Source organism: Rhinatrema bivittatum, chromosome 9 (assembly GCF_901001135.1).
Source record: "Rhinatrema bivittatum chromosome 9, aRhiBiv1.1, whole genome shotgun sequence".
NCBI lineage: Eukaryota > Metazoa > Chordata > Amphibia > Gymnophiona > Rhinatrematidae > Rhinatrema > Rhinatrema bivittatum.
Window position 1 is genome coordinate 229,687,270 of NC_042623.1, and position 71,256 is coordinate 229,758,525.

General features: G+C 46.3%; 4 protein-coding genes across 7 annotated transcripts in view; all 4 read right to left on the minus strand.

The window, feature by feature from the left end:
- Positions 1–9,701: 9,701 nt before the first annotated feature.
- LOC115099439 (platelet glycoprotein Ib alpha chain-like) lies at positions 9,702–11,928 on the minus strand. Its single transcript, XM_029617089.1, has one exon. It carries the CDS (start codon positions 11,897–11,899, stop codon positions 10,241–10,243), a length of 1,659 nt encoding a protein of 552 aa, XP_029472949.1. The 5' UTR covers positions 11,900–11,928; the 3' UTR covers positions 9,702–10,240.
- LOC115099441 (carboxypeptidase N subunit 2-like) lies at positions 11,838–30,359 on the minus strand. Of its 4 annotated transcripts, XM_029617091.1 has the most exons (5): positions 30,305–30,359; positions 29,830–29,913; positions 29,497–29,629; positions 21,527–21,588; positions 11,838–12,765 (listed from the first exon to the last, which is right to left on the minus strand). In XM_029617091.1, exon 5 carries the CDS (start codon positions 12,759–12,761, stop codon positions 11,868–11,870), a length of 894 nt encoding a protein of 297 aa, XP_029472951.1. In that variant the 5' UTR covers positions 12,762–12,765; positions 21,527–21,588; positions 29,497–29,629; positions 29,830–29,913; positions 30,305–30,359; the 3' UTR covers positions 11,838–11,867. The 4 variants fall into 4 exon arrangements, with proteins under 4 accessions (XP_029472951.1, XP_029472952.1, XP_029472953.1 ...); XM_029617092.1 differs by lacking the exon at positions 30,305–30,359 and having other exon boundaries at positions 29,830–29,978; XM_029617093.1 differs by lacking the exon at positions 30,305–30,359 and having other exon boundaries at positions 29,726–29,851.
- A 129-nt stretch (positions 30,360–30,488) lies between these two features.
- On the minus strand, positions 30,489–37,206 carry LOC115099443. Its single transcript, XM_029617095.1, has 2 exons — positions 36,955–37,206; positions 30,489–31,154 (listed from the first exon to the last, which is right to left on the minus strand). The coding sequence occupies exons 1-2, from the start codon at positions 37,148–37,150 to the stop codon at positions 30,568–30,570; spliced, it is 783 nt and encodes a 260-aa protein (XP_029472955.1). The 5' UTR covers positions 37,151–37,206; the 3' UTR covers positions 30,489–30,567.
- A 31,976-nt stretch (positions 37,207–69,182) lies between these two features.
- LOC115099440 (carboxypeptidase N subunit 2-like) overlaps positions 69,183–71,256 on the minus strand; it is an 8,749-nt gene continuing 6,675 nt past the window's right edge. The window contains exon 2 of the mRNA XM_029617090.1: positions 69,183–71,139. Coding sequence (XP_029472950.1) covers positions 69,470–71,107 — 1,638 coding nt within the window. The 5' untranslated portion in view covers positions 71,108–71,139 and the 3' untranslated portion in view covers positions 69,183–69,469. The remainder of the gene's footprint in view (positions 71,140–71,256) is intronic.

A 71,256-nucleotide genomic window follows, 5' to 3' on the forward strand; every position in this document is an offset into this window, starting at 1 on the left:
AAAAGGTTAAGGCATATCAGCACAATCTAACCCACTGTTTACTAAATCTCTCTTCACCTCCCCAGCTCCTTCTGGTAAGGAAACCAGTAATTCCTTACATACATACCAGTAGCTCCAGGTTCTCTTAAGAAAGACAGATTTACATGTTCACAGATTGGTTCAGTCTATCCACATGGAGTGGACTCAGCTGGGAACCCGATTATTCAAATGTTATTGCAGTGCAAAAATTGCTTCAATGTTATCAAGAAACATAATTTCATGAGCAAAACACCAGGTCAAAACTGAAGCAAAACTTTGATTCAGTAAATCTTCCCGTTTGCTCCTGGTGTCTTCCCCACTGAGCTCCAGTGGGTTAAATCCATTGCTTTGCCTGCTTCTGGTGACCTACTATATAAAACCTCTGCTGATCCACAGTGGACAAGATATAGATCTGGAGCTTTTATTGATACAAGCCCCAAAAGCTTCTGAAACTCCCAGCGTTCTGATACCCACGACCTGAAAGACAGCAAAATGAATGTTCTTACCACCTGACAGGACGAAATCGTCTTTCCTGGCTCAGTATGCTAATATGTTGGGAATAGACATTTTTGTTTTGGACACCGGTTCAGTTCTCTCTGATCAAATTCGATGAATTTGAGTAAGCCACGTATTACCCCATGCTGTATGGGGCGGGGAAAGGATATACCAACCATAACTGTTGGTTGGCACAATGCTCTGTCCACTGATGGTGCTATATACACCATCAGTGAGTTTTCACTCAAGCCTTTCCTAGATTAGTTTAGGATAGTATAGATTATATTCATTTAGTAGCTATTACAGATAGCAATACGTGGATTAAAATTGATTATTGTAGGCTGTGTTTATTTCAGGAGGGAGGAAAGAGGCATCAAGGTAGAGCATGGTTTACTGTGGTATGATGGAGTACTGAGAGATTGCTGGTGTGGGATGAGTTTCTTCAAGGTGGGAGACCAGGCATGGATGAGAGGGTTTAGGAGAATATGGGTTTCAGATGGAGGGTAGGATGAAGGATAGTAATAATTAGAAATGGGTTTTATTTGTTGTTGGGAGGGTCCGTGGATTAAACTGTTTGGAGGGTAGGGCAGGGGCGTGGCTGCTATGTTTGTAGTGTTGTATGATATTATTCTATTGTAATCCATTGTGCAGCGCATAGCAATTAGTTGTAATATAAAATCTAATTACTTTAAACTACCAATTTTCTTTGCTCTTTACTTTTCAGTGTGTCATTATTTTTCTACCATCGCTTTCCTGACCACTTTCTGCACTTGTGCATGAAGCCTGCCCGGCCAGGATAATATGGCACCAGGCTCGCTGATGCAAGCCTAGCCGCCGCCGTGCTGGGGGAGGGGAGCCTCTAGGTGACCGGACAGTCACCCGGGCCCACGTGTAGTTTGCTGCACCGGGATTGGGTGGTTCTTTCAACCACATCATGGAGGGAGTTGATTGGCTCCCGAGGGGTTAGCGAAGGGGGGGAGGAGCCGGTTGAGGGATTAGGTGAATCCCTCTGATCTGTCCCTCTTCACGGCTGGGCATCTGGCGCTGCATTGCGGTTCTGTCGGTAAAAAAAAAAGGGGGGGCATTTGTTTTTCTTTTTCAGTGGTTTTTTTGCGAGCAGGTGCGGCGGAGATGGTTCCAGTGGCGGCGCGGCGGCGGCGAATCGCGAGCGTGATGGCGTCCAAGGAAGCAACGATGGCATCAGACGTGTTGGAGGGTGCGGAGCCTGATGTCAGCGGCGGCGATTTGAGGGCGGAGGCAGTCGGCCCAGCAGTGAGTGCTGGCGTGGGCGTGGCTAAGGGGCGGGCCTCTCGTTTCCAGATGCAGAGGGGTGCGACTGCACTGCCGGGCAGTAAGGGGGGCTCTAGCAGGGCCGTTTTGCATGCTCCCGTCCTTTCTCCTTCCCTTTGCGATCCTTGCCAGCAGCCGGCAGCTCCGGCGCCTGTGCACACGGAGCTGTCTGGTGCAGCAACAGGCAGAGTTGTGAGGGATGAGGCTGTTCTGCCTTCTCCTGTGCCTGATCTCTGCGCTGGGCTTGTTCCCGTGTAGAGCCTGTTTGCGGGCTCTTCTGTGGCGTAGGGGGCTGGTGCCAGTGGTCAGGCCCCCCCTGTTGGGCCTCCTGGATGGATGGCTTCCAGTTTTCCCAGGGTAGGGGCTCCTGGGGCTTCGGTTGCGTCCAGTTCCGGGGTTAGATGTCGGCGGGGCTGATGTCCGATACCCTCCTGCTGGTTCTTCTGGTTAGGCCCCCTCTTGTTCCTCTGGGGCAGGTCCTTCTGGGGCCCAGGGCCTTTGTCTGGCTCCGAGATCAGCCACTGGTGCTCCGCCAGCAAGGGCACACCACAGGGTTGGGGCCCTGGGGATGGTTGCATCTCCTTTTACCCTATGTGGTTTGGGGGCCCTTCGCCATCTTGGTACGGCTGTCCATCTGGGTGGTTTCCTGCTCCTTCAGTCCCCCCTTGGGGTGTTAATTTGGGTCCTTGGAGGGGTATGCAGGCCCGGTCTCTTTGGGTTATGGTCCCCGGGGTTGTCCTTACTTCTTTGAGGGGCGTCGGGCGAGTCCGGGTGGTACTGGGTCGGCTGGGCCTGTGGCTGCTGCTTCTGATCTGTATCCGCAGATTCCTCCGGCTGGCGGACTGGACAGGCCAGGTCCTTCGCGACAGGAGGAGTGGCGCAATGATCCCTTCTCTGTGGCTGCCAGCATGCCCGGTCCTGTGAGAGCGCCGATCGGTGTGAGTGGTCCTACCAGTGGACAGCATGCATCAGGTTCCGAGGCTCCAGCTTCGGTTGAATCCAGTGGTACCAGCAGTCAGATTGGTGAGTTACATAAGTCTGGCGTGGGTGTCACAGCGATGAGCATCAGCATGAGTGATGTGACCACTGCTTCTTCGGTTATAGTTGGGGCGCCTGCGGATGTTAGTGCTGTGGCTTCTAAGAAACGTGAGCGGTCCCGGCGTAAGAAGAAACGATCCCGCTCCAGCTCTTCCACTTCTTCTTCCTCTTCCTCGTCCTCCTCGTCGGCATCCTCCAATGTACTCAGGGAGGGGGGGGGGGGCATCCGGACAGGTCCTGGAAAAGTGGTCTCCTGCTCTCGTCAGCTTATCGGAGCTGTGGGAGGATGTTCTGAGATCCCATTGGTGGAAGATTAGGCAGCAAAAATACATAGATATCTTCCTGCTGCTCAAGGGCCGCTGGGGCAGGAGGAAGGCAAAGAAAAGTCGACGGGGGTGGGGGGGGTGATAGGCCACAGGGGGGAGATCGCCGGGTGGTGCATAACGTGTTGAATTGGATCAACTGTTTCCTTCGGCTGGCCAGTGTGGTGGGTCATCATGATCCTGCCCAGTATGGGCAGTTGCTCGCTTATGTTGATGCCATTTTGGACGCCAGTCGGGTGTACGAGGGATGGTCGTGGCTCAATTATGATAAGCAATTTCGCGACTTAATAGAGGAAAACAAGCACATGGCTTGGGGGACCAGGGATGTCAGGTTGTGGTTGACCCAGATGGGTTCCAAGGCAGGGTCTTCTTCATCCGCAGACATGGGTAGGTCCGCTAGTGTTTCCGGTGTGCGGTCCTTTCGGTCTGGGGCCCCTCCGGGGGCAGCAGTCGAGCAGGGGTTGCCTTCCCCGATGTGTGCTGGAAGTACAATCGGTCGGGATGCAGTTTTCCCGATTGCAAGTTCCGGCATGCATGCTCCGGGTGCGGACAAGGGCACCCTGCATCCAAGTGACCCAAGCGATTGGGTGGTGGGGTCGGTGGGGGGGGGGGGAATCGTTCCTAAGAACCCTCCTAAGTGATGTTTCGAGTGTGGCTCCTACCCCTGTTCGCCTGGACGCCATGCGGTCCTGGTTGGATAGGTACCCGAAAGTGGCGGATGCTAATTTGTTGCGGGTAGGTTTTGAACAGGGTGTTCCTATCCCCTTTGCGGGTCCGGTGGGGGTGGGTGGAGGTAACAATTGTCCACCAGTTTGTAAACTGGCTCACGTGGTCTTGGCCAAGTTGCAAAACGAGATTGCTTTGGGGCGGATTGGGGGTCCTTTCCCGGCCCCTCCGATGGATGGCATGGTTTTCTCCGCTTTGGCTGTAATACCGAAGAAGGAGCCAGGTAAGTTCCGGCTGATTCACAACCTTTCCTTCCTGGAGGGTATGTCCGTTAATGATCACATCCCGCAGGATCTCTGTTCAGTGTGGTATGTATCCTTCGAGGCGGCGGTAGCTATTGTTCGTCGTTATGGCGTAGGAGCCTTGATGGCTAAGGTGGACATCGAGTCTGCCTTCCGGCTTCTCCCGATCCATCCCAAATGTTTTCCATTGTTGGGTTTTCGATTTCAGGAAGAATTCTATTTTGATAGGTGCCTGCCTATGGGTTGTTCCATCGCGTGTGCCTATTTTGAAGCCTTCAGCTCCTTTGTCCATTGGGTGGTGGCGGAACGGGCCGGGATAGCTACTCTTGTTCATTACCTGGACGATTTCCTGTTTGTGGGGGAGGCGTCTTTGACGACATGTTCCCAGTTGTTGCAGTGTTTCCAGGAAACTGCGGTGGAATTCGGGATTCCTTTAGCTGTGGGCAAGACTGAGGGCCCTTTGGCCTTTCTGGGCATCGAGTTGGACTCGGTCATGATGACCTCGCGTCTGCCGACTTCCAAGGTGGTAGCATTACAGGATCTGGTGTCCCGGACTGTGCGGGCTAAGAAGTTGACACTGCGTCAGATGCAGTCGATAGTGGGGAGTCTCAACTTTGCAAGTCGGGTGATCCCTATGGCTCGGGTGTTCATCCGTCGGTTGAGCCATAATATGTCTGGTTTGCGCAAAAGCGGCCATAGGATTCGAATTACGCGGCGGCTGCGGGAAGACTTTTTGATATGGGACCGTTTCTTGGTTGATTTCAATGGCTGTTCGCTGTGGCAAGGTGCGGCGGTATCTAACCACAACGGCGAGCTCTATACTGATGCGGCCGGGTCGGCGGGTTTTGGCGCCTATTTTCAGGGATCCTGGTGTGCAGATGTTTGGCCGGGGCACTGGCAAGAGTCAGGTGTTACCAGGAATATTTATATTCTTGGAACTATTTCCGATAGTGGTGTCCATTGTTCTTTGGGGTGCGAGATTGCGGGACAAAAAAGTGGTCTTCTGGTGCGATAATCTGGGGGTGGTAGAGGTGATTAACAGGTGGGCTGCTAAGTGTATCTTGGTTTCGGACCTGCTGCGCGAGTTGGTGCTGCATTGTATGGGATTGAACATCACGGTCTGGGCCAGACATGTCCTGGGCGTAGCTAACTCTATCACCGATTCTCTTTCTCGTTGCAAGAGCTTGCACCAGAAGCGGATCTGCAGGGAGCGTCAGTGCTGTCTTTCCTTTGGAGCTTCGGCACCCGGAAGCATGGATGCTGCTCTGGTCATCATTAGCTCTGTCCACCTGGAACTGCTATGTGAAGTCCGCTCATAAGGTGGTGTCCTTCTTGGCTAGTCAGGGTTGGCCTTGGGGTCCGGTCTCCGATGAGTTCCTGGTGAGGTTTGTGGAGACGTCTAGGGGGTTGGGCACTTCTAGGTCAGCAGTTTACAGGCATTTAGCTGGGTTCTCCTTCTTTACGAGAGCGCATGGTTGGGGGTTCCCGGTAGGGAGGTTTTTGATCCGATGGTTGCTGGAGAGTTGGGCGCGCGGTGCTCCCCAGGTGCGCGACAAACGCCTGCCTATTACGCAGGATATTCTGGGTCAATTGTGGGATGTGTTGTCGGATATTTGCGACAATGAGTTTGAGTGTTGTCTGTTCCAGTTGGCCTTTGTTTGGGCGTTTTTCAGGGCTTTTCGTGTGAGTGAGGGCTTGCTTGGCCGCGTTAGGGCTGGACTCTGCAAGATATGGGACTCACTCATTTCGGATTGCGGCTGCGACCTCTGCGGCACTGTCAGGTCTATCGGGCGGCGTGATTCAGCGGATCAGTCGGTGGAAGTCTGATGCTTTCACTAGGTATGTGCGTAAGGGGTCTCCGTAAGCACACATGATATTAACATGTCTCTCTTTGCAGATGTGGTCCCTCGTGAACTCATTGTGTGGATCATGGGACACTCCTACTTGGCTTGGGCCTTTTCACATGCTCAGGAGCTTCCGTACGGGACAAATCTAGATTTGGGGGGCGTGGAGTGACCTTTTGTTGGTTGGGGCGAAGGGGGATGCGTTGGGGAGAATTGTTGGGGTGTTTTCGGTGGGGGGTCACTTGTCTCAGTCCTCTGGACATTTTGATCATTCATCTTGGGGGAAATGATTGGGGGAAGATGTCGGGCCGGCGGTTCATTGACATGGTACGTGGGGACCTGAAGTGTGTTTCTTTCCTGCTGCCATCCACTGTTATCTGTTGGTCCGATATCATTCTGCGTCCTGCAGTGATCAAACAAATGATCTGGCATTGTTGTCGTGCTAAGGCCAATCAGCAGATTGGTTCATGGCTGACTTCGATCGGGGGTTTCCATATCCGGCACGATTGGTCTTGGGAACTGGTGCCTGGCTTCTTCCGGGGACATGGGGTGCATCTTTCCTTTATTGGCATGGATTTGTTCTTGAATTTGCTGCAGGAGGCTGTGGAATGCATTCTCTGGGGGAGTCCTGGCCGCATCTTTGGGGGTCGCAGGTAATTTCATCTGCGCCTGTGGCGGGTAGCCCGAGCTGATTGGTGGGGGGTTATGTTGTAACTGGTGGCAGACCTGAATGGGGGCAGGTCAGTGGTCCTTAGCCAAACAACTGGGTGCAGTTGTGGCTGGTACGGCTCCTTGCTGAATGGTGGCAGGGGTCGATTTATTCAACTCTTTGCTGGATGGCGGCAGGGGTTGGTTTATTCGGCTCCTTGCTCGATGGTGGCGGGAGTCGTGGGGATGTGATAAAGGGGCGGTGCTTCATGCAGGCTGGGACAGCCTGGGGAGCTTCCCTGGCAGGCTGGGACAGCCTGGGTTTACATGTTTTCAGGCTGGGATAGCCTGGGTTGCCCATCTTGCTGACTTGTGGCGGATGGGAGAAATGGGAATTCAAGATGTATATTTGCCTGGCTCGGGCTCCGGGATGTTTAATAAAGTTGCGGCCTGTTGACTCCCAAATCAGTGTCTGTGAATTATTGGTTGTAAAGGGGCGGGCTTGGGCAGAAGCGTCAGTCCTGGCTGCCCATATTGGGGGTCATTTTCAAAGGAGTTACGCATGTAAATGTGACATACTATCGTAGCAATTTTCAAAAGCTATTTACTCGAGTAAAGTGCACTTACTTGAGTAAATCCTATGGACAATTCAATGGCATATATTGTAGCAATTTTGAAAAGCCCACTTACTTGAGTAAAGTGTATTTACTCGAGCAAAAACCAGTTTTGCTCGAGTAAATGCTTTTTAAAATCTACCCCATTATGTGTAAGGCCCTTTTGCCTTTAACATACAGGGTGGTCTATCCCTGCAAGTTCCCACTGATTTGATTTTTTGAGTTGATTTGTATCTTGCTTTTCTGCACTTCAAAGCAGATTACATTCAGGTATTGTAGGTATTGGGGTGGGGGGGGGGAGAGAGCAGTAGGTGGTTTCTGCCAGGAGAGGATATGCAGAGACCCCTGTAGGTGAAGTTCCAGTTTCAGTTCTTTCCCAGTGGAATGAGAGGAGGTCAGAGCTTTCACCAGACCAGAGAAAGCAGTTTGTTGGTCTTATACTTTCCTCTGAAAGAAGCAAAGGATTTCTGCTACAGCAATAGTAGAGGACAAAAGAACAATTCAGCCCTGCATCAGTCCTACTGCTATCCCATGCCTGAAGAATTCTGAGGCTGCCTTGTATGCCTTTAGACCTAACTCAGTAAAATCCTTGATCTATCCAGCTCAGGTCCTAGAAGTAAACTCCAGGTGGGATAGCAACTTCCTGAGGCCCTGGTAATCATATTGGCTGGGGAGAAGGGAGTAAAGATTCATACGTTTTCCAGTAGTGGGTGGAGGCCTGTAGTCTACTGGAAGTAACAGAATGGGTTGGGAGTTAGTGAAGATTATATTGGAGGAAAGGAAAGACTGTCTTACTCAAATAATGTCTCCATTGCAAATTACCTGCCCTCGGCATACAGGAGCAGATGACCTGTGTCTTCTAAATACTTTTGTTCTGCTATCTACTTCAAGCGAAAGGACAATTGTTTGGAAACAACAAGCCAGAGTGCTATTTTATTTTATATATATATTTTATTTTTTTTTGTATCAGTTGGGTTTAAGAATAAGTGTGTTCCCACACCAGAGGGCTTTGGAGACTATTCTCTCCCGCCTCCTGCCTCTCCCCTCCACACCCCCTCCTCTCAACAAGCAAGAACTCCATCATCCATCTCATGTTAAATAGAGAGCCAAGGTTACAGATGCACCCTGGAAGCACATTTGGAGTCTGTGTTGTGCACGTGGTGAAGAAAAGAGCTGAGGATTACAAGGCCTCAAGGGATAGGAAGAGTACATTTTTCCCCAACTGAAATACCAGGCACAGTATCTACTGTTGAAATAAGAAGATACACGTGACAGATTCCAGTAATAACGTTAACTGCAGAGCAAGATGCCCACTAGCTGGGGAATTTAAATAACTGTGATGCATACACTGCTACGTACTATCGCTTAGTACAAGATTGGGGCTCTGGGAGAGAATTTATTCATGGCACAGTGACCTGGAACACTATACAAAGACGAATGCTAATACCATGATGCAATGCTATGCAACAGCACCATCTAGTGATCCTTAAAAGTAAAGAAAGGTTTATCCCAAGAGAATAAGGTCATTGAGAGGACAAGTTTCAAAGCCATTTGCCTGGGCAAGCTGGCCCGTCTGAAAATCGTGCTCACTCAATCTAACTAAAAGTCCACATAGGGTTCCATAGCACATAGATTTTCTTTTCAAATCTACATATGCCACTTCTCATAAAAGTTTCAGTCACACCAAAAGGTAGGAGTGGAAGCTCACGGTACATTGCAGTTAGGTGGATGGTTTAGAAATTGCCTCCCTGCCTCTCCCCCCACCCCCGAACAATGAATGGTTGTGAAAGGTGTGTGAATGGACAGCAGCCAGGGTTGAAGCCTTGACGATTGATGCCACAAACTCGCTTCAGAACTAGGGTGAATTTGACTCTTTTGTGTGTATGTGCTTGTTAACTTTTTAACATTTTAACAAATTTTTAACATTTTAACAAATTTTGAACTTTGCAGCATAATGCAAAGTTTGCTAAGTGAGCAGGCAGGATTCCATACTGCAAAACTGCGTAAAATAATGCTAATAATAATACAAAAGAGTAACTTTAGAATATTTGCAATATTTATAAGTGGGAGTTCCTACCCTACTGCCTTCCTTTTAGTCTTCCACCACTTACCATAGAAACCCAGAAACAGAGAATACAAGGGCAGATAAAAACCAGGAGGCCTATCTAGTCTATTTATTTACTTCCTAGTGCGGTGCTGGAGACCCCAAAGTGAGCAGAAAAGCTGCCAGCACAGTGCAAAGATTATAATACAACCAGGAAGCCTTTGGCACTGCTGGAGTGCCTTCCTCTGACAACTGAGGGGACCTCAGCAGTCCCAGAAGTTCCTCTTCTGTTTAGTGGACTAGGACAGTACCACCCCAAGCCAGAGAGCAGAGGGCTGTTGTACACCTTTCTACAGTTGACTACCAGGCGAAGAGGGGGAAAATGCACATCTCCCTAAAATGCTTCCTATCCCCAAAGATTACAAAGAGATATTTATTAGGGTAATATATATATATATATATATATATATATACATACATACAATAAATGGTAGGAAAGTTTAACAAAGCCAAAAAAATGTTTGATCATACTGATATGCAGTCCCTTTTTATGTAGACCTTTGGGTTATTCTCATGTTGGTCAAATTAAATGTACCACAGGTCAACAAAAATCTTTGTGATTTGTAGCGTTCGAAGTGTTTAGGGAATACAGCTTTAGCTTGTGACCCATCATTACTGTCCTGTATCATTGCTGTTTAAGACTGTTAATGTATTCAACAGTCTTAATAGTTTATATAAACTGAATTCATTCATTAAAATAAAAATCCGAGTCTAGTGGGAAAAAATCCACTTTAACAGAAGTTAAATACTTAAATCTGATAGTTTACACTGCAATAATATCTATAGAAGAAATGAGAGGTGCAAGGCACATTGAAAAAGATGTCATTTAGTTATGACTGGGAAATTATATACAGTACTCAACAGGAGACACTAAGGAAGAGGAAAAAGAAAAGCATTATTACAACTTCTCCAACCTAGAATGTATATTTAGAAGCTTTGCAGGCTCTGTGGGCATCTCTTCATGTTGCATTGCTTTGTAAAGCGTATATGCAAATTTAAACAGAAAAGCAGCACAGCAGATTTCTACAAGAAGCATGGACATATATGAAATCAGGAACAATTGACAGTAATGGAGATTGATCCCCAGAGGAAACATCCAGGCTCGTGACTGCGAAGGTGAGGAAACTGAGAGATACGGAGTGTATTCATCAATATTTGTTTGAACAGTTGTTAATGTGGTAGGTTGCCAGTGTGTGGATTCTGCTGATAGAATTTTGCTTGTTACACTGATTGCTGATGGCTGTGAAGTTACAAAAGACGTAGATACTTCTAGTCCATATGTGGTGGTAGCTACTGATGTCTTAAATAGACCATGTGCTGGAGCTGGGTGTGAAGTTGAAGGCCACAGAGAAATCTCTCCTGTTGTTTCAAATGGAGGAAGCCCACTACTTGTTTTTGCATGCCCTGTTGTTGAGGGGACTGTTGATCTAAAAACTGTACTATGTACTGTGGTAAATGTCTCCATGGTGGAAACAAAGTTGTTCAGGTCAAATATAGTAGACAAAATTGCTTCTGTCAAAGTATTCATAGATGTTGGAATTGCTATGGTAATGGTTTCAGGTGTTAGAATTATGGTTGTAGTAATTTGAGGGGTTGTTGGTATTGCAGTAGTAGTCACTTGAGATGTTGTAGATTTTGCTCTAGTAGTCACTTGAAATGTTTGTATTATTGTAGTAGTCGTTTGAGATGTTGGTATTTCTATAGTAGTCACTTGAAATGTTGGATTTACTGTAGTAGTCACTGGAGATGTTGTAGGTATTGCTGTACTAGTCACTTGAAATGTTGTTGGTGTTAATGTAGAAGTAACTAGAGGTGCTGTTATTATTATTGTAGAGATTTCTCTTGTTGTAGGCATAATGGTTGTACGGATTTGAGATATTGTGGGTATCAGTATTGTAAGGTGGTGAGTTGTTGGCATCTCAGTTGTAGTAATTAATTCAGTTGTAGGAGTTCTAGTTGTTGTTATAAATGTAGAATGAGCTATGGAAGTCAATAAAGTAGTTACCACAGATGTAGTGATTGTAGTAGTACTTTTTCCGGTTGTTAGAGCTTTAGAAGTTGAAACTGAAAGAGTTGTTAAGCAAATTAACTGATCTTTTGTTACAGAAGTAATCGTTTTTCCCTTTAGGTGATCAGGATTTTCACATTGTACTTTAGTGGAAGATTTCAGCTTTTTTCTATTGATACTAATCCAGTTGTGGAGATAGTGCAAATGACAGTCACATAGCCAGGGATTGTCACTTAAAGATAAAGTTGAAAGTTTAGCTAAAGAGTCAAAAATACCTTCAGGGACACTTTCCAACTGGTTTTTCTGAAGATTCAGAGTTTTTAAAGCTGGAAGAGATGAAAAAATTCCAGGCTCGAGGGATTGGAGATTGTTCATTTCTAAATTCAGTTCAGAGACTTTATTAAGACCAGCAAACGTTCCATTGGGTAAAGTAGTGATTTTGTTTTTAGAAATAATTAGTTTACCCAAAGAAGAAAGGCTCTTGAAGGTTTCATTTGTAAGTGTTGTCAAATTGTTCTCACTTAGGTCCAAATGAGTAAGAAGAGGCATGTAAAACCATCGCTGGGAGCATTTGTAATTGGTTTTGGTTGATCTTCAAATGTTTCATAAATTTTAGACCAAAAAAAAATGTATTTGGCAGCTCCTCAATCAAGTTGCCATCCAAGAAGAGTTTCTCCAAATAGGGCGTGTGGGACAGTGTGGTAGCTGGCAATGAGGTAATTCTGTTTTGTGAGAGACTGAGCTCTCTGAGACCAGACTGACTTTCCAGGATACCTTCAGGAAGATCACTGAGCTGATTGTCATATAATCTCAACACTTTTAGGTTATTGAGGTTAATGAAAGAATCCTTGGCGAGAGCAGTGATTTTATTCCGAGCTAAATGTAGGGTTGTTAAGTTAGAAAGTGGGTAAAATATGCCATCGGGAAGAGAAGAAATTTCATTAACATTTAAGTACAGCTCCTCTAAACTCATCAGGTCATCAAAGACTCCTTTCTCAATCACACTGATTTTATTATTTTTAAGGATCAGCTTCCTTAGCTGTTCAAGATTTCTGAAGATTCCAGCCTTCACTTTCTCTAACCCGGTGTTGGATGATACCTCAAGCTCATGAAGTTTTTGCAAGTTGTCAAAGGCCCCGGCTTCAATTGTGTTGATCTCATTGCTTATAAAGAACAGTTTTTCCAATGCTGGCATTTTTTGAAAAGATCCACTTTGGATGGCCGATATGCTGGTGTGTACAAAAAACATTTCCCTGACATTTGGTCTTGTAGTCTTTGGTATCTGCGTAATTTCTTTCTTTGAGTAGACATCCTGGTAGTCTTTTGGACACTCATACTCTTGCTCACACGGTGGCGCACACTCATAGAGATTGAGAAATAGAAGAAAAGAAATAAGGAAATCCAGATGCATCTTGCTGAAAAACACAAGTTTCGTACAATTATGTCACAGCAAGCACATGGCTTTATTTTATGGATTGCACTCTCTGTGTACCTCTGCCTAACACAGAATGGATTTAAATGTGTATCCTATTAGGAAGGAAGTTTCTAAGATATTCTGTAAGGGACTTACAGGCCGATACAGTACAGTGCGCTCCAGTGGAGCGCACTGTTATCCCCACGTTTAGACGAGCATTTTCGACGCGCTAGCTTTACCCCTTATTCAGTAAGGGGTATTAGCACATCGAAAACGCTCGTCCAACCCCACCCCCCCCCCAAACTAATAGCGCCCGCAACATGCAAATGCATGTTGATGGCCCTATTAGTTATTCCCGTGCGATTCATAAGAACATAAGAACATAACATGCCATACTGGGACAGACCAAGGGTCCATCAAGCCCAGCATCCTGTTTCCAACAGTGGCCAATCCAGGCCATAAGAACCTGGCAAGTACCCAAAAACTAAGTCTATTCCATGTTACCGTTGCTAGTAATAGCAGTAGCTATTTTCTAAGTCAACCTAAATAATAGCAGGTAATGGACCTCTCCTCCAAGAACTTATCCAATCCTTTTTTAAACACAGTTATAGTAACTGCACTAACCACATCCTCTGGCAACAAATTCCAGAGTTTAATTGTGCGTTGAGTAAAAAAGAACTTTCTCTGATTAGTTTTAAATGTGCCACATGCTAACTTCATGGAGTGCCCCCTAGTCTTTCTATTATCCGAAAGAGTAAATAACCGATTCACATCTACCTGTTCTAGACCTCTCATGATTTTAAACACCTCTATCATATCCCCCCTCAGCCATCTCTTCTCCAAGCTGAAAAGTCCTAACCTCTTTAGTCTTTCCTCATAGGGGAGCTGTTCCATTCCCCTTATCATTTTGGTAGCCCTTCTCTGTACCTTCTCCATCGCAATTATATCTTTTTTGAGATGCGGCGAGCAGAATTGTACACAATATTCAAGGTGCGGTCTCACCATGGAGCGATACAGAGGCATTATGACATTTTCCGTTTTATTCACCATTCCCTTTCTAATTATTCCCAACATTCTGTTTGCTTTTTTTGACTGCCACAGCACACTGAACTGACGATTTCAATGTGTCATCGACTACGACGCCTAGATCTCTTTCTTGGGTAGTAGCACCTAATATGGAACCCAACATTGTGTAACTATAGCATGGGTAATTTTTCCCTATATGCATCACCTTGCACTTATCCACATTAAATTTCATCTGCCATTTAGATGCCCAATTTTCCAGCCTCACAAGGTCTTCCTGCAATTTATCACAATCTGCTTGTGATTTAACTACTCTGAACAATTTTGTATCATCTGCAAATTTGATTACTTCACTCGTCGTATTTCTTTCCAGATCATTTATAAATATATTGAAAAGTAAGGGTCCCAGTACAGATCCTTGAGCCACTCCACTGCCCACTCCCTTCCACTGAGAAAATTGTCCATTTAATCCTACTCTCTGTTTCCTGTTTTTTAGCCAGTTTGCAATCCACGAAAGGACATCGCCACCTATCCCATGACTTTTTACTTTTCCTAGAAGCTTCTCATGAGGAACTTTGTCAAACGCCTTCTGAAAATCCAAGTATACTACATCTACCGGTTCACCTTTATCCACATGTTTAACTCCTTCAAAAAAGTAAAGCAGATTTGTGAGGCAAGACTTGCCTTGGGTAAAGCTATGCTGACCTAGTTCCATTAAACCATGTCTTTCTATATGTTCTGTGATCTTGATGTTTAGAACACTTTCCACTATTTTTCCTGGCACTGAAGTCAGGCTAACCGGTCTGTAGTTTCCCGGATCACCCCTGGAGCCCTTTTTAAATATTGGGGTTACATTAGCTATCCTCCAGTCTTCAGGTACAATGGATGATTTTAATGATAGGTTACAAATTTTTACTAATAGGTCTGAAATTTCATTTTTTAGTTCCTTCAGAACTCTGGGGTGTATACCATCCGGTACAGGTGATTTACTACTCTTCAGTTTGTCAATCAGGTCTACCACATCTTCTAGGTTCACCGTGATTTGATTCAGTCCATCTGAATCATTACCCTTGAAAACCTTCTCCAGTAAGGGTACCTCCCCATCATCCTCTTCAGTAAACACCGAAGCAAAGAAATCATTTAATCTTTCCACGATGGCCTTATCGTCTCTAAGTGCCCCTTTAACCCCTCGTTCATCTAATGGTCTGACTCCTTCACAGGCTTTCTGCTTCGGATATATTTAAAAAAGTTTTTACTGTGAGTTTTTGCCTCTATGGCCAACTTCTTTTCAAATTCTCTCTTAGCCTGTCTTACCAATGTCTTACATTTAACTTGCCAACGTTTATGCATTATCATATTTTCTTCTGTTGGATCCTTCTTCCAATTTTTGAATGAAGATCTTTTGGCTAAAATAGCTTCTTTCACCTCCCCTTTTAAGTATGCCGGTAATCGTTTTGCCTTCTTTCTGTATGTGTGGAATACATCTGGACTGTGCTTCTAGAATGGTATTTTTTAACAATGACCACGCCTCTTGCACACTTTTTACTTTTGTAGCTGCTCCTTTCAGTTTTTTCTAACAATTTTTCTCATTTTATCAATGTTTCCCTTTTGAAAGTTTAGCATGAGAGCCGTGGATTTGCATACTGTTCCTCTTCCAGTCATTAATTCAAATTTGATCATATTATGATCACTATTGCCAAGTGGCCCCACCACCGTTACTTTTCTCACCAAATCTTGTGCTCCACTGAGAATTAGATCTAAAATTGCTCCCTCTCTCGTCAGTTCCTGAACCAATTGCTCCATAAAGCTATCATTTATTCCATCCAGGAACATTATCTCTCTAGCGTGACCCGATGATACATTTACCCAGTCAATATTGGGGTAATTGAAGTCTCCCATTATTACCGCACTACCAATTTGGTTAGCTTCACTAATTTCTCTTTGCATTTCACTGTCCGTCTCATCATCTTGACCAGGTGGATGGTAGTATACTCCTATCATTATAGTCTTCCCCGACACACAAGGGATTTATACCCATAAAGATTCAATTTTGCATTTAGTCTCATGCAGGATGTTTATCCTGTTGGACTCTAAGCCATCCCGGACATAAAGCGCCACACCGCCTCCCGAGTGCTCCTCTCTGTCATTGCAATATAATTTGTACCCCGGTATAGCACTGTCCCATTGGTTGTCCTCCTTCCACCATGTCTCTGAGATGCCAATTAAGTCTATGTCATCATTCACTGCTATACATTCTAATTCTCCCATCTTACTTCTTAGACTTCTGGCATTAGCATACAAACATTTCAAAGTTTGTTTTTTGTTTGTATTTTCATTCTGCTTTTTAATTGATAGGGATAAGTTAGAATTTTTTAGCTCAGGTGAGCTTTTAGTTACAGGCACTTTGACTACTTTTCTTATTATTGGAACCTCTCTGTCGGGATGCCCTAATTCTAATGCATCATTAGTATCCTTTGAAGATACCTCTCTCCGAACCATGCGCTGCTGAGCGACTGTCGGCTTTCCCCTTTGTTCTAGTTTAAAAGCTGCTCTATCTCCTTTTTAAAGGTTAGCGCCTGCAGTCTGATTCCACCCTGGTTAAGGTGGAGCCCATCCCCTCGGAAGAGACTCCCCTTTCCCCAAAAGGTTCCCCAGTTCCTAACAAAATTGAATCCCTCTTCCTTGCACCATCGTCTCATGCACGCATTGAGATTCCGGAGCTCTGCCTGCCTCTGGTGACCTGCGCGTGGAACAGGGAGCTTTTCAGAGAATGCTACCCTGGAGGTTCTGGATTTAAAGTTTCTACCTAAGAGCCTAAATTTGGCTTCCAGATCCTCCCTCCCACATTTTCCTATGTCGTTGGTGCCCACATGTACCATGACAGCCGGCTCCTCCCCAGCACTGTCTAAAATCCTATCTAGGTGACGCGTGAGGTCCGCCACCTTCGCACCAGGTAGGCATGTTACCAGGCAATCCTCACGCCCACCAGCCACCCAACTGTCTATATTCCTAATAATCGGATCACCAACTATGACGGCCGACCTAACCCTTCCCTCCTGGGCAGTAGGCCTTGGGTAGATATCCTTGGTGTGAAAGGACAATGCATCACCTGGAGAGAAGGTCCTTGCTAAAGGATCCTTTCATGCTGCACCCGGTTGATGCTTTCCAATCATGAGACCTTCTTCCTCCAAGGCAGCACCAGGGCTGCCAGTCTGAAGTTGGGGATTTGGCTACTATGTCCCTGAAGGTCTCATCTATATACCTCTCTGTCTGCCTCAGCTCCTCCAGGTCTGCCACTCTAGCCTCCAGAGATCGGACTCATTCTCTGAGAGCCAGGAGCTCTTTGCATCGCATGCACATGTACAACTTCTCACCGGCGGGTAAAAAATCATACATGTGACACTCGATGCAAAAGATGGGAAGCCCCCCTCTTGCTGCTGGACTGCTGCCTTCATCTCAATTTTGTTCTGTTCCTAGTTAAGTTTTAGGTTGCTATGGGAGAAGGAATGTGTCTAATGTCCTTTAAATGTATTAGTGAATTCACTATGGGGTAGATTTTATAAATCTACGCCCGCGTGTACTTTTGTTCGCGCACCAGGCGCGAACAAAAGTACGCGGGATTTTACAAGATATGCACGTAGCCGCGCATATCTTATAAAATCCGGGGTCGGCGCGCAAGGGGGTGCACATTTGTGCACCTTACTCGCGCCGAGCCCTGCGCGCGCTGCCCGTTCCCTCCGAGGCCGCTCTGAAATCGGAGCGGCCTCGGAGGGAACTTTCCTTCCACTCCCCCGCACCATGCCCTCCCTTCCCCTACCTAACCCACCCCCTGGCCCTATCTAAACCTCCCCCACCTGTGTTTTAAAAGTTACGCCTGCCAGAAGCAGGCGTATCTCGCACGCGCCAGCAGGCTGCTGGTGCGCGATTCCCCGGCCCGAGACCCATTTCGGAGGCCTCGACCACTCCCATGAAACGCCCCCGTGCCGGCACCACGCCCCGACACACCCCCGGAACGCCCCAAATGTCGCGTCGGCCCCGACACGCCTCCCCTAGCAGAGCCCCGGGACTTACGCACGTCCCGGGGCTTATGCGTGCAGCTGAGACTATGCAAAATAGGCTCGGTGCGCGCAAGGGGTTTTAAAAGGGTTACGCGCATAACTTATGCGTGTAACCCTTTTAAAATCCGGCCCTATATGTCTGGTAGTGGCCTACAGGGGTCTGATCAAACTCTCAATAAAGTTTTTTTTTTTTGTTTGTTTTTTTGTGAAAGGGGCACCTGCCTATAAATTAAAGGATGAGCTAGGGGTGGGTGGGGGAGGGTTGGGAAATACAAACAGTCTAACTTCAGTTAGTCAGCCAGAGTGACTCACTGCTCTCTTGATTAACAAATGTTGATACCTATTCAAACCAAGTCACACTACCTCAACACCTTTCCAAGCAGGTCAATACAGTAAAGTGCGGCCGCGGTTACCCTGCTCCTAACCCGCTTTCTACCCACTTTTCGGCCGCGTTAGCCCTTCCTTCGATACACAATCCCCTTTAACCTACTCTTACCACGTCCTTAAAATCACCGGGTAACCCCTTCCGCCCACGGCATGTATATTACATGTAAACGATCGAATTAGCTATTCCCTCCCATACAGTAACGCGCGCCCCGACTATCGCTTTTTTACCCTGCCGTTTTGCCGCGCGTTTAACCTGCTAACTTACCGCCTACCCCTACCCCTGCGTTAGAGGCAGGGGTAAGGGTAGGCGGCAAACTTTCCCCCAGCCCCCGCTCACCTGCCCTGGCCGCGTCCATGGGTGCTGGTCTCCGGGGCAGCCCCAGTCCTCTCCCCTCCTCCCGAAGCAACGAAAGCAGAAAAAAGTGGAAAAAAAAGTTGCAAGAGAGAGAGGGGAGAGAGGACGGGCAATCCTACGCTCGGGATTGCCCGTCCTCTCTCCCCTCCTCCCGAAGCAAGGCGCGAAAAGCAGCCTTGCTTTTCGGGAGGAGGGGAGAGAGGACTGGCAGTGAAAAGCAACGAAGCGACTTACTTTTTTTGCAGCCCCCCTCCGGAGACGAACATCGGCGACGAGGGACGCGGCTTCCCTGCCTCCAGCTGCCCGCGAAGATAGACACATCGCACGGGTGAAAGCGGCCCCTGTGCGTGCAATTGGGCTGCTCAAGATGTGATGTCACGACGTTTTGCGTCACGGCATGTGACGTCACGTCTTGAGCAGCCAATTGCACGCACAGGGGCCGCTTTCGCCCGTGCGATGCGTCTATCTTCGCGGGCAGCTGGAGGCAGGGGAGGGGAGCCGCGGTCCCTCATCGCCGATGTCTGTCTCCCGAGGGGGGCTGCAAAAAAAGTAAGTCGCTTCGTTGCTTTTCACTGCCAGTCCTCTCTCCGCTCCTCCCGAAAAGCAAGGCTGCTTTTCGCGCCTTGCTTCGGGAGGAGGAGAGAGAGGACTGACAATCCGGAGTGTAGGATTGCCCGACCTCTCTCCCCTCTCTCTCTTGCTACTTTTTTTTTTTCGCTTTTTCGCTTTTTTTTTTTTTTTTTTTCGTTTTTTCCACTTTCGTTTCTTGCTTCGGGAGGAGTAAAATGGGTTGCGCGGGCCTAACGCTTCACGGACGCTTCTTAGACGCAGCTTGCATTTGCAAGCTATTTACATACAGTATCGAGCGGTAGGTGAGCTGGACTGTGCGTGCGGCAACCGCGGGTGCGCCCGGCACTAACACAGCTCTCCCTACCGCTCCTTACTGTATCGGCCTGAAGGTGAGTAACTGAACTGAACTTGTCAACCTTTTTTCTTAGGTATACACTGTTCCTAGCTTATTTCTAGCTTCTGGCTACTTTTTTTTTTTTGGGGGGGGGGGTTAAATACAAACACTCAGTTCTGCTTACTAGCTGCCTTACAGACTTTTAAAAATGAACACACTACCTACTGCTTACTAGCTGCCGTATTGACTATTTAAAAATACAGTCTAACTTGTTTATTCACTGCCTTACTGACTATTAAAAGCACAGACACACAAACACACTAAATAATATTCCCAAATAGTTAACTTTGCCCCAATACTTTTAAAAAAGGCAATGTCCCAAGCAAAAAAAAACTTAGATTCCTTTCAGCCACCGGCAAGATGATTCTCTCCTCTCAGTGCTCCCAGCCAAGCCGCACATTTTACTTTCAGAAATTAGCACCTACCCAAAGGTAGGCGTTAATTTCTGCCAGCACCGGGAAAGTGCACAGAAAAGCAGTAAAAAGCAAAAAAACCTTACTGATTCCTTTCAGCCACCGGTAAGGTGATCCTCTCCTCTCAGTGCTCCCAGCCAAGCTGCTCATTTTACTTTCAGAAATTAGCACCTACCCAAAGGTAGGCGTTAATTTCTGCCAGCACCGGGAATTTCTGCCAGCACCGGGAAAGTGCACAGAAAAGCAGTAAAAACTGCTTTTCTGTGCACCCTCCGACTTAATATCATGGCAATATTAAGTCGGAGGTCCCAAAAGTTAAAAATAATTTAAAAAAAAATTTTAAATCGGCCCGCTGCTCACGGGTTGAAAACTGGATGCTCAATTTTGCCGGCGTCCAGTTTCCGAACCTGTGGCTGTCAGCGGGTTTGAGAACCGACGCCGGCAAAATTGAGCGTCAACTGTCAAACTCGCTAACAGCCGCCGCTCCTGTCAAAAAAGAGGTGCTAGGGACGTGCTAATGTCCCTAGCGCCTCTTTTTACAGCGGGCCCTAATTTGAATAATTTTTTTTCTGAATCGCGCGCACAGGAGAGCGGGCGCTCGCCCGCTCTCCCATGATTTTTACTGTATCGGCCTGTTATGTTAGGTTCTACTTCATAACCCTAGTGCGTTACTTTAAAAATGATTTGTTATTGAATATAAAAGGCTGTACACTTTATCCCTTAAATAAAGTGCTACCCATATGATGGCGATATGTAAAATACTGTATGCAAACAAATCTACTTTTACCTTTTCAAAAAATCTTAGAAAAATATAGTGGGTTTATGTTTATTTATTTATTTATTATATCAGTTTGCTAAGTTACCTTTTTCAAAGCAAATTACAATAAAATGTACGCATAATTCACAATAGCTGACATCGACTCTGCACAGTAGGGAAGGAAGCATTGTTCTTTGGTGCACTTGAAGATGGTATGTTTTACAAAGGCACTGTTAGGACAGATCATGATTTTTGTCAGTAAGTAATTTGTCACCTCTGATAGATCGTCTTAATAGGTAATGTCACCTTTCCTGATGGGCTATCTTAGATGCTGCTTAGCATGTATTATAGTTTGGCACTAGTTAAAAAATGTTTAATGTGTGACTCACTCATTTCCAGCTGCTTTTCTTTGTTTGTGCGCATCTATCTTTAACTATAAAGCTATTTTGTAATGTTTCACATGGGATACACACTGAAATCCATTTTGTATTAGGCAGAAGTACTCAGAATTATATTTGATTGTCAGTACACTGATATATCGCTGGAGAAGAACCATGTCATGGACAAAGTCAGCAGGCAATTAATATGGAGTTAAAATAAATCAAGAATATATTTGTTCTGTAGCAGTGGTGCATTACCATTCTTTTATTTGTAGTGTACATGTTAAGATGGAATCAAAGTTCAATCCCGCAGTCTGAAGTAACTTTAAGAGAGTTTAAAGACCAATCTTCTGGTGCATAACTAACAAGCCATTCACACCACACACAGAGCCACACTTCTGATAAATAATTCAAGATTGTTTTACCTTGTGAAAGCTGGTGAAATGAGTGTGTTTCTAAGTAGATGACAATTTTCCTTTCATGCTGGCTAAAAAAAAAAAAAGGGATGACATGACATTTAGAAAGCTGCAGTTGGAGAATTGAGTTGAACATATAAAAGCATAGGGAAAAAGGTCCTGTAATCCTGAAAGTCAAATAGCACTTCTTATATGAAACTCCGAACACACCATGAAAGTAAAACAAGTAAGCTCATAACACGTGAAGAGTGAAAAAGAGGACTTAACGTTGAACACCTGTGGGCTGAATCGACGGGACTTTGGCTTGCTGTGCTATAACTTTAGCAAAAGAGCAGCCCTGTATATACTCTTCAAAAAAGCATTTCACAGTGAGGTAACGGAATAACACATACACAAAGCAGGAATTCACCAAGAAAAAGCAGTATTGCTTACTTTTGTTATTTTCTCACAATTTAAGTATTAAATTATAAAGACAGTTAATAGTAAATGGTAATCACACCCTTTTCCATTTAGAGTATATTATCGAACTATGTAACCGTATAATAATGGCACCCTTTGGATAAATTAGAAACCACATATTTGTGCCTAACTGTAAACCGTTGTGATGGTGCTCTACTATACGCGGTATAGAAAAGTTTTAAATAAATAAATATACTACATTATGAACAGATGCTACATTTTGATACCATGCAGTTAAAGTAAGACTTAGTGGCCACAATGCTGTCTGTTGGTAATTCATTGGTTTGCATCTATGCAAAAAGGCCTCTACAGATTTTCTTACCATTTCAAGGCCTACTGAGCCTGGCACGTAAACTGAGCAAGATGAAAGGGGCTTGGAGACATAGGGCCAGATTTTAGTAACTACGTGCGGGTGTAGATTTGTGCGCGCAACCCGGCGTGCACAAATCTATGCCCGATTTTATAACATGCGTGCGCAGCCACTCGCATGTCATAAAATCTGGGGTTGGCGCGCGCAAGGGGATGCACACTTGTGCACCTTGAGCGTGCCGAGCCCTAGGGGAGGCCCGATGGCTTTCCCCGTTCCCTCCGAGGCCGCTCCGAAATCGGAGCACCTTGAGGGAACTTTCCTTCTCCCTCCTCCCCCCACCTCCCCCCCACCTTCCCCTTCCTACCCGCCCCCCAGCCCTACCTAAATCACCCCCCTACCTTTATTTTATAAGTTGCGCAGAGCATCACATCGGTTTACAAACTGATGTGGGGAAACAGTATATCAAAATCGTAACTGTGCAGTACATATAGGGGCGGATTTTCAGAGCCCTGCTCGCGTAAATCCGCCCAAAACCGGGCGGATTTACGCGAGCAGGGCCCTGCGCGCTGGGAAGCCTATTTTACATAGGCCTCCCGGCGCGCGCAGAGCCCCGGGACTCGCGTAAGTCCCGGGGTTCTCGGAGGGGGGCGTGTCGGGGGCGGGCCCGGTCGTCACGGCGTTTCGGGGGCGTGTCGGCAGCGTTTTGGGGGCGGGTACGGGGGCGTGGCTACGGCCCGGGGGCGTGGCCGCGCCCTCCGTACCCGCCCCCAGGTCGCGGCCCGGCGCGCAGGAGTCCCGCTCGCGTGCGGGGATTTACGCCTCCCTCTGGGAGGCGTAAATCCCCCGACAAAGGTAGGATGGGGGTTTAGACAGGGCCGGGCGGGTGGGTTAGGTAGGGGAAGGGAGGGGAAGGTGAGGGGAGGGCAAAGGAAAGTTCCCTTCTAGGCCGCTCCGATTTCGGAGCGGCCTAGGAGGGAACGGGGGTAGGCTGCGCGGCTCGGCGCGCGCAGGCTATACGAAATCGATAGCCTTGCGCGCGCCGATCCAGGATTTTAGCCGATACACGCGACTACGCGCGTATCTACTAAAATCCAGCGTACTTTTGTTTGCGCCTGGAGCGCAAACAAAAGTAGGCTGTTCGCGCTCGTCTGAAAATCTACCCCATAATGAAGAACATGAATATAGAGCAAAAGGTTAGGATATAATATAATAAAATATAATATAAATAATATAGCTTATAATATAACATAGAGCAATATGATGTAATTTAAAGCAACATATGGAATATAATTTAATATAATGTAACATAAAGCAATATAACATTGGGGGGTGGAGAAGGTGGGTATTGAAGCATACAAGGGGGTGTTGAAGTATATGAGTGCAAGGCAGGGATGGATTATGCAAATGCTTGTTCGAAGAGCCAGGTTTTTAGTTTGTTTTTTTTAATTTGTAGTGGCAGGGTTCGAGTCATAGGTCAGGTGGCATACATTTAATAGATGTAAATATAAAATATGATTTTATTTTATCAAAATTGTATCCCATCTTTCTGGTTAAAATCAGTAATGCTAGCAACAAATCAAAATCTTTGATTTTCTCAGTTATTTAATTTATATACATATATATCTATGTAATCCCCAGGCAGGATGGCTCCCATAGACTGTACCCAGGGGCACATAGAAACATACAGTAGTTGGACCTTATGTGTAATCAGTTCTCCAAGGATAAATTTTGACTTCTGAAGCTCAGAGTTCCTTTTGGGGGAAAACATAGCTTCAAGACCCTTTTGCAATTCCCAAGTTCACAGCCCTTTTCAAATTCTGGTAAACAGCACTGATAATCTTCACAGCATGTAGTAGCACAAAATCACAGTGAGAAGAAAAATGGCTTTCCAACTTTTTTTTACTGATAGCTGATTTAGTGACTGAGGAATCTTTACAACACTAAGATTTGATTTTAAATAAGGTCAGTAAATAATGAGACAGCAGAAAGATTAATACATTTGTGACCTCATTCATCTAGCAAAATCTTTGAATTTAATGGAAGCTAATTCCTTAGAAATTGATATCACTCTATTTCTAGTTACTCAGATTTGAAAAAAGCTTAATCCTCCTTCAAACTCCCAAATGTTATTGCTCATCTTCTCCCCACTGTAGAATGGTTAGAATACATTCCGAAGTATTTATCAGAAAGTAAGTCCCAATTCTTGTACCTTACCTTCTCACTTGTTTCAGATTTCCTTATGGCAGTACCAATGGAATCCTCCCACGGAAAAGATGCCTCTTCTCCCAAGAGATTGAAACTGATTTCCTGGTACCAAGGGCACTCAGTTCCAGGTGGAAAAATATTAGACTTTGACTCCAAAATTAGGGAAAAGCAAACAAGAGACAGGAAGAGTGGAAAAACGTCCTTGCCTCCAAAATGAAGAGACAGTTACTGAAGGAAAAACAACTCAAGGTCAAAACTCCTCTGCATCGGGTCACAGACAGGTCTATACCCTGAAGGAGTGATAGAACACACTGCCAGAGCCTTCCCTACCCCTTAATCTAACCTTACACAGGGAATCCCCAATTCAATGTGGAGGTACCAAGGCTCTCCCAGGGAAAATCTCAAAAATAGGATCAAAAGAGTAAACACAGCTTCAAATAAAACAGTCTGGCTGGCTAACTTGAAAGAGCATAAAGCACCAAGTTACAAAAATGAACAGACAGAAGGCAAAGTGCTTCCGCCTCCAGAAAATCTAACTAAAAATCCCACAGCCTAAGATGAGCCCTAGTGGTCAAAAAGGCCAAGGGGCAGATTTTAAAACATACGCGCATGGCGTACATTTGTGCGCGCAACCCAGAGCGCACAAATGTATGCCCGATTTTATAACATGCGCACGCAGCCGCACACATGTTATAAAATCAGGGGTCGGCACTCGCAAGGGGGTGCACAATTGTGCAACTTGCGCGTGCCGAGCTGCGCTGCCTTCCTCCGTTCCCTACCCCCATCCCACCTTTCCTTCCCTTCCCCTAACTCTCCCGCCCCCCAGCCCTAAGCTAAACCCTTGTAAAAAAATGTTCTTACCCAGTTATGCCTGCCTTGGGCAGGGGCAAGTTGCACGCGCCGGCCGATGGCCAGCCCACGATCCCGGGCACAGCAGCAAATGGCCACTGTGCCTGGAGGCTCTGGCCCCGCCCCCACCCTCGGACCGCCCCCCGCTCCCGCCCCGCCCACACCCCCCCCTTTTTTCAAGTCCCGGGACTTACACGCGAGCCTCCGGGCCTTTGAAAATAGGCCCGGCGCGCGTAACCCCCCCTACGAGTGTAAATCCTCTTGGATTTACGTGTGTAGGGCTTTGAAAATCTGCCCCCTAAGGCTACACAATCTAAGCCTCTCACATGGGGGAGTAAAATCCAATACACGGTTTGCTAAATCTCTCTGAACCTCCCCAGCTGGTTAATACATTCCTCTGTGTGTCTGTGTGTGTGTATTTACACACATATACACACATATATATATAGTTTATTAGATTTATACTAATTTGAGCTACTAGTAGGAGAAATAGTATGAGAAATTACTTCTGGGTTAGAAAAGTTCCTGAGATTAAGGAGTTCAAATTCTGTTATCACTCTAACTCCCTCTAAGATGTCAAAAACATCACTAACAAAATACACATGAAAGTAATTTTGTACTAGAAAACTTCTGAACTACAGAAATCTATACAGAGCACTGATTCTGCTGGTGCAGAATTCGTGAGGAAGGTGTAGATAGTTATCTGATTTACATTTATGGTTTAAAGCATTTGCTGGGCATGTGTGTGCACTCAAAATGGCTTAATGAATTCTATTGTAAAATAGTTATCAAATTTATTTATTTTATTTTATTTTGAAGGTTTTGTATACCGACATTCGTTAGGAAAACATCACATCGGTTTCCATAGAACAATAAAATAGCCAACAGGGCTTTACAATGAACCTGATATAATAAACAGGGGAGGGGGTGAAGAAGGAGGGGGTGGGGAGGAGGGGGAGTGGGATTAGAGGTTGTGGGAAACCAGGGTTATACTGTACATATGGGTTAACATAAAAACATAGTTAAATAGAATTATAATTAGCGTACATGAGGATTATAGTTAATATAAATATAGATAATGTACATTGAAAACTAGGAGGATAGAGTTAAGAATGGGGTATTCGGTGGGGGCCTAGGGGGGTGAGGGGAGGGGTAGGGGGTGGAGGCGGGGTAAAGGAAAGATGGAGTGGAAGGAATAGGGGGCTCATGAGTAGGCTCGGGCGAACAACCAGGTCTTGAGGTTCTGTCTGAATTTCTTAGAGCAGGTTTCAAGGCGAAGGTGGGTGGGCATAGAATTCCATAGGGAGGGTCCAGCTAGGGATAACGCACGTTGCTTGGTGGTTTTTAGATGGAAGAGTTTGGGAGAGGGTGTGTTAATGTTTGCGGTGTAGGGTGCTCTGGTGGGTCTGGAAGAGGAACGTATGTGTAAATATTCTGAGAACCAGAGCATGTCTGGATTGTGGATGGCTTTGTGGATAAGTATGAGGGTTTTAAATTGAATTCTGGCTGTGATGGGGAGCCAGTGAAGTTGTTTGAGGATAGGTGTGATGTGTTCTTTTCTGCGGGTGCCTGTCAATATCCTTGCAGCAGCATTTTGAAGTAGTTGCAGGGGGGCAAGGCTGTTCTTCGGGAGACCTAAAAGCAGAGCGTTTGCATAGTCTATTTTAGATAAAATGAGGGCTTGCAGGGCTGTTCTGAAGTCATTGAGGTGCAGAATAGGTTTGAGTTTTTTGAGGGTGTGTAATTTGAAGTAACAGTCTTTGATGGTGGAGGAGATAAATTTCTGTAGGTTGAATTGTGGGTCAAGTGTGACACCTAGGTTTCTTACAAGTTGCGAGAGGACTGGAGGAGAAGGGGGGGAGTTGGCTGAGGGTATGGGTACGTGGGGGGAGTTGGCTGAGGGTATGGGTACGTGGATGATGGCTTGTGGTGAGATGATCATGAGTTCCGTCTTGTTAGGATTTAGGGCTAGATTGAGTTGAGTGAGTAGACTGTTGATGGAAGAGAGGGCACTGTCCCATCTTTTTAGGGCGTTGGGGATGGAGTCGGTGATAGGGATAAGCACTTGCACATCGTCGGCATAGACGAAGTGCGGGAGGCCAAGATTTGAGAGTAGCTGGCATAGGGGGAGGAGGTATATGTTGAAGAGTGTGGATGATAAGGGGAGCCCTGGGGTACGCCCCTTGTGATGTCGATTGGCTCGGATTCATGGTTTTCAGTCTTTACTTTGTAGTGTCTGTCCTTTATATATGAATTAAACCAGCGAAGAGGGGTCCCAGAGATGCCAATGTCAGCTAGCCTGTCGAGTAATATAGAATGGTTGATAGTGTCGAAGGCTGCGGAAATGTCTAATAGGGCAAGGATGAATGTGTGACCTTTGTCAAAGCCTCTGATGACGAGGTCGGAGAGGGAGAGTAGTAAAGTTTCAGTACTGAAGCGCTTTCTGAAGCCGTGTTGTGATGGAAAGAGAATCTGGTGCTGGTCTAAGTAATTTGACAGTTGGGTAATAACTGTTTTTTCAAGGACTTTGGCAACGAAGGGGAGATTGGAGATCGGTTGGTAGTTGGATAAATCGGAGGGGTCAAGTTTCGGTTTCTTAAGGATGGGTTTTACTATGGCTAATTTGAGCTGGGAAGGAACATCTCCGATGGACATGGAGGTGTTGATAATATCAGCTAGCGGCATGGAGGTGTTGATAATATCAGCTAGCGGCATGATTCCAAATTATTTGAGAAGAGAACATGAGGATCATAAATCAAAATAATTGTAATAATAATGCCCAGCCAGAGGCAGGAATAAGAACGCTTAGCAAATTAAGAGGGTCATTTTCAAAGGCTTATCGTGTGCAATAAGTCTCTATTGCACGCGAAAAAACCCTTTTCACGTGCAATAGCATGCTGGGGGCGGAGTCGAGGTGGCTAGTGGAGGAGTCGGGGTGGCGAGGAGGCGGACTTGGCGATGTCTTCGATGGCGGTGATAAGGTTAGTAACGTTATCGTCACCAGTAGCGCGCCCAATAGCGCCACCTTTCATGGTGGCGCTATTGGGTGCGAAAGCCGGCAACGAAAACACCGCGGTAGTGCGAAGGCTGCCAGCTTTCGCAGGCCTGCCCCCCCCTTCGTCCCCCTGCCCCCCATTTTCGCTGGATTCATCATTCTACGATAGAATGGTGAATCCAGTCCTAATTTTTGTAATTCATTTGCACTAAAAAAAATTCTGATGGTCTTCTAATAAAACATAAAACCGTTATTCCTTTGTGTCACTGGTGAGACGTTAAATGAACATACACAGTATATAACTTTTTTTTTAATATATGAAAACAGAGTATTTTATATATTTATTTACTTAAAATGATTTGTATTCCACCAATCCACAAATCTTGCTGGATCGCAACAGAACATACACAGTGTTAAGCACAACGTGCAGACAAATATAAATAAGGGCAAAAAATAAAACTAATGATGCAAATTATACTGATTGACACAATAAATGACAGCAGAGTAGCAATATAACTTTCTGTACAGCATTGAAGTGTTAGAGGTAGACTAGCTCTCAGTGTGACACCCTCCTGATGATAATCTCAGGCTAAGAAGTGAAGGGTTGCTGGGTTAGTTCACTTGGATACATAGACCTAAAGGTCAGCAAACAAGATGTAGATGAGACCTTTTTTATTTTATTATACTACTAACTTCATACATTTCTTACCAGCTTTCATGAGCCATAGTCCCTTCATCAGGTCATTGATGAAGGGAGCAGAGCTCTTGAATACTAGCCAGAAACATATTGTTAGTTTAAGAAAATGTATAAGCTAGAACTTGCTTGTTGACTATTATTTCTAGGTCAAGGGATGATAAGCAGCATTCAAAGCTGGACATGAAGAATATCGGAAACATTTCTCAGGAAAGGTGAAAATCTAAACTCCTCTGTCACAGCCAAATCCCCAAGAAAACCTTTACAAGATGACACCTGCCAAAACTCACTAAAAGTCAAAAACACAACGTCATTATTTACAACACCTTATTCTGTTTTTTTGCACAAGAAATGTCCTTTTTTAATAATTGTAAATAGCTTTGGACAAAAAAAAAAAAACACCACAAAGAAGAATAAGTACAATAATAATGCCATTCAAATAAAATACACCATAAATACAAAATTACCTTCCGTCAATTGGCCAAAGATGAGTCCATTGTTCCTCTTTGCTTTTTTTATGCCAGTTTTCTCTGTCTAAAATTTAGGGTTGGGGTGCCTTTTCTTGACTATGCTGGAAGCTACTTTTATTGGGTCTTTATGCTAAAACAGTAAAAAAAAAATGTTGAAAATGAAAGGTAGAGTTAGGAGAGGAAAGAGGAAACTATTCTTAAATAGGTAGAATGAAATGGTGGCGACCTGCCTGCTGGGGAACATCAGACTTCAAAAGGACTTAAAGTGCTCCGATAGTCTAAAAGCAGAATAATTGCAGTTGAATGTCTCGGGAAAAGTTATGGTCTTACCCGCTCTCGTTTCTCTGACTGTCTTCTCCAGCTCTCCCCTGTCACTGCACCAGGCAGGGTGCCTCCAGGCAGTGCATGGCAGGTCTGTGACAGACAGATAAGATACTGTTAAAAACATTCACTAACACTGCATGCTTGTGGAAAAAAACAGTTTCCCAAACACGTAAAAGCCATTGAGATACTGAAAAAGTAGCAAACTTTCTTTCACTGTTTGTTATTACATCTATTATCTGTATTAGCACACCTTAACCTTGCACATAAGTATGCAAAGCTCCTTAAGTGAGCTTTCTTACACGGAATAACACAGGAAGCAGCTCGCTCCTTCCCAACCCCCATACAAACACACAGGACAACCGTATGGATTTAAAACGTGGCCACAGTTTATTATCAACTTAACCCGAGCCCTTCAACTTGTTAACATTAGAACCAAAAATATGCCCCCCCCCCTTCCTCCTTCTTCCCCCTCTTCACTTACCACCGTGTCCCAATGGTAAGACTCCGTCGACATTCCCCCTCTCTTACCCCGCCGCAGCCCCCAGCGAGGGTAAGAGCTGGCCTGAGCATTGGACCCCCCCCTTGCTCATAGGCCTTCCCATGTAGCAGCCCCAAGCTACACGAGACTTTCCCCCTCCCCCTCCAATAACCTTTACAATGCAATACAAACATACCACTTAGGGCTCGGGTTTCTGCCACAAACAAAAATAACCGCATGGTTATCTTTGTGCCCCCACTGCAGCCCTACACATAACGGATTTGTTGCTCCAATCCTTCCTGCAACGCATTATTGAACAAGTCATTCCCGATATCAGAAAGATGGACCCCATCACTCCTGAAAAACCCGCCTATCAATTCCCACGATGAATAGTGCCGTATCCAAAAACCACCCCTTTGAACCAGCCACTTGCCAATTTGGCGATTCACTTTTTTGACTCCCCAACACCATAAGGGCTCTGCATGATTCTTCATTCGGATTATAATATCTGACCACCCAATTTTCATGCCTGGCATCATATTCAGCATACCCACCAGGTCTTTCCTCATATTCATATTCAAATCTCGACAATACGACTTCCCAATATTGTTACCCCCCAAATGCACAATCATTATCCGTGGAAAACACCGTATCCCCTTTTGGTCTTGCAGGAAAGATGACAACTGCCCCCAGCGCATGCCCCAGCTTCCAAACCACTGGATTGTCCACTTGCTAGTGTCCAGGTTCAAGTTTTCTCCATATGCTTGCTTTGCTGCCCTCCGCTGCGCCCAGTGAACGAAGGAATGGCCCACGACCCAAGCACATTCCTGATTGCGAGGAAACTTCTGCCGTTCTGCAAAGAAAAGAAACCTGTTATGCCTATGCCTGTATCGCACCTGCCACCCCTGACCCCCCAAATCCTCACTTTCGGACATATGACCTATACACATCCAATTTCCATCTCCCGATCATTTGAATCATCCTTGCTGGCAAACCTAATTCTGCTGCTGTGGTTCCCGCCCCAATCCAAAACGAATGCGGCGTGAAGTACTCAGCTTCCCACCCTAAACCCTCCACTGCCCATTTCAAGACTTTGGAGAATTGAAAAATGGTCAGGAGCGAACCATCCTCATGCACCAAAAACGTTCCCTGGACTGCCAGTCTGACCCATACGAACGCTTTGGTACTACGCACCGTGCATGCCACCTCTTCACTAGCTGGCACCATAGAAATCCAATGCCCTCTGCCCTTCTGATCTGTCTTGGATTTATGAATGACATGTAAAAGCTAACTGTCTAAAAGATCATAAATTACCATATTTGAAATCCCTGTTAAAAGATTTTTTACCTTTATTCAAAATACATGTAAACAATTTTTTAATTTTTAATTTTTAAAATTTGAAAATATTTATAATTAAGAGACAAAGGTCTCAGAACTGGTATCAGAAGGGTCCGAAGACCTCAAATTGTCAAACCAGTAAGTTCAATCACTGGCCTTTATAGTCTCCTATTTTTTAAATTATAATAAAATGCAATTACTGCAGACTGTTTTTGAATCTTTATGATGCCAATTGTCCCATCTGAGAAAATCGCAGGTATCTCAGCAAATTAATGCCGGTGTCATGATAAGTTATTAAGTTATTTATTGCACTTTGTGGCATTCACAGATTGCACAAAGTGCAATCTGTGAATGCACAGATTGCACTTTGTTGTATAAACTACCAATGTCCTGGCAAATTGTAACAGGAATATAATGCACTATGTTTCTCCATGGTGGTAAAACACCTATCGAGTCTGGCAACTTATGTTTGAATTGTAATCTGCCCTGAGGAAGCTTTAGGAGAAACGTTAACGTTGGCGGTGATGCGTGGCACTGACTTGTTATAGTGAAGAACACAAGAAAAATGCAACAAGTTTCAGATAAGTGCCTTGATGATTCTTTGTAGCACAGACTTGTTGACAACACAGTAATTTCGGTGGAGGTGTGCGGCACTGACTTGTTACAGCGAAGAATAAGAAACATGTAACAAGTTTCTGATATTTGCCACGTTGATTTTTGTAGCACAGACTTGCTGTTAACACACTAATTCGCAGCAAGTTTAGAACTTTGCTACTTGGTCATGTCGGGCAAGTTTCAGCATTAAACCATTCTGAAACTACAACACATTTCTTCAGAAGCTAGAAGATACAAGATTCAGGGCTTACAATTCGAACATAAGTTGCCAGACTCGATAGGTGTTTTACCACCATGGAGAAACATAGTGCATTATATTCCTGTTACAATTTGCCAGGACATTAATAGGTTATACAACAATGGATAGAGATGTGAATCGTGTGCCCGATCGTCTTAACGATCAGGTTCGGATGGTGGGAGGGAAAAATCAGATCATTAGAGATTGTGAATTGGAATCGTTCCGATTCCAATTCACATTGTTAATTTTTTAGTGAGGCCTGAGCAGATAAACAAAACCCCACCAAACCCCACCCCCCCAAAAAAAAAGTTAAATTACCTGGTGGTCCAGTGGGGGGGGGGGGGGAGGGTGGTCCCCGGCGCGATCTCCCGCTCTCGGGCCATCGGCGCCATTTTGGCTACCACTGATAAAAAGGCGCCAATGGCCCGAAAAAAAAACCCCACCCCGACCCTTTTCAAATTACCCCTTTGCTTCTCCCACCCTCCCGACCCCCCCAAAAACTTTTTACATGTACCTGGTGGTCTAGCGGGGGGTCCGGGAGCCATACTGGCAGTCGATCGCCTTTGCCCTTACCTTGTCACAGGGAGCGACGGTCGCTCCCTGTGACAAGTTAAGGGCAAAGGCGATCGGTGCCATTTTGAAACCTCCAGCACTGGCACTGGCACGATTGAAGGGATGGCTCCCGGACCCCCCGCTAGTCCACCAGGTACATGTAAAAGGTTTTTTGGGGGGTCGGGAGGGTGGGAGAAGCAAAGGGGTAATTTGAAAAGGGTCGGGGTGGGGGTTTTTTTTTCGGGCCAAAATGGCGCCGATGGCCCGAGAGCAGGAGATCGCGCCGGGATACCCCCCCCCCCCCCCCCCACTGGACCACTAGGTAACTTAACATTTTGGGGGGGTTCGGGAGGGTAAGGAATTTCTTTTAAAAGGTTGGGGTGGGTTTAGGGGTTGTTTTGGTGTGCCGGTTTTCCCGCCCTCCCCCAAATAATTCCCGTGCCCTATTTAACGATACAATATAAATGCTCCTGACGATAAATCATGGGCATTTGTATTGTATCGTGTACTCTAACGGTTTAGAACGATTTTAAAATTATCGGACGATAATTTTAATCGTTCAAAAACGATTCACATCCCTAACAATGGAATAACATCTGTGAATGCCACAAAGTGCAATAAATAACTTAATAACTTATCGTGACACCAGCATTAATTTGCTGAGATACCTGCGATTTTCTCAGATGGGACAATTGGCATCATAAAGATTCAAAAACAGTCTGCAGTTATTGCATTTTATTATAATTTAAAAAATAGGAGACTATAAAGGCCAGTGATTGAACTTACTGGTTTGACAATTTGAGGTCTTCGGACCCTTCTGATACCAGTTCTGAGGCCTTTGTCTCTTAATTATAAATATTTTCAAAATTTAAAATTAAAAAATTAATGTTTACATGTATTTTGAATAAAAGTAAAAAAATCTTTTAACAGGGATTTCAAATATGGTAATTTATGATCTTTTAGACAGAGCTTTTACATATATTTCAATTGGATTCTAACTGTTCCCTTTGCATATTGGATTTTTGAATGCTCCTCAACCCAAACATTCTGGGCCAGCAAGCCTGCCCTTGAGGTATTCCTTTTGGATTTGGCAACCAACTCACTGACCTGCTTGGCCCCAAAAAACGCCAGTGAGAATGCAGCCCGAAGCAACAAAACTTCGTAACGAGACCAGCAAACATGCTCCACTTGCTTGGCTATCCTCAACAAATCGGCATATCTAATCGGTCGCCTTTTGTCCCCGACTCTCTCCATTCCCTTCCCCCCTCCCTCCAACACCTTCTTTACCAAAAAACTTCTGGCTGGAGGACCCCAGCTTCCCAATTTTTGAAAAAAGGCAAAACCTGCTAACTGAGAATGCATGGTCGCAATGAATAACCAGTCCGTCTGACCCACATAATAAACTGAATCACGTCGCATTTGAGAACCCACCCTCCCTGCCACCCCAAGCTCTGCAAGAAACGAGATACTACTCCTTGACCCTCCAAATATGATCTCCAAGTAGCCAGCGCCAGTGATTGCTGAATCAATCTCCATGTGTCATCCTGCCAAGGTGCCAAAGATGCTCCGGAAAGGCTTCTCCTTTTGCACTCGCTTGCGGAGCCAACGCCCTGAAGATATCCCACTTGAAACGAGAAAGAGCATCGGAAATCAGGTTCAAATTACCCGGGACATTCTTGGCCTTGATAGTAACATTCCACGTCAGGCACAAGAAAACCAATTCCCGCAGCAATTCCACTACCCTAGAACATCTGGCGGACTGCTTGTTGATCACTTGCACAATCCCCAGGTTGTCACACCAGAACACTACTTTTTTGTTCTGCAATCTATGCCCCCAAATGACCATGGCTACCACTATCAGGAACAACTCTAAGAATGTGATATTCCTAGTAATTCCCTCTGCCACCCATTCCACCGGCCACTCCTCCCGCACTATTGCCCCTGAAAATAGAGCCCCAAACCCACTGCCCCTGCCGCATCTGAGTACAGCATCATGCACACTCCATTATAGGAATCTAAGAACCTTTCCCATATTCCCAACTTCTCCTTCACGGCCTGCGTCACCCAAATAAAATGATGTCCTGCCTTCACACCTACTGTTCGCAGAGAAAGCCGACGAATGAAAGCGCAACTCATGAGAATCACACGACACACAAAGCTGAGGGAGCCAATCAGTGATTGTATCTGCTTTAGCGTCACCTTCTTTGACCCTTTAACCAAACTAATTCCTTGAATCTAACTACCTTCTCCCTTGGCAACCGCAACACCATTTCAACTGAATCCAGTTCAATGCCTAAGAATGTCAGCCTAGAAAACCATTCAACTGTCTTTGACAAACACTTGTGAGTCTTGGTCCCACAAACAAAAAATCATCCAAATAATGCAATATTGCATCGCACTCCGTATGCTTCACAACCGACCATTGAATAAATGTACTAAAAGTCTCAACCCATGGGTAAACAACGATCCACAAAATAACCCCCTTCAAAACCAAAACCTAACAAGGGAAAGCTGTTCAGATGGATCGGTAACAACCAAAATGCTGATTCTATATCCGCCTTGGCTAGTAACGCGCCTTGGCCCGCTCCTCGTACTAAACTAACTGCTTCATCGAAAGAAGCATATTTCACAGTACACTTCCCACGTGGAATGAAATCATTGACCGACGACCCCTCCGGGGAGGACAAATTCAATATCAACCTGAACTTTCCCACTGCCTTCTTGGGTATAACAACCAGCGGCAACAAATGCATCCTAGGGAAAGGAGGTCTGTCAAATGGCCCAACCACCCGCCCCAACTGCATCTCCGAACTCAACTTTTCCCTGGCCACCTCTGCCAATCTGTAAGCCAACCTTGCATTTCACACCCACCCAGCCTGACGTGGCCCCTCGTAAGGTATACTAAAACTAAAACTGCACGTTATAAATCTTGCTGCCGCCGCATCGGGATAACACCGCAACCACTCCCTCAACATGGGAATGGCTATCGGTGACTCTGCTTTATGCTCAAGAACCTTAAGATTTACCACCCTTACTAAAGGCGGTACTCTGTTCTTGAGGATACTTGGTTGTGGGGTGAGCCCCTCCGCTGGAGGCACAGGCGTGCCTAAACTTGCACTCTGGAAAAAGACATGTGAGCTTGTTAAAGCGCCAGATGTCCGAACCTCCCCCGAACCTTTTGTTATTCGTCTCATACTTACATCCTCCCCCTGACCCCTGAAAGGACCCACTCTTGCCACCACTGGTCCCCTATCCCTTTATATTCCCACTTTGTGTACCACTAACTTCTTCCCCGGCTCCAGAAATTTTCCCCATGCCTACTCCCTTAATGGTCATCTGGGTGAGCCACAGATGAATGTCCTGAGTCCCCCAGGACATGAACCTCTTCCCAGCCATCTTGCCCTGAAACTTTTCATCATAGTTGAGCCAAGCCCAACCTTCATAGTCCTTGAATGCACCCAGGATGCTGTCCGCATAGGACAGCAATGCTCCATACTGGGTCGCATCAAAATGTCCCACCACACTCACTAGCCTTAAGAAACCCCTTGTCCAATTCACAATATTTTTGGAAATTTTTGGCCCTGTACTGTCCTTTTTATCCTTCTTCTTGGCTTTCTTTTTATCCTTTCTTCCCCCCTTCTTCCTTCCAATAATTTAAAAATATTCACAAATCTGCGTTTGCGAATCCGCCTGACGCCTCTTCGGCACCTCCTCCCACAATTCCATTAACGATGCCAGAGCTGGATGACCCATGTCCTATTTTGGCCCATCCACTAGCACCACCCTCTGTAATGGCCCTAACTCTTCCGGGCTAGACAATGTCGTAGACAAACTGGAAGAATTAGACACCCTCGACCTCTTCTTCTTGGCGTCCCCTTCACACTTTTCTCTTCGCTTACATCTGTCTTACCTGTCCCTGTTCTGGAAGCATATCCCGACACATCTGTCGGTCGCACCGCCTCGTCCGATCGCCTTCCAACGTGACCCTCCGGCCCCTGCTGGCATGCTTGCTCTCTCCTCGCTTCCTGCTTTGATGTTCCTGGAAACTCTTCCTCCTCTGGAGCTGCAAAAAACACTGCCTCCCTTTCTTCCCCTTTAGCTCCCATCGCACCCGCTACCCCATACCTCTGACCTAAGGGACGTGGTCCCGTGAAACAGCTCTCCTGGCATCTTGCCCCTTTATAATGCTCTGCCCTTCCAAAAACCTTCGCCCATCCTGCATCTCCTCCTCCATTACCTCGCTCCCAAAATCCAAAGGCCAACCCCCTATGCCACCTCTACTCCCATGCTCCGCCCTACCCCAAGGTTGGGATCTAATCCCAAAGCATGAGTCCATATATTGGCCCACAATGTCCGCTATCAGCTCAACCGTTGACCCTCCTGGGACCCCTGTCTTAAATGGGGCGGTAACTGGGGCACTGGAACGGGGCCACCCACTGCGCCCTAAGACATGACCTCTGATGGCACCCGCTGCTTTAGCCAGCCCTGACACAGCCTTCTTTCCCCTGCCTCCTGTCCTGGTAACTGTAGTGCCCACACGAGTGCCCTGCAGGAGCTGAGCTGGCTTGGAAACAGGGACCTTCCCTTTGCCTAACCTCTCTCTGCCCTGTGGGAGCTGGGCCGGCAGCCCTCCTTCTGTCCGACCTCCCTCCGCCCATCCTTAACCGACTCCGCCCCCTAGGTGCCGCCTTCTCTTGTCCCGCCCCTTCCAATACCGAAGCCGGCGGGGCCTGCTGCTGCTCACTCCGGAGAGGCCCGGCTTTCTTCCCTATCACGTCTGCATTCGAGGTATAGATTTTGGAGGGGGAGAAGGGATGGAATGAGTGGATGGGATGCGAACCACAGCGGGGGTGGGGGTGGGGCCTTCGAATGGGGCAGGTGGGGGGAAAGCACACCGCCGGACATGTCGAGGGAAATCTCGGCCTCCCAGCACACGACGGGAGAGAAAGGCGGAGACGGTGAGTGAGGGGGAGCGACCTGAACAAAAAATGGAGGGTCAGTCGACTCCGGGCCGCTCTCCCCGGAGTCCAAAAAACAGGTTACCGTGGGGGCTGGGGGGGATCGGGCTGGCGGGGGAGCCAGAGGGGGGATCTCCGAGATAGGACTGCTTACCGAAAGGGGCCTGGCTGAAGAGGAAATCGCCACTTCCCCAGAGGCCTCGCTGCCGGCCAACGTTGATAGGCCCCTCCTCATCTCTGGTCTGTCACTCGCAGAGCGGGCTCTCACACGCTTCATCCCTGCTGAAAACCAGTTAATGAAGGAAAAAACCCAACTAAAACCGTGAAAAAACCCAGGCAATAGCCGCGGAGCAAACGCAAAAGAACCTGCTGCTTGCTTCGCCGCTACTAGATGACTGAAGTCAGCTCTCCACGCCAAAACTCCTTGAGCCCCTGTGCAGCCAATGAGGATGCAGTAATTCAAATTGTTGCCATCCTCATCGGTTGCTCACCCCCCTCTGCCCCCCCTTGGCATGAAGGGGGGCAGAGGGGGCAGGGGGGGCTCCTAGCCCCGAGTTATCTGCGGCAGCCTGAGACAAGCTCGAGCTGCCTTCACATAAGAAAAGCTGGTGAATAAGGAGCAGAAGGCTCATCTCAAAATATCATTCCTGCTGTAATGCCTCAAACTTCAGCTGAGCTCTTGCTGTTCCCTTGAGATCTTCACCACTAGGATCCTCTGTGCTTATCCCAGACTTCCTTGAAATCTATTGCTGGTTTTGTCTCCACCACCTCCACAGGGAGTCCACGCCGCACATCTCCCATTCTTTCTGTGAAGAAATATTTTGTGATGTTACTCCCAAGTCTACTTTCCTTGGAGCCTCAGTGCTGATATTCTTTCCACCGAAAAGATTTTCTTCCTGTGCATTATTTATAGCATTAAGGTTCTTGAATGTCTCTATAATAATTCCCATCTCTCCTTTCCTGTATACATATTTAGGTTTTTAAATCTCATCACAAGGGTTTGGTGCAGACCCTGCACTTTCTCTGGACTATATTCTTTTGGAGGAACATCCTCCAGAATTGGGCACACTATTCCAGGTGAGGTGTCATCAATGACCTGTATGGCGGCAGCATTTGCATCTTTTCCCTGATAGTTTTGCCTCTCCCTATGCACCCTAGAACCCTTCTGGCTCTAGCCACAGCTTTTCACACAGTTTCGCTACCTTCAAGTCATCAGCCAGTCTCTCTCTTGGTGCACACCCATTATCACTTCCCCTATTGTGTATTGCCCCCTTGCTTGTCAGTACCCCAATGCATGACGCCACACGTCTTTGGATTGAATCTTAGCTGCTAAGCACGTAACCAGTCCTCTGACTTTCTCAGATCACATTTCATTCTGTCTGTACTTCACAGAATGGATGGGATATCTCTTAAGGGAAGATGAAGTTAAATTACCAATGTTGTAGCTTCAAACTAAGGGGCAGATGTACTAAGCATTCTTCCCATAGACACAAAATGAGAATCATCTACCACCTCCAACTCTCCAGGACAAACTTCTCCAACTGCTCTAGTCTTTCCTCTTGTAGGAAGAAGAGTTCCTTCTCCCATGCTTTCCATGGGAATTTGCACGGATTTCTGTAAATGTTAAGCCATAGAATTATCTCAGTCACAGACAAGGTCACATGCACTGCAGTAATGGAACTTGGAAAAAGATGAGGGCATGAGAGATGATATGAAGGTTAGAAACGAAAGGGGGTGTCAGACCTTGCATTCCCCAAATTATAGAGATGGGAAGAACCAGGAATTACTTCAGCCCAACACTGGAACTCCAGCATCAGGAAGATGACTTCAAGAAAACTGGTCCCTAGCAGGATAAAAGGCTTAGGATATTTTCTATGACAGGGAGGCAATTTTCGAGGCTTATTGCCCACCCTTCATGTAGGTAAAACTAGGTCTGTCATTCCACCATGTGAGTGCTTTTACCCGCACTGAGCGGAGAGTGTTCCCGAGGGGGGCAGGCAATGCGAGAACACAGGTACTCAGGCATTTTCAAACCACGCTCATTGTTTTGCAGGGAAAAAGTACCCACAGCCGAAGCGGGTGCAAATCTCTGTGGGCGGGGTTTTCCTGAGGTGGTTTTTAGATGGCTGTAGGGCTCGTGCTTTCCCCTTTTGATAACCGACGCAAAGCCTTGGGCGGGGGGGGGGGGGGATGTTCCCAAAGGCTTAGGCACCAGTGCGGGTAGCTTTAAAAATTGCCCCCAGTACGCCGTCATAGAACAGACTCTCATCCCATTTTGTGCCTCAGGAAAATAATTGGAAAACAAGGCTCTTTCTGTCCTGTAACTGATAAATAGGACAGGCACATGACATTTAAAAAAAAATACAGGCACTGCTTCCCACACAAAAAAAAGCAGCTACAAAGTATGGGAGCCCTTTTAACACATGTGCTGTCCATGAATATGCCCGCTTGGTTTCCCCTTGAAAATCTGGGTAAAGCACATGCGTTTAAAGCAGCCGTGAAGTTGGCAACCACATTGGCTATTAGAAGATTGCCCCAATAATATAATAACAGAAGTGGATCAGGCCACAAGATGGCAGTGCAAGCCAATTCAGGAAAGCTGGACAGCTATGTGCCTTTCAATTTGGTGGGCTGCAGTAGCCTACACACAATTACTTTTGAGGTAGCTTGGTGGAAGAGAAAGGGGTAGATGTTTTAATCTCCACCTGAAATGTATTGGAAAAATTAGATGTCTAGACATTTACGGCCAGATTTTAAAAGCCTATTTTGCATAGGCTTGGCGGCGCGCGCAAGCCCCGGGACGCACGTAAGTCCCAGGGCTTCGCAAGGGGGGCATGTCGGGGGCGTGCTGGGTGGGTGGTACGATTTTCGGAGCGTTCCGGGGGGGTGTGTTGGGGGCGTGGCGCCAGCCCGGGGGCGTGGTTGAGGCCTCCAGACCAGCCCCCGGGTCGGGTGATGGCGCGCCAGCAGTTTGCTGGCGCACGCAGAGTTACGCCTGCCTCCGACCGGTGTAACTTTGCCAACAAAGGTAGGGGGAAGGGTTAGATAGGGCCGGGGGGTGGGTTAGGTAGGGGAAGGGAGGGGAAGGTGTGGGGGGTAGAAGGAAAGTTCCCTCCGCTCCGATTTCGGAGTGGCCTCGGAGGGAACGGACAGCGCGCGCTGGGCTCGGCGCGCGCAAGTTGCACAAATGTGCACCCCCTTGCGCGCGCTGACCTCGGATTTTATAAGATACGCACAGGTACGCGCGTATCTTATAAAATCCGGCGTACTTTTGTTCGCGCGCGCGTAGATTTAGAAAATCTACCTTTTAGCTGGGAACTTTCAATGTTAATTCTGGAGATTTTTTTTTTTTTAGTTTAGAATCTGAATTCCAATTTTCTGGGAAAGCTCTCAGCTTGCCCATGGTTGGGAAGAAATAAAAACAACCCACTGTGACACCCCACAGTACGAGCAGCATTTGAAAAGCAACCAAAGAAAAAGAAATCCTCTCTCTCACACACTGCCACTGTTGCGCTCAAGGGTGGACCCTTGGCCTGGGACAAGGGTGGAATGGCTTCTGAAAGGAAACAGGAGGTAACTGGCCCCAGGGAGCAGAGCACTGAAGGAGACAGAGGCTAGGTAGAGCTTCACTACTGGAAGCAAGGTCCCCCCGGCAGGAGCCCGTAGGGACCTGGGCCGCTTGGACTTAGGTGGGCCTCGCAGGGTCTCCTGGGAGAATGATAGTCCGGCATGCCCACAGACAGAGAAGGAGCGCGGTCAGGTTCGAGCTGGAGCAAGGAGAACCAGAACAGAGTTGGTGAAGACAAGGCGAGGAACAGAGCCAGAATCTGGAAGAGTGGACAGGCAGGCAAAAGGTCAATGTCCATAGATCAGTCCGAGGAGTGGTCACCGAAGCAAGGCTCAGATACTGGAGGTCAGATGTAGTCAGAGGTAAGCAGAGGTCCTTGAGGCAGGCGGCAGACAGACAGACAGGTCAAGAACAAGCCAAGGTCAGTACCAGAAGTCAGTCCAAGGGTACTACCTAGGAAGGCAGATAGACGAACACAGGAACAGACAGGACTCAGGGACGAGGTTACAGGAACAGGACAGGAAAGGAACTGGAACAGTAGGATCCTGGAACGAGACTAGGAACAAGCAGGAACAAACGCGAAGACAATCTAGCAGAGTACGAACCTGATTGCCAAGGCAAGGAAGTGCAGTCAGGAACTTCCATATATCGTAGCTCAATCAGGGCGCGCCGCAGAACCCGGTCCTGACCTCGGGCCTACAAGTCTCGGGGCAGGCCGTGTGCACATGCGTATGGGCGTGGCTAGTATGGAGGAAGACGCCGAACCTCGGTGTGAGGCCTGGCGCGCAGTGGAAGGCCTGGAGACCGCCGCCGCGGACCCGCTGAGGAATTATGCAGGTGATTGGTCCCATGCGCGGGACGGCCGCGGGCGGGGCACATAACAGCCACAATTTCCTCCTTCTTCCATCTCCCAGCCCCTCCTACTTCTTCAGCAAAGGACACACAGAAGGCAGGAGTGCAAGCATGATGAAGTAGGGGATGGAAGAAAGTAAGAGAGAAGATAAAATGGGAAGACATGGAAAGGAACATAAACATAGGCAAGGAATCATGGAAGAACAAATGGAGGGAGAGAAGTAGCAGGGGACCAGGATGAGTAGCTACAGCATTATGGAGCACATCCATGGCAGCCAATCACTAACCCTGAGGGAAGTCAATCTAGGAGAGGGGAATGACAAAGAAGACAATAATGAGGAGCAGGGGAAGAAGGAAGTGGTGTAGAGAGAAAGAGAAAGAAGAAGGGAGAGAAATAGAAGAAGAGAAATAAGGTAATCAAGGTGTGTATTGCCAAAAAATGTTTCATATAATTATGTTTCAGCAAGCACAATAGATAGTGGGAGTGATGCTTAATTTTATGAGTTACACTCAATGCTATAACAAGATCCTTTGGTATTCTGTAAGAGAAAATGTGGTGTGCTACTTTATAAAAGTGTTATATATTGAAATGTCAATGAACTCTTATGTTGTTCTTTTATCTAACTGATCTGACCCATTGTAAGTATTTATTATTTAACTGATTGTAACTTGCTTTGAACTCTATTGGTGGAAAAGCATGTCAGAAATAAACTATGATGATGATAATTATGTTATTTTATTAATAACTTGTCATCAAGTGGCATATACTATTCCCCAAAAATAAATGGTACACATATTGACAATAATATTGTTGCAAGCACGGGAATGTGGTCGCTTGCTTGAGAGAGCGCAATCTCTTGGACCACGGCACTACGTCAGGGTGAGGCTCCAAGGTACACACCACAGGAGGTGAGCATATCCAGGCACGGGCTGAACTTGGAACATAGCTGGGACTTGGAACGTAGCTCACTCAGGCCTCCACTAAACCTGCACGCACCAAGAGTGAGACCCAACAATGCAATGTTGGTCTCTGGGGTAGCCCTCCAGCCACTCAAAAGCCTTTCAGACTTGGCACTTGGGAATGGTGAGCGCATCAGGATAGACAGAGGTCAAGGATGGAAGATGACTCTGGAGACAAGGACGTACACGAAGGCACTGAAAACTTGGAACTTAGATGAAAGCACTGAAGACTTGGAACTTAGACAAAGACTCAGGTTCAGGATTCAGATTCAGGATCAGATTCAAGATTCAGACTCATAATTCAAACTCAGGCTTAGATTCAGGATTCAAGATTCAGGTGTGGATAGAGCCCCACACCGCAGTGAGCCCTACACAGCCCATGGCACTGGTCGCGGACCACGCTAAATGCAAAGCAGACTCCAGGCATGGAACATGATGAAGTCTTGGCACTGGAAACATGATGAAGACTCTGAGAACGTCCTGCACTGCTGTGCGCCCTACACAACCTAAGGGCTGGTAGTGGATCTTACTGAAGGCAAAGCAGACTCTGGACTTGAATTTTAGCTATGGAAGCTGGACAAGGAGCTGCAAAGACAAGGAACAGGATTCAGAGACTCAGGATCTCAGAACCAGGGATGGAACCTCAGTGATTAAAAACAAGGGACTTCCGAAGACTTGACCAGCGAAGGCAGGCCTTGTGCCACAAAGTGCCCTATACAACCACAACACTGGCACACCTGGAGGGGTGGATGAAAGAAAAGACCAGGAAGGCGAAGCTTAGTGTTATAATCTGGTGTGGTTGTGGACCTTGGATCGTAGTGAGAGGTGACTCCACCCACAGGGAAGAGCCCTGTGGGAACTCACTACGATAGGCGTAGCCTCAGCAGAGACGGACACAGATGTAAGAGACTTTATTTTACTGGAATCGTGGGTAGCACCCACAGCGTGAAGAGAAGACACTGTCCAGAGTAGTAAGACTGCTCAATGATGATATCCCTGGTAGTGGCCCGCAGAGCAGGATATGCCAGGAAACTCCTCTCTTGATGACACCCCTCAGAGTAGATCCGGTAGTGGCCCGCAGCGTGGGGTATGCCGAGGATCAGCGAGTAGTAGTTCAGAGAGGTGCAGGAGATCAGCAGAGCGAAGTAGATGATGGTATATACTCTGTAGTGTAGAAAGGTAGCTGGGATGAGCACGGTAGTGGCCCGAGGCATGGGGTACACCGGCGGTTCTGTCAGCAAGATAGTGGAAGCGAGAAACACTCACAAGGCTGAACTGGTAGGGTCCCGAATCAGGATGACAGGAATCTCCAGGCAGGAAGGCCCTCCGAGGAGTGGATAGCCAGAACGTAACAAGGCCCCCGAGGAGCGGGTACCTAAGGCATTATATGTCCAGGGAATCAGGAAGCAGTTCAAGTAGTGAAGCGAAGCGTCTCCGAATGGAGTGGAATAAACAGGAAGTCCTTGCTAACTCGTAGGAAGCATAGGCTGGCTGGGTTAAATACTTCTGGCGGGTGACGTCATGCGGAGGGGACGCCCCTGAGGTTCCCGCCATGACATGAATAAAAGAGGGACTGGCACGCGTGCATGCCCTAGGTAATCCCCGATTCAAGATGGCTGACGGGATCGCCCACGCCGTCCTGGGGACGCCAGGGAAGGTGGTGTTTGCAGGCTGAGGCCGCCATGGCTTCGAGAATCGCTGGTGCAGAGAAAAGAGAGGTGAGCAGCAAAGGTCACAGCCATCTGCGACCAACGGGCGCAACAGAGACGAGGAAAGGAACATCAGGAACATGACATCAGGAACAGAAGATACAGGGACCATCACAAGACCAGGACATGAAACAGGCAACATGAAGGAGCTTTTGTGGATTACAAACTGGTTAAAAGACAGGAAACAGAGAGTAGGATTAAATGGACAGTTTTCTCAGTTGAGGGGAGTGGGCAGTGGAGTGCCTCAGGGAGCGGAGCCTGCGCTTAAATACTGAAGCTCCACTGATGTCATCATCCGGGGCCGCGGCTAGGTTCCCACTGCGGTCCCTACTTAAACATCAGTGATGCACTCGCGTGCGTCTAGGGAGGGGTGAAGTGCCAAGTAGCAGTGTCTCTCCGCGGGCCATGCGGAGAGGCCCGACGAGAAGCAATGGACGTGGTGGCTGGACCGGGAATGCCAGGGACTGCAGCTGGCCAGAGGCACCAGGGGAGGCCCAAGGACGGAGCTGACGGCCCACTGGCACCAGCGAAGAGGAACCAGGAGCTGGAGTCACTGTAGAAAGGTGAGGGGGCTGTGCTGCGGGTCTGCCGCAGACGGCACACATAACAACAGTATTGAGCAGGGGTGGTTCAAGGCAATCCGTTGCTTTAGGCTAGGGATGAGATTGTGCACTCCCCCCAAGGACAAATGATCGAGAGGGTCGAGAGGGGTCCCTTTGGCGTTTGGCCCTTTTGGTGATTTGAAATGCTGCAGAAGGGGGAAAGCATGGGTCAGAGTTCCCAGGGGAGTGGCAGATAGTGATATATAAGCTGGCACCCCTGCCACACTCCCAGGGACCCTACAAACTGGCCACCCCTGGCATATGGAGACAGACTTAAAGATCTAAACATGTTCACCCTAGAGCAGTATTTCTCAACCCAGTCCTTGGGGCAAACCTAGCCAGTCAGATTTTCATGATATCCACAATGAGTATGCACGAGATAGATTTGCACGTTCTACTTCCACTGTATGCAAATCTATCTCGTGCATATTCATTGTGGATATCCTGAAAACCTGACTGGCTAAGTGTGCCCCAAAGACTGGGTTGAGAATCAACCAGGCGGGATAGGGCAGCTATGATAGAGACATTTAAATACCTCCAAGGTTTTCATGCACAGGAGGCAAGCTGTTTTCAATGGAAAGGAGATTCTAGAACGAGGGATGATGGGATTAGTGTGACGGGGGTAGACGCAGGCATAATCTTAGGAAATATTTCTTTACACAGAGGGTAGTGGATGCATGGAACAGTATCTGAATTCAAGAAAGCATGGGACAAGCACAGAGGATCTCTGACGGAGTGATGGGAATTGTAAAGCTAAATTAAATTAGTTGGGCAGATTCCATGACCTGTCAAACTTAAAACTTTATATTAATAGGGATATAAGGCAAAAACATTCTGACACAGTGCTGTATTTGCTGAAAATAACTCCTGCAGATGGTGCCTAATTTTAATGGGCACCATCTGCAGGAGTTTGGAAAGGAAATTTTTCAAAGTCTTTTACCCGTATAAAAGGGTTTTATTTATTTATTTATTTACAATCTTTTCTATACAGTCGTTTAGTTAAGTTTACAGGGAGGAACAAATATTTAAGTTTGTATATACTATTCTAACAAGAGTGCCCATAATCTTTCAGTTACAAGTTTTCATAAAATAAGGTATATGATAAATGACATGGATCTGGTCCATTTATATGAATAATAGTGTAAATATACACTATTGTATATTGCCCACTGTTTGTGTAGATCAAACTACAAATTTCGTTCCACAACACACATACACTTATTTGCATTTTCATGGAGGTGTTCCTGGTGTGGTGTTAGGTCAGGAGAGTCAAAGCTCACGTGGTTTGCATTTTCAAAACTTTGTTGTTCTGGCTGGTAAAATGCCCACAGAAAAATAGGTTCAAACCTCTGCAGGTTCTTTTTTCTTTAGAAATTTCCAAAGGAAAAGCATGTGTGTACGTTCCTTAGAAAACAGATGTAAAAACGCATGGGGAAAAGTGCCCATGGACACTGCATTTGCCCGCACTCTTTTGAAAATTGCCTCACTAATAGCTTGAAAATGAAAGCACGTGGGGAAAGCAGGCAGAGGCGTGGCTTCGAGAATGCTTTCCAATCTAGATTTGTAGGGGGGGGGGGGTGGTGGCGGCTGTGGAGGGTTTGTGGTGGAGATGTATATGGAGGTTATGGGTGTATGAGGGGGCAGAGATGGTGTGTGTTTGTGTGTTGATAGGTGGGGGTGTCTATATCAGAGATATAAGACTGTGTGTAGTGTGTGTGGCGGTATATGGGGAATTAATGTATGGGGTTATAGGATATGTTTGCCTGAGGGTATGGATCTGTTTTTTTAGGTAGTAGATGTGGTTGTGAAGAAGAAGGATGTTCGTGGGTCCAGGTTGAGTGTAGGTTGGATGCGTATTGAAGGGTCGAGTGCATGGCAGTGTGTGTATGTATATATGGGGATATAGGTGGGGAGGGGGGGAGGGGGGGTTGTAAATGATGGAGCATGTGTATTGGGGGATGGATGTGTGTGTTTGTGTGACGGAGGGTACTGTTGGGGATAATGTGCAGCAGGTTGTATGTGTAATAGAGATGTGAATCGTGTGATCGATCGTCTTAACGATCGATTTCGGCTGGGGGGGGAGGGAATCGGATCGTCGCAGTTTTGTTTTTTTAAATATCGTGTAAATCGTAAATCGGGGGAGGGCGGGAAAACCGGCACACTAAAACAACCCTAAAACCCACCCCAACCCTTTAAAATAAATCCCCCACCCTCCCGAACCCCCCCAAAATGTCTTAAATTTTGCAGTACGGCAATATGGCCGTATGGCCATATTGCCGTACTGCAAAATGGCGCCGGCCATATGGCCGGCGCCATTTTGCATTACGGCACATGATTCGAGTGCAGGAGGTCATTCCCGGACCCCTGCTGGACTTTTGGCAAGTCTTGTGGGGGTCAGGAGGCCCCCCAAGCTGGCCAAAAGTCCCTGGGGGTCCAGCGGGGGTCCAGGAGCGATCTCCTATGCTCGTGACGTCGGGGGACAGGAACCAAAATGGCGCCGGCGCTACCTTTGCCCTGTCATATGACAGGGCAAAGGTAGCGCCGGCGCCATTTCTATCAACCCGTGGCCCGAGAGTGGAACATCACACCGGGACCCCCCCACTGGACCCCAGGTAATGTAAGACATTTTGGGGGGGTTCGGGAGGGTGGGGGATTTATTTTAAAGGGTCGGGGTGGGTTTTAGGGTTGTTTTAGTGTGCCGGTTTTCCCGCCCTCCCCCTTCCCCTCCCCCTTCCCCCGATTTACGATTTTTGACGATAAATCGGGGGAATTCCTATTATATATCGCCTTTAACGATTTTTGACGATTTAAAATATATCGGACGATATTTTAAATCGTCAAAAAACGATTCACATCCTTAATGTGTAAGGGGAGTTGGGGGTGTTGATATTTTGGGGGCATGCTTGTGTGTGTGTGTGTGTGTGTGTGTGTGTGTGTGTGTGCTTGGGGCAAGTGTGGAGGATATGTGTTTATGTATGAGGGAGTGACAGATTTAGGCACAGGCAACATAAGCACATGCCTTGGGCACCAAATTCTGAAGATGCCCAAACATTGGGACTTCCCTGCTGTTCTTTGATTTCCAGGAAGAGGAGAAGGAGGGAACTGCTTACCCCAAGTCCTCAACCTTTGAGCACTGTCATCTTAAATCCAGCCCTGGGGTATGGGAGTAAATCTGAGACGTTGCATCACTTCATTTCCTTGTCTCTGTGGGGGCGTGTAGGTGTGTGTGCATGGAGCAGGTGTGTCTATGAGGTTGGTATGTGTGGGGGAGTACAGGAATATGTGTGTGAGGATGGGGGTGTGGGTGGGTATGTGCAGATGAAGTATTGGGGGTGTATAGGTGTGAGAGGGTGTGGGGAGTGTGGCGGGGAGAGTTTGTGTGTGGCGGGTGTATATGAGTATTTGTACGCTGGGTGAGGGCGGTTTGGAACTGTGCAGATAGGGTGTGTGTTAGGGGAAGGAGGTGTGAGGTGTGGATGTGGTCTGAATGGGAGTTATATGTGAGGATGGGGTTTGTGGGTCTGCGAGGTATGTGAAGGGGTGTTGATGGTGGTGTGTGGGAGGTGCGTGGTGGTGGCGTGGTGTTGTGTGTACACATTGATCTCTTTTACATAATTCTTTCTACCATTCCATAAGCTGAAAAATGTAAGTTCAAAAGTGACCATTTTTTTAGATATTATCCTTCCTCAGAGAATCCTCCAGCATAATATGATGTGAAGGCAACAATCTACCTGCAAATAATATTTAATAAGTAAGATATGCAAGACGTGTTGATATTTTGAATATATTGTGAAAGTCGTTCCTGCAGAAGTGATTTTTTCACTGGTTAAAGCTTTAGAAGTTAAAACTGAAACAATAGTTAAGCAAATTAACTGATCTTTTGTTACAGAAGTAATCATTTTTCCCTTTAGATGACTGGGATTTTCACATTATATTTTAGCGGAAGATTTCAACTTTTTCTATTGCTATTAATCCAGCTATGGAGATACTGCAAATGGCAATCATATAGCCAGGGATTATCACTGAAAAATAAAGCTAAAAGTTTAGTCAAAAAGTCCAAAATTCCTTCAGGGACACTTTCCAACTGGTGTTTCTGAAGATTCAGAGTTTTTAAAGCTGGAAGAGATGAAAAAATTCCCGGCTCGAGGGATTGGAGATTGTTCATTTCTAAATTCAGTTCCAAGACTTTATTACGACCAAGAAAAGCTCCACTGGGTAAAGCAGTGATTTTGTTTTTTAGAAATAGTTTATCTAAAGAAGAAAGGCTCCTGAAGGCTTTATTCGGTAGTATCAAATTATTCTCACTTAGCTCCAAAAGAATAAGAGGCATGTAATCCATCACTGGGAGCATTTGTAACTGGTTTTGATTGATCTTCAACTATTTCATAAATTTTAGACCAAAAAAGAATAATTTGGCAGCTCCTCAAATTGCCATCCAAGACGAGTTTCTCCAAATAGGGCGTGTGGGATAATATGGCAGCTGGCAATGAGGTAATTCTGTTTTGTGAGAGACTGAGCTCTCTGAGACCAGGCTGACTTTCCAGGACACCTTCAGGAAGATCACTGAGCTAATTCTTATATAATCTCAACACTTTTAGGTTTTTGAGGTTAATGAAAGAATCATTGACGAGAGCAGCGATTTTATTCCGAGCTAAATGGAGAAATTACTTACCTGATAATTTTGTTTTCCTTAGTGTAGACAGATGGACTCAGGACCAGTGGGTTTATGCTCCCCTGCCAGCAGATGGAGATGGAGCAAGCTGACATCACAGTATATTTACTGCTGCAGTGACCCTAGCCTGCCAGTATTCTCTTCAAAAGCAACTGTGGACAGACTAGCAAAAAATTTGATTTAAAACAGTCAACCTTAACTGTACTCAACCATCAATAAACGCTGAACTCAAGTAAGAACATAGGTACCCCAAGCTAGGTACTGGATGAACACTTGCCAGTAATCTCTTGGGACTATTGGGACTATTGATATGATCAGTTGGCAGCCGAGGGCAGGAAGCTGAGTCTATCTGTCTACACTAAGGAAAACGAAATGATCAAGTAAGTAATTTCTCCATTTCCTAGCGTGTAGACAGATGGACTCAAGGCCAATGGGATGTACCAAAGCTACTCCCAAACAGGGCAGGAGGCTGCCCACGGTCAAGTCAACACCACACGTAGAAAGACTGTGTCCTCCCGGGCCTGCACATCCAGATGATAAAACCTGGAAAAGGTGTGTAAGGAGAACCACATCGCAGCTCAGAAACAACCTAACCTCCTCCCATGACACTGCCTGAGCTCTACTGAAATGAGCCCTAACCTGAGTAGGCAATGGCTTTTCAACATCCACAAATGTGGTCGTGACCACCACCTTAATCCAGCGAGCTATCATAGTCTGCGAAGCTTTTTCGCCCTGCTTCCTTCCACCATGAAGGACAAACAGACGATCCAACTTTCAAAAAGGTGCAGAAACCAGTGCACTACAAGACTCTTGACATCCAAGTAATGCAGGAGTCAATACTTATCTGGGTCCCTGACCTTATCCAGGGACGGCAAAGAAATGGATTCATTCAAATGAAACTCCGAGAGCACTTTAGGCAAAAAGGATGGAACAGAATGCAACTGCAACACCCCTGGAGTCACCCGAAGGAACTGCTCCCGGAAAGACAAGGCCTGCAACTCAGAAATGCGACGCACAGAACATATAGCCACCAGGAATACGGTCTTCAGGGTCAATAACCGCAAGGAAAGACTACACTGTGGTCGAAACGTAGAGCCCGCTAAAAAAATCCAGCACCAGGTTAAGACTCCACAAAAGAACCAGCAACTGCAAAAGAGGCCGAAGGTGCTTCACTCCCTTCAAGAAACGTGCCATATCAGAATGGGAGATACCATTTACAATGTCTCTGAAACTTGTTAAGAGCCGCAACCTGAAACTTCAAGGAATTAAGGGCCAATCCCTTATTCAACCCATCCTGCAAAAAAATCCAGAATAAGTGGGATCTTAACTGAATGAGGAAGAACACCGCGCTCCTCGCACCAGGCTTCAAACACTCTCCAAACCCGCACATATGCTAGAGAAATGGAGAATTATTGAGTGCGGAGTAAGGTAGCAATCACTGCAGAAGAATATCCACGCTTCAACAGGCGAGCCCTCTCAAGGGCCAAACCGTAAGACAGAACTGGGCCGAATACTCTGGAAGAACCAGCCCCTGCTTCAACAGATCCATGTGTGGTGGAAGACAAAGGGGGTCCTCCACTAGGAGTCTCTGCAAATCCACATACTACGGATGCCTGGGCCAATCCAGAGCCACCAGGAGTATTAGCCCCCTGTGGATTTCGATTCTGCAAAAGACCCTGCCCAGCAAGAGCCATGGAGGAAGGGCATAAAGCAACTCATCTTCCAGCCAGACCTGTACGAGAGCCTCGATGCCCAGGGACCACGGATCTCTCCTGCGATTGAAGAAACGAGGAAACCTTCGCATTGCGAGAAGTCACCAGTAGGTCTAAGGACAGTGGGCCCCAGTGATCCACTATCAGCTGAAATGCCTCAGTAGACAACACCCATTCTCTGGGGTCCAGACTCTCCCTGCTGAGAAAGTCTGCTTGTACGTTGTCTTTTCCTGCGATGTAAGAGGCCAAGATCATCTGAAGATGTCCTTCTGCTTCCATAAGTTGGTCTATTTCCTGTGACACTTGCTGGCTCTTGGTTTCTCCCTGGCAATTGACGTAGGCCTCCGACATTGAACTGTTTGACATCACGCGAAGCGCTTGACCCAGTAGTCTGTGGCTGAGCTTCAAATGCTAATCTGACCACTCGGGCTTCCAGGTGATTAATATTCCAGAGAACCTCTTCGGCTGTCCAATGTCCCTGGGCAGTCAGTTCCTGATGGTGAGCTCCCCAACCTTGAAGACTCGCATCTGTCGTGAGCACCAACCAGTTTGGGGAGGACAAGGAAACTCCCTTTCTCAGATGAGCCTCCGGCAGCCACCACTGGAGGTGAGAGCAGATTTCCATCAGCAAGTGGAGCCGAACCGAATAATTCTGAGACTATGAGTTCCAATGAGACAGCAGTGAGCACTAAACACGTCGCATATGCACCCTCGCCCACGGCACCACTTCCAGGGTTGCCACCATCAAACTGAGAGCCTGTAGATAGCTTCATACCATCAGGCGCATAGTGTTCACCAACTGACGCACCTGAGACATCAACTTTTAGATCCGAGCATACAGTAGAAAAACCTTGCTCAGCCTCATGTCGAAGTGAACTCCTAGATACTCCAAAGACTGAGAAGGCTGGAGACTGCTCTTAGCCAGGTTCACCACCCAACCAAGCTCCTGCAGCAAGGAAATTACCTTGTTGGTCACCAGACTGATCTTTGCCAAAGACTTGGTCAGACTCAGCCAGTCGTCAAAGTATGGGTGTACCAGGATCCCATCTTTTCTCAAAACCGCCGCCACAACCACTATAACCTTGTAAAAAATTCTGGGGGTGATAACCAGACCAAAAGGCAGCTCCCGTATCCAATAATGGTGACCTAGCACCACAAAATGTAGAAAACATTGGTGCTCCAAATGGATGGGAATATGAAGGTAAGCCTCGGACAGATCTAGGGAGGTCATACTCCCCCAATTTTATGGCCATTATCACAGATCGTAAGGTTTCCATGTGAAAATGAGTCACCCGCAGATGACGGTTGACACTCTTCAGGTCTAGGATGGAATGAAAAGAACTTTACGCAAGAAGACCAAAATGGGATTCTTCTTCGGCTCTGACATAGAATCCACCCTGGCACTCCCAGCAGCTTCAATGTCTGGAAAATCAGGGCCGGTAGTTCATCTCTATGAAAGAACTGTAACATGGTGTCAGCGACCGTCGGTCGCTGACGGCTGCGACCGAGCCAACTCACATCATGTACTGCTCAGCTCTCCTCTCCGGGCCTACTCACAGCTGGGGCTAGCTGCTGCCGCCGCATTCCTCCAAACTCCCAGGGCTCCTCACGGCGGTCGGGATGCCACCGCCACCCACACCATCTCTGGGCCTTCCAAGGCTCACGTGCGTGCCACTGAGCCTTCCTTTGAAGGCCCAATGGCGGGAACCTCAGGGGTGTCCCCGACTGATGACATCACTAGGTTGGGATTCTTAAGGACCACCTTTGCCGCTGGCTAACTGACTTGGCAATTAGTTCCTTCACTATTGGTGCTTGCTCCTGTCTCCTTGGACCCGTGGTTCCTGTATCGGATCTACCTGCTACTCTGGACTCTGGCTCGGGTACCCGCTCCTCGGGGGCCTACTTGTGCTCTATTCGGAGACCTGGTCTCTGGGCTCTCCCGCTCCTAGGGCTAGCCCTGTGCCTCCCAGAGTTCCAGCCTGCCGACTTCCCCACTCCTCAGGGTTGTCCTTCGGAACTGCCTTACTGCTTTGGAGACTCGACTCCGCGCTTCCCCTTCCTCGGGGCAGTGCCTACACCAGTGACTGTACCTGCACCCCGCTCTTCGGGGCAAGTCCTACATTCTACATCTGGGACTGTACCTGCACTTTCCCGCTCCTCGGGGCAGTGCCTACTTGCTGCACTAAGTGACTGTACTCGGCGCCTCCCTGTTCCTCGGGGTAGTGCCTTCGTGTCAGGCACAGCCCCACTTCTCGGGGTTGCTGACATCAGTACTACAGAAGATTCAACTCATGCTTCCCCGCTCTATGGGGATAGCCTACATCATCACACCAGAACCTCTCTCACTGCACAGCCCCGCCCCTCAGGACTGTCTCTTCTGTGGACCTTCAGAGGTTCCTGTCTCATGCTCCTCGCTACTTGGGGCCTGCCTAGCGTTCGCTCTCAGAGGTTCCTGCTTTGGCGCCTTCATCTCCAGTTCAGCCTATATACTGTGGTTCTCTGCGAACTGTGTCTCTTATCCCGCTCCTCGGGATCCCCTAGGGGTGTGCATTCGTTTTGAACTTAAATGGAAAACGCAACTTTTTTTTTTTTTTTAACTTAAAAAAATGATGAGGCGTAAACGATCGGATTTCCAACTTATTCAACATAGCTATGTTGAATACGTTGGAAATCGCGATTGTTGATCTAAATAAAAATTTAAACCCCTCACCCTCCTTAATCCCTCCCCCAAGACTTACCAAAACTCCCCAAGCTGGCCAAAAGTTCCGTGAGGGTCCCGGGAGCGGACCCGAGGGGAATCACGTGACGTCCGATGGACCACGTGACGTCGGCGTCACGACGGAGTGACGCGGACGTCACGTGATTCCCCTCGGGTCCGCTCCCGGACCCCTCGTTGGGCCCAAAAGGCACTTTTGGCCAGCTTGGGGGGGCCTCCTGACCCCCCCAAGCTGGCCAAAAGTTCAGTTTGTTCAAACGAGGGCTCCGGGAGCGAAATCCCGGTGGACCACGTGACGGCCGCGTCACGTCGATGACGCGGACGTCACGTGCTCCTTGCAAAACCACTGGGAGGAATGGCTTCCTGACTCCCCGCTGGACCACCAGGGAATTTTGGTAAGTTTTGGGGGGGATTAAGGAGGGTGGGGGTTTAAATTTTTATTTAAATTTTTATTTGCACATATGGACATAGACTCAACTTATGGAATTCTCCATATGTCCATATTGACCGCAAATGAGCCCCCCATTCGACTTATGGACTTATGAACATAAACTTTCGGGCTGCACATCCCTAGGATCCCCCACAGTATTCTCTCGCCAGCTCCTGCGATCATGTGGTTGTGATGCAGGATGCTCTGTTCCTCTGCTCTCCACTGTATCCCCTGCTACAGCTGACCTCGCCTCCCGATGGTGAGGACCTGTGGGGCTCCTCCCTACAGGTGATATCAACCGTCACTTCAGGCCAAGGGACCACGAACCTACGAATCCTAGCAGATTGCCAAGTCCTTGGAACCGGCAGAGGTCTCAGCTATCCAGGCCATCCCTGGCCTGACACAAAGAATCAGTGAGCAACAAAAGTTCCTGGAAACACTGGCCGCAGCCATTGATAACTTGAGTACTCGTTTAGATGCTACCATGACTGCCGCCACTACGTCTTCCAAGCTCAATTCCTCCACCTCTATGCCGGTTCCTCGGCCTACCATGCCCTTGCCGGCACCTCCATGCTTTTCAGGGAACCCACTTATGTGCTGGGGTTTCTTGAACCAATGTAATATGCACTTCTGCCTGCAGCCGGCTTACTTCCCAGATGTGATCACCAAGACGACCTACATCCTTTCACTTCTGGATGGTAAGGCCTTGGCCTGGGCATCACTTCTCTGGGAGCGAGCTCACCTGGTGCTTCGAGATCTGCCCGGGTTTCTCGCCCTATTTCGCTCCGTCTTCGACAATCCAGGCAGAAGAAATGTTTCCAGGTCTTCACTTCTCCATCTCCAACAAGGCTCTTGACCATTAATTGACTACGTCAGAGTTCAGGACCCTTTCATCGGAACTCCACTGGGACTCAGACTGCCAACACTCCATCTTCCTTGAAGGACTGAATTCACGGATTAAAGATGAGCTGGTGGCTCGAGAATTGTCTGCATCCCTGGAGTCTGATAGACTTTGCTGGTCGTATCGACTTCCGCCTGCAAGAGCGCTCACAGGAGTCTAGAGCATCCAGAATATCTATGCCAGGCCCAACCCGAACTCGACATTCATCTTCACCCAGGCTGAATGCAACTTTGAGCAAAGCTGAGAATGAGCCAATGCAGATGGAACAATACCATTGCCAGCAATCCGGCTTATGTCTGTACTGCGGCAAGTCCAGACATGCCATAGCCTCGTATCCTATCTGTCCGGGAAACTCCCAGGCCTAGGTTCAGCAGGAGGACTGCTCCTAGGCCTGATTTCACTGTCTCCTCCGTTGACAGTACCCGTCTCCATTAAGATGGAAAACCAGAAGTTCCATACTCTGGCTTTGGTGGATTCTGGGGCTGGTGGGAACTTTTTGTTAGGATTCTGCTAGTATGTGGGCCCTGGGCTGAGATGAGAGATGGTAGTGCACCACGGGGAGGAGCCCCATGAGCCTCACCATCAGGATGCGAGGGCTCAGTGACGTCAGACACAGTATCAGTCTAGAGTCTTTATTAAAAGAGATAGAGGCACTACCCGCGGAGCGGGAGGTGCCAGAGAGGAGGTCACACAGGCCCAAAGACACAGGGTCGGTGGAATGGGGGATGTCCAGGAGGAATACCTCCATAGAGTTGGTAATGGTCCACAGAGCGGTGTACACCGATGAGGTCTTCAGTAGAGATGGTAGTGGCCTGCGGAGCGGGGTATACCGAAGAGGGTCCTCAGTAGAGACGGTAGTGGTCCGCAGGGGAAAGCCGACAGTCGCTCAGCTGCGCATGGTTCGGAGAGAGGTATCTTCAAAGGATACTAATGATGCATTAGAATTAGGGCATCCTGACAGTGAAGTTCCAATAATAAGAAAAGTAGTCCAAGTGCCTGTAACTAAAAACTCACCTGAGCTAAAAAATTCTAACTTATCCCTATCAATTAAAAATCAGAATGAAAATACAAACAAAAAACAAACTTTGAAATGTTTGTATGCTAATGCCAGAAGTCTAAGAAGTAAGATGGGAGAATTAGAATGTATAGCAGTGAATGATGACATAGACTTAATTGGCATCTCAGAGACATGGTGGAAGGAGGACAACCAATGGGACAGTGCTATACCGGGGTACAAATTATATCGCAATGACAGAGAGGAGCACCCGGGAGGAGGTGTGGCGCTTTATGTCCGGGATGGCATAGAGTCCAACCGGATAAACATCCTGCATGAGACTAAATGCAAAATTGAATCTTTATGGGTATAAATCCCTTGTGTGTCGGGGAAGACTATAATGATAGGAGTATACTACCGTCCACCTGGTCAAGATGATGAGACGGACAGTGAAATGCTAAGAGAAATTAGGGAAGCTAACCAAATTGGTAGTGCGGTAATAATGGGAGACTTCAATTACCCCAGTATTGACTGGGTAAATGTATCATTGGAACACGCTAGAGAGATACAGTTCCTGGATGGAATAAATGATAGCTTTATGGAGCAATTGGTTCAGGAACCGACGAGAGAGGGAGCAATTTTAGATCTAATTCTCAGTGGAGCACAGGATTTGGTGAGAGACGTAACGGTGGTGGGGCCGCTTGGCAATAGTGATCATAATATGATCAAATTTGAATTAATGACTGGAAGAGGAACAGTATGCAAATCCACAGCTCTCGTGCTAAACTTTCAAAAGGGAAACTTTGATAAAATGAGAAAAATTGTTAGAAAAAAACTGAAAGGAGCAGCTACAAAAGTAAAAAGTGTGCAAGAGGCATGTCATTGTTAAAAAATACCATTCTAGAAGCACAGTCCAGATGTATTCCACACTAGGGATGTGAATCGTGTGCCCGATCGTCTTAACGATCGGGTTCGGCTGGAGGGAGAAAAAAATCTGATCGGTGGAGATGTGAATCGGAATCGGTTCCGATTCACATCGTTAATTTTTTTTAGTGAGGCCCGACCCTTTAAAATTGACCTTATCTTCCCCCACCCTCCCAAACCCCCCAAAACTTTTTACGAGTACCTGGTGGTCCAGTGGGGGCGCGGGGACCGATCTCCTGCTCTCGGGCCATCGGCGCCATTTTGGCTGCCACTCAAAAATGGCACCGATGGCCCGATAAAAAAAAAACCCACCCGACCCTTTAAAAATGACCCCTTAGCTACCCCCACTCTCCCGATCCCCCCAAAACATTTTAAAATTACCTGGTGGTCCAGTGGTGGTCCCGGGAGCGATCTCCCGTTCTCGGGCCGTCGGCTGCCACTCATAAAGATGGCGCCGATGGCCCTTTGCCCTTACCATGTGACAGGGTATCCGTGCCATTGGCCGGCCCCTGTCACATGGTAGGAGCACTGGATGGCCAGTAACATGGAATAGACTTAGTTTTTGGGTACTTGCCAGGTTCTTGTGGCCTAGATTGGCCACTGTTGGAAGCAGGATGCTGGGCTTGATGGACCCTTGGTCTGACCCAGTATGGCATGTTCTTATGTTCTTATGTTCTTATGTGCACCGATGAGGTCCTTAGTAGAGATGGTAATGGTCCGTGGAGCGGATTACACCAGAGAGGGTCCTCAGTAGAGATGATAGCGCTCTGCAGAGCGGGGTACGCTGATGAGGTCCTTAGTAGAGATGGTAATGACCCAAAGAGCGGGGTACACCTGTGAGGGTCCTCAGTAGAGGTGATAGCAGTCCACAGAGTGGGTCAGGAGACCCCCCCAAGCTGGCCAAAAGTCCCTGGGGGTCCAACAGGGGTCCCGGAGCGACCTCCTGCACTCCAGCCGTCCGATGCCAGTACTCAAAATGGCACCGATAGCCTTTGCCCATATTATGTCACAGGGGCTACCGGTGCCATTGGTCAGCCCCTGTCACATGGTAGGAGCACAAGATGGCGCCGATGGCCATGTGACAGGGGCTGACCAATGGCACCGGTAGCCCCTGTGACAAAGGCTATCGGCGCCATGATGAAACCGGCACCGAGGGTGTGAGTGCAGGGGATGGCTCCCAGACCTCCCGCTGGACCACCAGGGAGTTTTGGTAAGTCTTGGGGGGTTCAGGAGGGTGGGGGGTTTGTTTAAATTTTTATTTAGGTGGCCGTATAATTCGGCAAAGATTTGTGTATTCATGGGGAATTGCGATACGTTTTGCTTCCCCATGAATACTACGAATAGTGCAATATACATTGCGGATTGCCAATACGGCGAAAACGAATGCACACCCCTACTATCCCCCTTGTTGTTTGCACTCTGGAACTGTTTGCTACTGAAGTTAGAGCTAACAGTAGGGTCTCGGGGGACCAGATAGGTGTGAAGTCCTTTAAGATGACTTTGTTCGCTGATGATCTGTTGTTCACAATCACAGATCCAGGAATATCCCTTTCTATCTTGTTAGAAGAAATGAGAAAATATGGTGCGGTATTAAGATATAAGGTTAATAAAGACAAATCAGAAATTTGAACCTGACTCTTGAGAGAGTGGTAATAAATAGTTTGAAGGAAAGTTTATCCTTCAAGTGGGCTAGGGAGAGTGTGAAATATCTAGGGGTCAGGCTTGGGGCAAACTTGGAGAAATTATTTGATATTAATTATGGCCCATTGGTGAAGAGAAGATTCGCAGACCTAGAAAAGTGAGAACATTTACATCTGTCCTGGTTGGGCAGAATTCATGCTTTTAAGATGAACGTTTTGCCTAAGGTTCTGCTATTTTTTTTAGGCCCTCCCGATATCTATCTCAATAGGGCTTTTTTTTGGGACTGGCAAAGGAAGTTCTTAAGGTTTATTTGGAAGAAGAGACCACCAAGCGTGGCAAGAGGTGTTTTATATCACACTAAATGCCAGGGGGCACTACAAATCAGATGGAAAGAGGCTCAGAGTTTGGGGTCTGGAATTTAAATGGTCGATAGTATATGAATTACTTTCACACACACACACACACACACAAACACAGTTATTGGGGGATTGGGATAGTTTGTGATTAATGTGGGGATAAGCCTAATAGTGTGAAAAGCTACGAATGGGATAGGAGGATGGGATATATATAGGGGGTGAGGTAAAAGAAAAGATGATTTTTGACCCACTTTTTAACTTAACAATCTTACATTTCTCAGTATATATAGCCTTGCAGTGACCGCAGCCTGCCAGTATTCTCCATCTCCATCTACATTGTCCGCTGCTAATCTGTCTAGGACAAATCTTGACTCATCGGATACACTTGAGTGTATCTTTAAGTCTATATTTATTAGGGAGATGGGCGTATATGACCCGCATAATGTAGGATCATGCCCCCCATTAGCTATGACAGTAATACCTGCAACATTCGAACTCTGTGGTAGCTGTCCTCCTTCTCCTCAAGAAGTTGAACATGGCAATAATGAGCCTAACTACTACCTGCTTACATGACTTATAAAATCTAGCCATGTATCTGTCTAATCCTGAGGCCTTTCCCAATTTGAGCTCTGATATCACTCCCAAAACTTCCTCTTCCCCAATCTTAGTGTTCAATTGGTCTCTCGCCTCCTCTGGGAGGCAAGGAAGAGATACAGCCTTGAGATAGTTCTCTATATCTCCCTCTTTAATAGTAGTGTCCGAAACATAAAATTGGGAAAATCTATTAAAAGATAAGTTTACTATCATAAATGAACTTCCAATCCCTATTCTTGATTTTGAGAATCTGATTTTGCATGTGTTGCTCCTTAAAAAGTCTGGCTAACAGCCTACTTGCTTTATTACCAAATTCAAAATATTTGTGTTTCACCTGTTCCAGCTGGAATGCTAGCTTAGCAATGTCTATTGCTCTCAATTCTTGACACGCTGCCTTCATGAGCAACAAGGTGAGACCATTGCCACATCTCTTGTGTTTGCTTCCAATTTCCCTATCCTTCACATCAATTTACATTTACATTTATTAAAATGTATTAGTTGCCTAACACAGGAAAGGCCTAGGCAACATACAAAAAAACATTCATAAAATAAAAAACATCAAACTAGACAATAACAACAATAAAACTGGCTTACTGTGGAATCCTGTGATGTTGAGGAGGCTAAGAACTAACCCAATCAGAAAATAGCTTTCCTAAATAGAAAGGGATTTAACAAGCTTCTGAATGTTTTTAAACAATCACACATTTTAAGTTCCATAGAGAATGAATTCCAAAGAACTAGACCTGCGATAGAAAATACAGAATCCTTTGTGAGGGACAAGTGAGCACCTTTTAAAGAAGGAATATCGAGGAGGCAGTGTTGAGATGATCTTAACTGATGTGAGGGTTGATACAATTTCAACAGAGCATTAAGCCATGGACAGGATCGCGAGTTGAGAAGTTTGAAAATAGTTAGCACCCAGATCCGCCAGATTCCTTTCATACAAGTTCTGAATATTAATTTTAATTGCCATTAATTTTTAGTTTAAATATTCAAGAGCCATGTGTAAATAAGATTGAAACCTATATGTTTTTCCTCACATAATATCTAAATTATAAAAAGAGTAAAAAGAGTAAAGAAAAATGTCTCACTTCCTCTCCCCTCCTTGCCAATACACTCCCTATTAGGAAAACAGAACTGGCCAGGCTGATATGGATTTATGCACAGAAGCTACATGCTAGCTAGCAGAATACCTAATCTCAGTCATACATGCAGAACCTCACTAAATACAGAATACTTTTCTTAAAAAGTATAAATAAAACATGCTGACAAAAACTGAACTGGAAACTGCAACAAGCCAAACTCTGTATGCAATGTAACTATAGAAAAACAGAAACATCACCATGCCTCATAAAACATCAAACAAAATTTTAAAAAGTATAAAATATCAATAATAGTAAAATCATATGAATAAAAAGAATAAATATTTTAAAACAAATAATGAATAGAATAACATCCAATAATTAAAAACTCATATACACATTTTTTTAAATTTTCAAAAGCACCAATAAAATATTTCAAAACAGCAGACACATCAAACAACACCCAATAATCAAAAATAAGGATAAAACAACTGTTCTCCATACCTGGGAATTTTTTATTTCTAGTCACCCTGTGATTGTCATAAATTAGTTGGGGTGAGGGAGGGTGCACACAAACTTTCTCTCTCTTTCTCACTTATACGCATACATTCCTTCTTTCCCACATATAATCACACACACACACACACACACAAAACACACATGCTGACTCTCCTACATGTAATCTCACACATACACACATGATCTCTCTCTCTCTCTTCCACAATCTCACACACACACACAGTCTCATCCACCTATCTATAACCACATACAAGCTCCCACCCATCCTCACACACACACACACACACACACACATACATAAATACAGAAGATCTCATCCCCACAGGCTCACACAAACCCACATCACACACAGGCTGTCACCCACACCCTCACATAGGTTCTCATACTTTCAGAGTCGTGGCTGCTTCTTCAGCTGCTAAGAGGATGGGATCCACTGGGTCCTCCCTCTCCTTTCCACTGCTTTGGGATGGGTTCCATAGTGGCCTGCCAAGCCTCTTTTAGTCTTCAGCAGCCAGCAAGATGAGGTCCCCTGGCAGCCACTGGATGTTCCCTCTCTTTTTGGCCGATGCAGACTGTGCTCTGCAATGACTTGCTTGGTCATGAGCAGCAGCTGGAGATGCATTTAACCAAATCTCATCTCCTGCTGCCGTGGGGCCAGTCTGCAGATAAGAGCTGCAAGACTGGCCCTATGGCAGCAGGAGATGATGTTCGATTAAATGCGACTCCTGCTGCCAGCTGAGTATCAGTGCTGTGCTGCTGCTGCCATGCCACTAAAAATGGCCTTGCACGTCACTCATGGCACATGTACCATAGGTTGGCACCCCTGTCCTAAGGTATTCTGTAAGGAAAAGTTTTAGGTTCTACTTTATAAGTCTGTCGCATTACTTTAAAATGATTTGCTACCTTACTTTGGGGTAATTTTTGAAGACCTACATAGGAGTTCTTCACGTAAAATGGGCACATATGTGCATAGTTAGCCTTTCCGCATTGTAAGTGAATTTCCAAATGTGGGAGAGTATCCGAGTACTGTCACTGACATGTGGAAAAGCATGCATGCCGTAACAGAACATTCTGAGGGTTTTCTGGGGCATGATCTTTTAAATACAGGCACATTTACATATTTTGGGGTAGATTTTAAAAGCTCTACGCATGCCAAATCAGGGAGAAATGCGTGTCTCTCGGGCCCGCACGCATATTTTAAGAAGCGTCCATGGACGTGGGTCGGCGCACGTGAATATTAAAATCCACCCCACTTACATGGTAAAAGTGGCACATGCTTGCATCCATATAAAATGGCATGCACATTTACGCACGACCAGCTGACTTTATGATGCGCATATATACGTACGCATGTTATACAATGGCCACGTCCATGGGCACAAGCCGGCATAAGCACATTCATGTATGCCCGCGCGGCTGTTTTAAAGTTACCGTCCCTATAAACAGCGTACACTCATACTTCATCCAACATATGATGTGCACATGGTTTTTTGCACCTGCTAATTGAGTTGTGGATTATTAAATTTGAGTTCTCTTTCATCTGCAGTTTTTCGGTGGGAGGTCTGGGTGAATTGGTGACGGTCTGAGTGAACTACTGCTTGGAAGCATGTGCACAAGTAATTATTTTCGTAGGTGAGATAAGCGCATACATGAGTCAGCTTTATAAAACACCTGCCTCTGTGGATAAACTGAGGGTTAATATGCACACATGGCTCAATTATTTAATGCATAAAATATATGTGTGTATGTGCATAACTATGCAGATCCCTGCATTTAAAAAATGTGCATGCACTGAAACGTACGCGTGTACTTTCAGGGCAGAGATACGCCGTATTTTATAAACTGTTTGACTCCCACTGCAGAGTTTAGAAAATGCAGGGGTAACTTTAGGGTCACCTACCATGCAGGTATGTGTGGAGCTATGCACTCTTATCGATAATTACCCTCCCTATCCCCAAATTCAGTGCTATCCATACTGACGGCAATATCTTCAAAATACAGCGCTCATGCATATCTACTACTACCCTTTCGGAAACACTTTGAAAAATATTTTGGTTTAATATTTTTATTATTTCAACTTGATGAGTCAACTCTGTCGATATGTCTCAAAGCAAGATACAATCAGTGGGTATGCAGTCAGGGCCTTAATCACCAGCCTCCTGACTGCAGCCAGAAAAACCACAGGACAGCAGAGCTTAACAGAAAAGTAAAGAACGTTGGGGCAGAGCCAATGTGCATGCTGCCGCATGCCCCACAGCTTCTCTGCTGCACCCCTGCTCCCGCACAGACCTCCAGTAACCAAGGAAACCCATGGGTGGGGGCAAGGAACTGCAGGGCACGGTTGCCAACCTGGCTTATTTCCCACGAATTTGGGCTTTTTTTCCTAGCGATTTTTTTTTTTCGCGGGTTGCTTATTATTGGGCGTTTTTTTTTCTGTCAGTCGCATTTTTGGGGGCTTGGTGGGTGGGACCTGGGCCAGCTGTCCCTGTGATTGGCTGCTGCTGCCGACCAGGCCTCTCCACCCTCAGAGGAGCAGTGGGAAGACAGGCACAGATGGCAAGCAGTAGCATATGGTGACCCAGGAAGATTTTATGCAGCATAGCAGGCAACCATCAAAAAGAAGAGGTACCTGGAGGGGGAGGAATGAGTGTGCTGGGAGGGGGAATGAGTTTCAGGGGGCCAGAGATGTGCTTGGATTGTATAGGAAGGGGGAATGTGTGTGAGGGGGCAGATGTGCTTGGGGGGGGGGGATGAGTGTATGGGGGGCCAGTGGCTGAGACTGGAGTGGTGGTGCACCAGTTAACCATACAACTGGCCTGCATGGGAGGGTGGCTAGATAGAAGCCATTACTGAATAATGAATTGTGAGTTTAAAAATTTACTTTTGGTTCATACTTTCTGGTACAATCTGTGTAATATCATGTAATCCACAAAAATCTGATGGACATTTTATGGGGTTAAATACTATTGAAGCCACTGTATTTCCTCCATTACACTTACAAAAGTGTTTTTTAAGCATTTTCTGTGTATAAATTCCTTCTAATAAAAGTAGTTTTAATCTCATGTGTTTTGGGCTTTTTTGGGGGGCTTGTTTTTTTGGAAAATAGCACTTGTTCTTTCATGAAAACCTGGCAATCCTGCTGCAGGACCATCACCACCATCATTCTCCTTTTGAAGATTTAAAAGTATTGAATACCTTTCTGCGCACTTTTAAACCATAAGTGATGAACACATTGAGAAGTGAACATTTCTTTTTAAAAGAAAAGGGCCCCTTTGTAGCCTTAACAATTAAAAAAAAAAGTAAATATCAAGGAATTAGATGATTATATACCGACAAATCAGGATTTTCGCTGTCATGTCTCCATAGGTTTTCTCCTCTTTATGTACTGTTCTGCTTCCGTTTTATTCTGCACAAAAGTGTCTCTGTTTTCTGTTATGCTGCCAGCTGGTGCTCAGCCGGCACGTTCAATACTTCTGCTGTATTCAATGGCCTTGAAAACAGAGAAACTGGGGAGGTGTTTCCTCCACGTGTCCAGTCGGCTCGGTCTGGGGGCTTCAGCATCCTCATTTTATCCACCTTTACTTTCTGTGACCCAGACTGTTTCTGTTGCTCTTTTCTCCAGTTGGAGGCTATTTACACGTTTTACCATTTAATAAGGTTTGGAAAAGAAGAATCAGGCCTCCGTCTATGAAGTATATCTGTACTGTACATAGGTACATACAGTGAAAGAGTATTCACTGCTTACAGTTACACGGTTTGCTACACACAGAAAGAGGCTCCCTCTCGTGAAGTATTCAGAAAAATCAATTCTGTGGATTTTGAAAGAGATGAGAGAAAACCAATCAAACATTCAGCATGAAAAATATTTGTCTGCTTTTTTTTTTTTTTGGCACTCACCCAACTCAAGAAAACACTTTAGATGAAAAAAAAACATATTTCTTACTGCATTGGAACTAAAACCCAGAGGAGTGTTGCTAAGAAGGCACAAGCATCACAAATGACAAGTAAGCAGAATACAAAAGCAGAACAATGAGGCAGAGACAGCTGACAGTCATGTGATTTACTTCCCCGAGCACAGGGCTTGCACTGGCATGCAGTGAGCTCTTACATACATTTTTATTTCATAAGCCTTTAGTTTAATGCAAGATTGATTAAACTAGTTTGAGTGTGTGATGGATAAAAAAGATTAAGATAGTACAGGTTCAGCAAATAGGGGGTATTTTTTTCCTTAGATATCCCTGCAAATGCATGGTTAAATATCAAAATAATTCATTTATATTTTTTGACCCCCTCAACTGACTCAATTTCTGATTGGTAAAATACCATCTGTCAACTCTCCTGATAATCCCCAGCCATAATAACTCGTAATCTGTTCCCAATATTGTGATATGGCTGTTGTTTGCTAATTGATCATTGCCTTTTCTTTCTATTTAGTAATGTATTTCCTTGGGTTGTGAACTTGAATCTCTCCTGTATTTGAGGACTTGAAAGGGTATTGGGTATAATTGAGTTGTCCTATTACTAGTGGTGATTTAACTTTTTTTTTTTTTTTTTCGTATGCCAATATTGTTTTTTCTGTCAAGATTTTGTCTTGCTTGTATTGTAAATGCATAAATTAAAAAAATTTAAAAAAAGATAGTATGGGTTGTACAAAGCAATTATCATGTATGCGTAGGGTGACCATGTATCTCCAATGACAGGCTGATACAGTGTTGGTGTTACCTCATTGCATGCCCGGAGACGTAATGCTCATCATCCAACTGATTTATCTAAGGAAAACAGAACTGCATCCTCGGGCATGCAATGGGGTAACACCAAGACTGGCCCAGCTTGTCCCCTTTCACACAGTGTTATAAGGTTATACTATGCATAAGAAAAGCCTGAGGCATAATTACTCCAGTATATAATATACCTCAAACGATTATGAGAAGAATAACATAAAGCAGCAACTTAAGGCATAAAAAAACAAGAGTGCCAAGTAGAATTAAAAGAGCCTACTTTCTGGAAGGCATGCAAGTCCACACAAATATGTGAATCCAAAAAAGAAAATCTCCTTTCAGAATCCTCTTGCACCCCTCTTGACGTGTACTGAAAATCTGATGCCGACAAGAAACTAAGCCCAAACATTCGGGCCGATTCAGTAAAAGTCGCGGGAGAGCAGGCGAGCGCCCAGGCCACTCTCCTGTGCGCGCGATTCAGGGGGGAAGAAGATACAAATTAGGGCCTGCGGTAAAAAGAGGCGCTAGGGACACTAGCGCGTCCCTAGCGCCTCCTTTTTGACAGGAGCGGCGGCTGTCAGTGGGCTTGACAGCCGACGCTCAATTTTTTCCGGCATCCGTTCTCAAGCCCGCTGATAGCCACGGGTTCGGAAAACGGACGTCGGCTAAATTGAGCGTCCGTCTTCTGACCCGCGGACCGATTTAAAATTTTTTTTTTTTAATTTTTGATTTTTTTTTTAATTTTGGGGCCTCCGACTTAATATCACTATGATATTAAGTCGGAGGGTGTACAGAAAAGCAGTTTTTTCTGCTTTTCTGTACACTTTCCCAGTGCTGGCAGAAATTAACGCCAGCCTTTGGGCAGGCGTTAATTTCTGAAAGTAAAATGTGCGGCTTGGCTGCACATTTTACTTTCTGTATCGCGCGGGAATACCTAATAGGGCCATCAACATGCATTTGCATGTTGCGGGCGCTATTAGTTTCGGGGGGGGGGGGGGGGGGTTGGATGCACGTTTTCGACGCGCTATTACCCTTTTACTGTATAAGGGATAAAGCTAGCTCGTGGAATCGCGCGTCCAAACCCGGGCTAACAGTGCGCTCCACCGGAGCACACTGTACTGGTTCGGCCCGATCATTGGTGGGGTTAGAGGAAACCCGGACACAGATGCACATAGACATAGTGATCTCATACATCTTCTTCCCTTCAAAAGGATGAGCTACAAATTGATGTTAGGAGTGTGCTAAACTGTCCCACCATGGCTACAGCCTTTAAATCTATTAGGGATGTGCATTGGGAAAAAATATATTTTTGTTTTGTTTTTCCATTTTGGGGAGGGAGGAAGTTTATTGGGGGGTTTCAGTTCGTTTAATGTTTATTTTGATTCATTTCATTTGCTGAACCAAAATAAACACCTTTTTTTAAAAATTTGTATTTTTAAATTTCAAAAAAAAACAGAAACAGGAATGTGGCCCATTCTAAACCTTGCCTGGCAAAAATCCAAACCCTCGCCATTCTTCAAAAAAGAGTCAACTGCTGGTAACAGAGTTTTCAGTGATATTTTGCCAGGAAGGATATTTAAGAAAGGGGCTGATAGCTTGCACACTGTGCCGCATCTAGGGATGACTTTTTTGAACAGGGGGGATCATGACAGAGTGATCAAGAAGATAAATAACTTTTTTGTAATGAGTTTACCATCTCTAACATCCATGGGAGCAAGTTGTCTGGAAAAGACTTCAACAGCTCTATTGGACAAAGCATTGTGACTTTATTAACTAACTATGGCCAGGATTCATCAAACACAATAGGAAGAGGGGCATGTTTTATGGTAATTACCTACAACCACTGGGGGGGCAGTGTGGGGGAGAGAGAGAGACTAGCTATAAGGCCCTCCTAGTAGTTAGGTATTTATACCTCTATATGAGGCTCACCTAGTTACTTGAGGTGAGGTTTAGGTAGTAGTGTAGGGGTTAGGGGCCACTTTGACATTCAGAGTGAGACATATGAACAGAACAGTACACTCTTGAGAAGAATTGATATCCTTTGGAGTGAAAAAACTCACACAAAGATAAGATTTGTACAATGTTCTCTCAACCTAGCTTGATGTTACCCAGGTTGAGAGTCCATCAAGCTAGGTTGAGATAACATTATACAAATCTCATCTTTGTATGAGTTTCCTCACTCCGAAGGACATCAAATCTTCACAAGAGTGTACTGTTCTGTTCGTACGTCTCACTCTGAATGTCAAAGTAGCCCCTAACCCCTATACTAATACCTAAACCTCACCTCAAGTAACTAGGTGAGCCTCATATAAATACCTTATAAGGACCTTATAGCTAATATCTCTCTCACTCTCCCCGACAGCTTAAAACACGGAACCTCTCCCCCTTTTCCAAATTATCATCGCACCATGTGTTATGATGCTTTTCGCAAGTGAAAAGGCCATAACACTGCTTGGAAAATAACCCCCTATGGTTTTTCCCGGTGAAACCAAAGTAATCTATCTATGAGCTGCCTCCTTAAGTATACTTGATAGTAATATTGACAGTAGCAATGGTACAGTTTGAATTTAAAATCCAGTCATTGACGGAACTGTATTTTAATCCTTGCTTTTCAGATTCATCCTGAACAAGGAAATTAACTTTTAGGCTGTGACAGGTCAGTATCTCACAGGTAAGGAAAGTGACCTCATCCAGAGAACTGTAGGTGCAGGGGATCGACGAGGTGTTCTTCAGATTGCTGGAATTCAGAAACCTGTGGGTGGCTTGTCCCCATCTCAAGGAGAACGAAATGTCTGCAGCGCTCTCGGGTGAAGAACATTCCAGCTTCTCTCTGTCCAGGAGCAGGACGGCTTTCCCCTTCAAGTCAGCTGGGCTTTCACACTGCATCTGGGAACTCTGAGACAAATCTGTGATTTCACGGAGCCAGTGCAAGAGATAGTCAAGACGACAGTCACAGTTCCAGGGGTTGTTGTGCAGAGTAACAGAAGCCAGGTTGTAATGGGCATCAAATATTCCCTCTGGGAGAGTTTGCAGGTGGTTATCAGAAAGATGGAGAACTTCCAAGCTGGTCAAATTTTCAAGCAACTCTCTATCTATGCAGGTGAGGCGGTTATTTTCCAGGTAGAGCTTGGTGAGGGCCAATAAGCCCATAAAGGTTCTTTTAGGCAATGCCGTGATCTGGTTATTAGACAGCACGATCGTTTTCACCTTGAATAACTTGCTGAAAATTCCCTCTGGTACAGTCTTGAGCTTGTTCCACTTTAGAGACAATTTAAATAAGTTGGGAGTGGCATGGAAAAGGCCATCGGGGACGGTTTCAAGCTGGTTGTTGTCCAGATTTAAGAAAACAAGGTTCAACAAGGAGGAAAACACTGTAGCAGGAAGGTCCACAATGGAGTTGTTCTGGAGACGCAGTTTCTGCAACTGGAATAGTTGTGAGAAAATGTTGGTTGGGAGCTCTTTAATAATATTTCCTTCTAAGGCGAGATCAGTGAGTTCAGTAAGGTTGAGAAACATGTTGGCTGGGAAACTAGCTATTTTGTTTTCATTAAGGTGAAGGATTTTAAGCTTGCTGAGGTGGCTGAAGAGCCCTTCTGGAAGTGTGGTGATCTGGTTCAAGCCCAGGCTTAGCACATTTAGATGCTTCAGCTGATCAAAGATCCCGTCGCAAATACTATCAATTTTGTTCCCCTGCAACTTCAAAACTTTCAAGTTTTCCATGTCATCAAACAATGCTTTTGAAAGATTTTGGATGGCATTGTGTGCAACAATGAGCTTATTCAGGTCAACCAGATCATCAAAAACCCCAGCATTTAAAGTTGATAATAAGGGGTTGCCTGTAATTTCAAGCTCAGTAAGATTAGGCGAGCCAATAAATGCACCTGGTTCCAAAAATACTAAATTATTGTTGAGGAAAACTATCTTTTCCAGTCCCGTGTAATTTGTGAAGGACCCTGTTCTCAACACAGAAATGGAGGTTGCCACAAAGACTATTTCAGTGAAACGTTTCTTGATGTCTTGTGGGACTTCGTTCATGTCCTCTTCTGAGCAGAAGACCTTTTGGTTCGTGAAGCAGTTGCAAGAAAGCGGGCAGGCCTGGGCAAACAGGCCACGGGGGATGGCTAAGAAAAGGAGCAGAAGCACTGCGGGAAGCATCTTCCTGAAACTGCTGAAAATCCCTTGGATTTCTGAAAAAAAAAAAAAAAAAAGTTTGGTCAAAAAAGAGCAAAAGCCCTCGAGTTCTGGGGGCCCAAACCTCCACCTCCTGTTACATAGTGTACAAGCCCCAGTCGCTCGGAGGAACT

Excerpts from the sequence above, each read along its gene's own strand:
- LOC115099439 (XM_029617089.1), bottom strand. The coding sequence starts at position 11,899 with ATGCCTCTTCTTACTCATTTGGACCTAAGTGAGAACAATTTGACAACA.
- LOC115099441 (XM_029617091.1), bottom strand. The coding sequence starts at position 12,761 with ATGCATCTGGATTTCCTTATTTCTTTTCTTCTATTTCTCAATCTCTAT.
- LOC115099443 (XM_029617095.1), bottom strand. The coding sequence starts at position 37,150 with ATGGGAGCTAAAGGGGAAGAAAGGGAGGCAGTGTTTTTTGCAGCTCCA. Across the intron at positions 31,155-36,954 it reads TGCTTCCAGAACAGGGACAG|AACGGCAGAAGTTTCCTCGC; the intron begins GTAAGACAGATG and ends TTTTCTTTGCAG.